Genomic DNA, 72089 nt, shown 5'->3' with positions numbered 1-72089 from the left:
TCAATCAAATGATTGACCGAATGGCTAAAGCCTTTGCAGACATTAATGAGTCCCTACCATACAACATAAACACTATCGCCACAATCCGAACGGACGGCGGTATATTCCAAATTATACCCATACCCAATGGGTGTGTCTGAATTGTTCAATGCAGAAGTTAAACAACTACTGGCGAACAGCATAATTAGACCCTCAAAGTCACCCTATAACAACCCAATATAAATCGTCGATAAAGAAGGTGTCGACGAATCAGGCCACAAGAAGAAACGTCTGGTTATTGATTTTCGTCAGTTAAATGAAAAGACAATCGACGATAAATACCCTATCCCGGCAATTTCGACCATATTGTCAAACATAGGTGAGGCCCAGTATTTCATAACACTGGACGTCACCAAAAAGAGTTGGCGGAAAGGGACAGAGAAAAGACTGCATTCTCTGTAAACAATGGGAAGTACGAATTTTGCAGGCTTCCATTTGGGCTGAAAAACGCCCCTAGCAATTTCCAGAGGGCAATAGATGACGTCCTCAGGGACCAAATCGGGAAAACTTGTTACGTCTATGTAGATGACGTAATAATTTTCTCCCCTAACAAGGAAGACCACATCAAGCACATCGAATAGGTCTTGAAAAGCCTTAGGGACGCAGGCATGAGGGTTTCCAAAGAATATTTGGAATTTACCGTATGCAGAGGCGGAATCCACCAATTGGCCGACAAAATTCTGGCCATAAAAGATTTCCAACCACCAAAAACACTGTTTGGAATTAGATCATTTCTAGGGTTAGCAAGTTATTATTATATTATTATATTCGCCAGCATCGCAAGACCCCTAACGGAGATTTTGAAAGGCGAAAATGGAAAAATTAGCGCCAACCACTCGAGAAAGGTAAAACTCGAATTAACCTCAGGCCAGTTAGATGCCTTCAACAGGCAAAAAGAGTTGCTAGCCTCCGAGGATGTGATGTTATCGCATCCCTATTTCAAAAAGCCATTTGACCTAACGGCAGACGCGTCAGGTCAAGGGCTCGGAGCAGTGCTGTCCCAGGGCGGTCGCCCTATAACAATGAGCTCGCGCACACTGCGAGACAATGAGATAAACTTCGCCACAAATGAGCGAGAACTTCTCGCCATTGTGTGGGCATTGAAAAATTTCAGAAATTACTTTTCTGGAGTTAAAAATCTGAATATCTATACAGATCACCAGCCGTTGACATTTGCCGTATCGGATAAAAATCCGAACGCTAAGATAAAACGCTGGAAAGCCTTTGTCGACGAACATAACGCAAACATCATTTATAAACCAGGCAAAGAAAACCTCGTGAAAGACCTCTCCCCAAAATATTAATGCCTTGGAGGATTCAGCAGAATCCGATGCTGCTACAATCCACAGTGAAGAGTCCCTAACTTACACAATTGAAAAAACAGATAGGCCAGTCAACTGCTTCCGAAACCAGATCATACTGGAAGAAAGCCCTATCCCTCAGCGCAAGACTTATATCTTGTTCAAGACTAAAACTAGACATGTCGTACAGTTTTCCGATCGGAGCACACTGATGCAAACTCTGCAAGAAGTTGTAAACGCCGAGGTAACTAACGCAATATATTGCGAGCTTCCCATTTTGGCCTTTATTCAGCATAGACTGGTCGAAGAATTTCCCCCGACAACGTTCCGACATTCAACAAATTTTGTAATAGAAATCTCAGACACAACAGAACAGAGAGAAATTGCTATAGCTGAGCAAAATCGCGTCCATCGCGCAGCTCAAGAAAATGCCCAGCAAATACTCAGGGACTATTTTTTTCCAAAAATTGGCCGTTTAAGAAATATAAAATAGAACAGAAATAGCCGCAAACTGCCGAGTGTGCGCTACGAGCAAACATAATCGGCACCCGATCAGACAAGAGATAGGGAAGACTCCGATACCATCATATGCCGGAGAAATATTACACGTGGACGTTTACTCCACAGATAAAAAATATTTTTTAACCTGCATTGACAAATGTTCTAAATTTGCAGTTGTTCATATTCGTTCACGCGCAATCGTCGACATAAAGGCTCCACTTTTACAATTGTTAAACTTCGTCCCTAAAACAAAAAAGATTTACTGGGACAACGAAAAGTCCCTAAAGTCAGAGACCATTAGATCAATGTTGTCAAACAACTTTGACATTGTGATCGCAAACGCACCGCCCCTACACAGAACATCCAACGGGCAGGTGAAACGTTTTCACGGCACCTTGGGAGATATAAGTCGCTGTCTGAAAAATTCAAACTACGTCGAAGATACTGTCGACAATACCCTTCATGCAACAATAAAGTTCAATAGGTCTATCCATTCGGTCACAAATGCGATTATATCTAAATTGGTGACTTCGATTTTCGGTGAAACATCCGATGTAGTAAAAGTATAAATGTCTAATGTCTACCAAAAAGGTAAAACAGCCTCACAATTCGCAAACGAAATTGATATTTTACGAAAACTATTAGAATCTTCGTATATCGATGAAGAACTAAAGGCAGAACGTGCTGATACGATCAGTACCAAAGAAGCCATTTCAGTCATGATCAAAAATTGTGAGCATGGGAACGTAAAAACAATACTTGAAGCAGGCACATTCAAAACGATGATTGAAGCCATCACAAAATATATCCATTGCAGTACAGAAATGACTGATGAGGGGACACGGCAACCGAGGTAATAACTATCGTGGTAATTACCGAGGCAGAGGCAACTCTCGTGGTTATAATAACAATTATAACAATAATAACAAAAAAAAATATAATAATAGAGGACGTGGAAACTATAGAGGTAACAACCGCCAAAATGGAGGTTACAATAATAGTGTAGTGAGTAAGTTATCGAGCGTCACTTCCAAGTAGACTCCGAACTACGCTCCCACGCTCATATATCGTTTCGTATGTCGCCCGCTTATGGCGTATTTTGCTGAGTAAGCTACTAACAATTTGCAGGAGGAGCCGCTTGCCAGTAATTTTCCACTGGACATTCTTAGCTTAATTTTTTTGTCTTAGTTCTTTAAGTTTTCAGTTTTGTATGAATATTGTAAGAGCTCACTGCTTAGTAAAATACTTGCTCCGGCAATTGTCGTCAACATATAAATATTATTTACTGAGTTACTGAGCCACAAGGCCAGTAATAGGAATTCTAATTCCCATCCTAATCCTCGTCTTCGGCTGAAGACATACATCCCGGAGAGAATAGTCATAGTCGCCGCTGGACTGGAGTGACACCGGCAAAGTTCGCCGCGGGATAATCAACACTAAATAACTGGCGCCCAACGGATTTTAACATAAGAATCCAAATACTCTAAAAGAGAAACATGTTAGTGCGCGCTTAGCGTTTTTGACTTCAATATTCAAAAAGATAAAATAGAAGAAATGCAAGTGAATTGTAAAGCTAACTCTAAACACTGTGTGCTAATTATTACGGGTTAATTGATTTGTTTTGAAACATAAAGAGCGTATGTGAAAACATTCCTTTGTTTCTGACCACTGGGCAATTTCGTGGTATTAATAGTGCCCACATTTATGCCCATGGGTTGGGCATATAGAGAAATTAAACTGATAACTGATAATTTGATCAGGAACGATAGTGAAGAAGCAGGCTTTCGCCCTCAGCTGCTAGACAATATAGAAATAGAAATGAACCCCGAACAAATACAGTCGTTAATACAAGGCACAGTCAGTGCCGCTCTCGCTGAGCAAGAGCAGCGCTTAAGACAACAGCTTGCGGTGGATCTTAGCGTAGTCAAATCCCAAGTAGATGCACTGCAGATAGTCTGCGCCACGTGTCGAACCACACGAAAAAACTAACAATTGATCCGAATGTTAAATGTGCAGTGAGACTTGATATTGTGAAGTCCGTACCAACCTTCGAGGGGGTGCAGGGCGAGTATGTGGCCTGGAGGCAAGCTGCCTTGGACGCATATGAGATTTTCAAAAGCTACAAGGGTAGCCCATTATGAAGCCGTAACTATTCTTGTGCGGAGCAGCTTGATCGATCCTAACATCCCACAATACCGTACTTAACATCGACGCGATCATTGCAAGATTAGACTGTACGTACGCAGACAAGACGTCTCTACGCGTACTTAGACAGCAACTAGAAATGGTCAGGCAAGGTAACTTAGGCTTGATGGAGTATTATGACGAGGTTGAGAAGAAGCTCACCCTCGTTACTAACAAAATTGTCATGACGCATGATGAGCAAGCTGCCATGATCCTAAATTCTGAGGTCAGAAGTGATGCTCTACACGCGTTCATGTCAGGTCTTAAGAGACCTCTAAAGACGTTCGAGTTGCCAGCTCAGCCCAAAGATTTGTCGTCAGCATTAGCTTTGGCCCGTGAAGTTGAGAATAGCATCGAAAGGAGCATGTTTGCTGCTTCTTATGGCAAGGCAATTGAAGATAGGGGACACCTTAATGAAAATAACAAACAGAGAAATCGCCAACCGGCAAACCCAAACAGAAGCCTAGAAAATAACCCACATTACGTAGGGAAACAACCTCAGTATAAGACACAACAGGGGAATAACTCAAATTCCAAAGACCAAGAGGGCCAGCCAAGTCAGCCCCAACCCATGGAGGTCGACCCCTCAATTCGCCACAATTCCTCAATTCCCATTTCCGACAGTTAACTAACTGGGACAAAACCCAAAACTCTTCAAATGTTGGCGAAGCACAAAAACGGCAAAACACGTCAGAACGGGTATCTGGTCAAAGGCGTCAACGAGTCAATAATATAACCCAACATAACGTAAATACTGACCAGCAGTACACAGCCGCAGTTGAAGCCGCAGTCACGGAAATCGAAAACGATATCGATTTAAATGACGGAAACGGCATGATGAATTTTTTAGGGAGCGCTCCCAACTGCCGTTTATCGAACGACAGTTGGGTAGCAGAAAACTAAAAATCCTGATAGACACCGGGGCGGCAAAAAATTACGTAAAGGAGTTGAAACGTAACACTTGTCGACGCGCCGTTTACTGTGAATTCCATACATGGGTCCAGTGAAATAAAGAAAATATGTTCAATGAAAATTCTTGGACAAATCGCGCCGTTTTTTATTTTAGACACACTTAAAATATTCGATGCCATCGTAGGCTGGTGCCAGTTTTTCAAAGATAGTGTCAAATACCTTGTTTATCGTGGCCAGGGGTGGAGCCAAAACTGATCCCGAGAAGGTCAAAGCGATACAAGAATACGTCGAGCCGACAAACCTATATGCGCTCAGATCATTCCTGGGCCTAGCTAGCTACCATAGAGTCTTCGTAGAAGATTTCGCTTCGATAGCTAGGCCACTAACCAACATGCTAAAAGGCGAAAATGGGTCTATTAGCAAACACATGTCGAGGAAGATTCCGATATAATTCGACGACACGCAACGTGATGCGTTCGAACGCCTAAGCAACATTTTGGCATCGGAAGATGTCATACTTATGTACCCTGATTTTAAAAAAACCTTCAATTTGACCACTGACGCTTCGGCAAGTGGCATTGGAGCTATGCTATCTCAAGATGGGACATTAAAACAATGTCAAACTCATTACGCTACCAACGAAAGGAGCTCTTAGCTATTGTTTGGGCTCTTGGTAAACTGCAGAATTACCTGTATGGTACCAGAGAAATCATCGTCTACACTGACTACCAACAACTTACTTTTGCAGAACACTATCGCAAAGATCAAGAGGTGGAAAGCGTTTATGGAAGAACACAATGTAAAGATTTTCTATAAGCCAGGGAAGGACAATCACGTGCCAGAAGCCTTATCGTGTCAAAACATCAATGCTCTGCAAGATGAGCCCCAATCTGATGTAGCCACCATCCATAGTGAGCAGTCACTACCGATCAACCCATAAATGGTTTCAGAAACCAAATGGTCCCTGAAGAGGCACGATATGCGCTACACCAAAAGATCATTATGTTTGGCAGCAAAATGCGCCACATAGTGAATTTTTCTGACAAGAACCATCTAATTGAAACATTAAAAAATGCTGTAAATCCAGACGTGGTTAACGCAATTCACTGTGACCTCCCCACGTTAGCTGCCGCGCAACATAAGTTAATAACACTGTTTCCATCGACGAAGATTCGACACTGCAAAAGCATTGTAGCGGACATCACCAACAAAGACGAACAGGTAGAGATAGTCAGCATTGAGCACAATCGAGCGCACAGGGCAGCACAGGAAAATGTAAAACAAGTCAGGCTGGACTATTATTTCCCGAAAATTACCAAAATAGCCAACGAAATAGTGCTAAACTGTAGAGTGTGCACGAAGGGAAAATACGACAGGACCCAAAATAAACAAGAGCTTGGTGAAACACCTATTCCATCTCACACCGGCGAGAGGCTCCATATCGATATATTTTCCACTGACAAAAAACTGTTCCTAACTTGCATTGACAAGTTCTCAAAATTTACCATTTACCCTATACTAAAAATAGTGAACATTTTCCCAAACACGAAAACAATCTACTGCGATAACGAGACGTCATTCAATTCTGAGACAATAACCTCGTTACTAAAGAATCAATTCAACATTGATTTGGTCAACGCGCCCCCGCTCCATAGCTGCACATTAATAGAGATTGCCAGATGCCTCAAGATCGATAAGAAGATTAGCGATACAACGCAAACAATTCTCAGAGCTACTATTGAATATAATAGAACCCTACATTCAGTAACCGGGCAGAGACCGTTGGATGTTATCCATACAGCCTCAGACGAGTTACGCCAAACTATCGGAGACAAGATAGTAAAGGCACAAAACGACCAGATTCGCAGGTGCAACCCGGACAGATAAAACAGGGTATTTGACGTAGGCGAAACAATCTACATTAAGAGAAACAAGAGACTGGGTAACAAGCTATCTCCTTTATGTTCTGAAGAAAAGGTACAAGCTGACCAAGGAGCAACAGTTCTTATTAAGGGGAGGGTGGTCCAAAAAAACAACCATAGATAGTTAGAAGTCCGCCAAATAACCAGCCAATAAAGTTAATTCTCACAGGTTCATCTGGATAATTTGTATCCTGCTAACTGCGACGCAAGCTCGGATCACCAACTTTTCCAACGCAAACTAGATTCCCATTCTCGACGGAAACGATTTTGTATGGGAACAATTTTGAGAATAATTTTTTTAACATAGTAGATGACACCAAAAAAAATATCCGAATTTTTCCCCCAATCGCATGTGCGAAAATTGTTAGAAATATATATAGAACATATTGAAACTTGAAATTTTTTAGGCACAGCATCAAAAATTGTGGCTGGAACACCAGACGCTGCAGACTTTGAGAGAATAAAAACGACAGAAACTCAGTTAATAGACTCAAACAATACACAAGTGCTCATTAATACAGAAACGCAGAAACAGATTAATAAACTCACAGACACAGTAAACAAAATAATCCAATCAAAAAAGCGCGAAATCTTAGGCACCCCACATTTATTTGAAACACTTATGACTCGAAATAGGATGCTCATTACAGAAATTCAAAATTTAATACTTGAAATCACGCTTGCAAAATCAAATATTATAAACCCCACCATTTTCGATACAAATGATTTGAAGTCAATTTTCGCTGATCAGCCCACAGACGTCCCCATAGTTAATTTGATGGAAGTATCTAACATCAAAATATTGCAATCTGATTATGAAATACACATATTAATTGTACACTCTAAAGTTAAGCAAGTATGTAAGAAATAATTCTACCGGTATCCCATAACCACACTATCCTACAAATCCAAGACAACATAGTTGCAGAGTGCGACAATGGAATAATAGCTGTCAATAAAGGCGAACCTACCAAAATACGCCACCTTTTGCAAAATATCAACACATGATATTTCGCCGCAGGCGACCGAGCCACCTATTGCCTATTTCCGTAGTAGACGAGGGAATAATCGTCATCAACGAACAACACGGCAAGGTCAGCGTCGACAAGGGGCCCGTGGTAACATTAGAAGGAACGCATCCCATCACGTTCAAGCGCATAGCGGTAATCAACAATACAAGGTTTTTAAACCGCAATTCCTTTGTGGGCGAAATCCCTAGTATCGCTGCTTCTCCACTTCGTAACATCACCGGACACGACCAAGTTTTGAGCCTGTCGTCACTACATCGGATGAGCGAACAAAATATAAACTTCATCCATCAGCTCAGGGAAGAAGTCGACGCAGGAGGATCACCGAGAACTTGGTTCCTAATTGGAGTAGGGGTCAGCATTGTCTTCTGCGGATCAGTCATCCTTCGTCAATACTGGCATAGAAGACGTGTCTCTTTGAAACTAAAAAGAGCCATTGCCCAACTTGATGTCACCGCGGCCGGCCACGATCCTAAAGGGGGAGTAGGTAACGAGCGTCACTCCCAAGTAGACACCGAACAACCCTCGCACGCTCGAACGACAAAGTTATAGAGCAACCCACGCTCTTATAACGTTTCGTATGTCGCAATGCAGGCCGCGCCCGCTTATGGCGTATTTTGCTGAGTAAGCTATTACGAATTTGTAGGAGGAGCTGCTTGCCAGTACTTTTCCACTGGACATTCTTAGCTTTATGTCTTAGTTCTTTAAGTTTTCAGTTTTTTATGAATATTGTAAGAGCTCACTGCTCAATAAAATACTTGCTCCGGCAATTGTCGTCAACATATAAATATTATATACTGAGTTACTGAGCCATAAGGCCAGTAATAAGAATTCTAATTCCCATCCCAATCCTCGTCTTTGGCAGGAGACAGATTACATCCCGGAGAGAATAGCCGGATAATCAACACTAAATAACTTGAATATGCCTTAAAAGAACACCCTGTATCCAAATATAAAGAATGCGGTCCTTTGTTGCATACAATAACAATTATACGTTAAACAAGCCCAGGGCCACTTTATGTATTGGCTCTGTATATCCCACGCTCCGTTTGAGCGCATTTCATGAGCAACATACATAAGGTAACACATAAGAATTGCACTTCATATTTATGTCATAAGAACACACTTTTGTTTAGAAGAACGCAAGAATGTTACAGTGCCTGCATGAGTTCAGTGCCCGGCCACTGCGACCAGCATCGGTAACCCGACACTTGCCTATGTCTCAAGCGACTGTGTTGGCGTAAGCTTATTCGGTGGAAGGCATTAATTGATGAACACAACGCAAAAGTGTTCTACAAACCAGGCAAATAAAATTAGGTGGCGGATGCCAAAATGTAAACGCCTTAAAAAACAATATACAGTCAGACGCTGCAACGATTCACAGCGAAATGTCATTGACCTACACGATCGAAACGACTGAAAAGCCTTTAAACTGTTTCAAAATTCAAATTGTTCTTGAAGTAGCGAAATTCGCATTGAAACGAGTTATCATACTCTTTGGCCAAATAATACACCACCTTATAAACTTCACAGACAAAAATACCCTATTCGAAACAATTAGGCCACTCATCAACACAGACGCGGAAATGCAATACACTGCGATCTACTAGCACTAGCCAGTATACAATATGATTTGGTGCTAAATGTCCCCGCAACCACTGGCACTGCAAAAATATCGTGGTCGACATTACAGATAAAAGTTAACAAATCGAAATTGTCACCACCGAACATAACCGCGCTCACAGAGCCGCCCAGGAAAATACTAAACAAATCCTTCGCGATTATTATTTTCCACAAATGACGAAGTTCGCCAACGAAATAGTAACAAATTGCAAAAGATGCACAAAAGCAAAGTACGATAAGGCACCCAAAAAAAACAAATACTTGGTGAGACACCAACCATCATACACTGGAGAAATACTCCACATTGATATCTTTTTAACTGACAAAAAAATTTTTCTTAGTTGCATTGACAAGTTCTCAAAATTCGCACAATAATGGATGTAAAACCGCCCATCATTCAGCTGTTGAATTTATCCCCACAGACTAAGACAATTTATTGCGATAGCGAAGCTTCTTTTAATTCAGAAACTATCCGTGCGCTGTTAAAAAACGGGTACGAAGTTGTGAACGACATTGTGAACCCGCCACCACTACAGTTGCGCAGACATAGCCAGAGCATTTAGCCTAAAAAAAATGTCTGACGATACAGTCGAATTAATACTAAGGGCAACAATCGCGTACAACCGATCCATACATTAAAAATAAAATTGCAAAGGCCCAGCACGATAGCATTGAAAGATCCAAACCGAATAGACAAAACAGGGTATTTGAGGTAGGCGAAAAAGTTTTCGTAAAAAATAACAGAAGATTAGGAAATAAGTTAACACCGCTTTGCACAGAAGAAACAATTCAAGCAGACCTGGGAGCGTCTGTTCTTATTAGAGGGAGGGTGGTCCATAAGGACAACCTCAAATGATTGTTGCTCTCAAGTGAAAATCACCACGCGGCAAATTTAATTGATGCGAACAATAGGCAGGTAGTCATTAATACACAAACACAGGCACAAGTTAATAAACATACCGACACGGTAAACGAAATAATTAAAGCTAAAAAAAAAGAATTGGTTGACACAATTACTCTAGCTAAAGCGGGTATAATAGATCACAATATTTTTGATCACGATGATTTGAAATCAATTATAAATGAACGTCCTGTCGAAGTTCCCATAGTTAGCCTAACCGGAGCATCTAAAATCAAGGTCCTCCAGTCCGAGAACATTGTCCGTATATTAATAGCTTATCCTAGGGTCAAGCTCATCTGCAAGAAAATCACCAGCTTCCCGGTGGCACACCAACAGGTCACACTACAGCTACAAGATGATACCATAGCCGAATGCGAATTTCCAAAATTTCGAGGACGAATTGAAGGTCACATAAGATTTGGACTACAGCAGGCATAATCCTCAGTGTCGTTGGCATTGGGTTTATCATCGTTTGGCAAAAACAAAGTCCATTTATTGCGACAACGAAGCATCGTTCAATTCTGAACGATCACTTCACTATCGAAAAACAAATTCAACATAGATATCGGTATGAAACGCTACTAGTGAGAAGCAGAATGTTAATCACAGAAATACAAAATCTCATGCTCACTATAACGCTCGCCAAGTCAATATCCTAAGTAACAGTTATTTGTAAAAAGGTCATAATCTTTCCTGTGGCACACAACAACACCGTACTGCAAATACATGAAAACATAGTGGCAGAATGCGACGATGGAATCATGGCTGTTACGGAATGCGCTACAACGAGCTATGCGACGTTCTGCAAACTGGCACCGCGTGATACCTGCGCCCGCGGAATACACTCGGGCAGCATAGCTGTATGGTACACGCAGCCCAGTTACCTGGAACCAATGACCATAGTGGATGAGGGAAAAATCATCATCAACGAGCAATTCGCAAGAGTCATCGTCGATGACGGGCCCATGATGACCACAAAAGGCGCTCATCTCGTTACATTCGAACGCACAGCCATAATAATACACTATACTAAATATCTAAATCATAACAAAGCTGAAAGCAAGGCCCCAGGCATCGCGGCATCACACCTGCTAAACATCACGGGACACGATCATGTGTTAAGCCTACCACTACTGCAACGGATGAATAAGCACATCCAACATATCATCCAGGAACTCAAGGATGATGTGACATCCGGCGGATCTCCCAAATTCTGGTTCGCAATTGGAGTTGTAGTCAGTCTTCTATTTTTCAGTTTCATCCTCATATATCAATGGTTGATCCGGAGGAACTCTCAGTCAAGCTACAAAAGGTGATCAGCGAATTAAACATCACCAAGGACGGCAATGATCTTGAGGGGGGAATAGTTAACAAGCAAGTTAACCAGCGATCCTCGCAAGAACTTCTCAAGTAACCCGCGCGCCTGGAATGCTGATGTATCAGATATGCCTTGCAATATTCTTAGCTTTAGGGGTTGGGAGCAATAGGCAACACCTGTTTATGTCGCACGCGCTTTGCTTACATTATAATTATGCTGAGTCGGTTCGCCGGCCATGAACTTATAGCATGTGCCAGTACTTTTCCATTTTATGTATTTAGCTTTAGATTCATATTCATTTCTTTGGTTATATCAGTTTTGTATTTAGCTTATAAGCACTTCTATTTTGATTAAATGCACAACTCCGGCAACAGCCGCATATAATTATATTGTTTATATTGCTAAGTCACAAGGCTGGCGATAGGAAAGCTTTAACAAGCAACCTCAACATAATCATCAATAATATTGGTGACTACCTTTCTGGGCCTAAGCTGCAACCGGCAGAGGATTCTGGACTGGATATACAAACTTACTATTTTACATTTTTATTGGCGTAGAAAAAAAACTGTTTTAAACTTTTAACGAACTCATCAGAAACCCATTAAATATGAAGAGCACTAAAGTAATTCTCAACCTTGTAAGAGCTGCTGCTCAGAAAAACATACATTGAAGAATTAACTAATAGTCAACTGCTAACCAAAACTGTAGTGATACTGTTGTAAATTATTTTAAGAATTCGACATCAGCATATGTGTAGCACTCAACGAAACTTCTTTATGGAGCAGACAAACATGTTCAACTGTAAAGAAGTGTAGTAATTGCGACGGAAAGTTGAAGGAAATAAAGTCTCGCGTCAATGTGTGGGACGGATCGTCCCCGGCCAAGTTTACCAAGGTCCCGCAAACGTAGCTTCGCTCAGGCATTTTAATACCCTCAACCCATTGAAAAGGGCACACCTATTTGTGTAAATGTGTGTAACAAGCAGAAAAAAGAACCACCAGCCCCAAGAAAGTATATAAATTTTTACTCAGCATCAATAACCCTATCGCTGAAACATGAAAGACATGTGATTTTGAGCATAGGTGATCTTAGTGTCCGAGTTTGTTTCACATTTAACTGGTTCCCATATCAAGCAATCAATAAAAATCAAAATCGAATTTCGAATTTCTCGTAGGTATTAAGAGATAGAGGCACTAAATAAGACATGTGGCTTCTTGTAAAGTAAACTCAGATCAAGTATATTTAATTTTGTTAATGTCTTTTTGGAACATACGAATATACAAATGGCGCTATAGAACCATAACATACACTCAAAAAAATGTTTTTTCAAAATCGGTTAAGAAACAGAATAGAATTGTATTGTAGGCTGTGCTGTGTTCAGTTTTTTCGTAAAACTGTTATTGCTAGTAAGATTAATGGTGGTGCGAACTCAAAACCAGCAAAGATTTTGGATGTAAACTCTCGTATGTGATCTCAACTAATCTCAATTCCACGAATAGAAAAAAACGAACTAAAATAAAGCCCTGATGAATTTCACAAATATCGGACGAATAACAACGAACTTAATTACGAATGCATTTCATATAGTGTGGGACTAGGACCAAAAGAATCAAAGCAACAGCATAATTTGCTCTTCAAGCGGCGAGCGTGTGTGTGCATTCCTATATAAAAGTAGCTTAGCGCGGGGTTAATAGTATTTCTTAGTTGGGCCCTCCGGACACTCTTACTTGTTTATCTGACGGCTTCAGGTAAGAACATCACTTAAATCCATTTCTGACGTGACTTAAGCAAGCGCATTATAGATCATGCTGATCCTTAGTAAAGCCCCGTCTCACTTAGTCAAAATAAAACTTCTTGATGCAAAACTGAATGCTGGATTTTTTTCGGTCAAGAGCTCATTAATAACAAATAACGGCTGCTCTAAAACCAAATAAAGTTACTCCCTCTGCCGATTTCGAACTCGCAGCCAGTTCTAACGAGAGAACTACTTTTCATAGCCTCATACCTTACAGCCATAAAAAAATTGAGTTGATATAAAAAATAACTGCATTTAAATAGCAGCACATAAACAAACCACATTTATAGACAAAAAAAAAAAGACACATAGCATTTATATGGGTGCATTCTTGTGTTTTTTGTTTGCTGCCAAGTGGTTTGCAAAGCGTATTCTTTAATAACTTCTTTGTTACTTAATGTTTCTTAATTGTTTCTTAATGAAATTTACAATTTTCGAACAAGCGCATAAAGAAAACCGCCTTAAATTTATGAGTAGTTCCAATTGATTTATTAATGCGCGTCTTAATTGAATTCTATAAACATCATTGTAATGGCGAATGTATTGTTTTCTGTGCTGTGTATGTGCTACTATTTAAACTCGTTGTTTTTTCATAGAAACTAAATTGTTAGTGTAGCTGTCGAGTAAAGGTGGTGCAGTTGGGGAAACTTTTTTTGATTTTTTGAAAAAAGAGCTCGTAGCGCGAGCTGAATTTGGTGTTGCCGAACCATGCATTTGTCGCTTAACTTCAATGGGTGGTTGCACACAAGAACTTTGTTCGAATGCTCTCATATGTATGGCCTTGCCCAGTCAAGCAACATGAGAAGAAATAAATTGATAAAATGATGGTAAAACCTACTGCGAACAAAATAAATTCTGCTAAGCTATATTTCTGCAACAGTGTTTAATTAATTGTTAACTTTAGATTTTATAAATATTAAAATAGCACACCAAATTAGGTTCTGTGCGGTAAAGTAGGATGCTTACTTTTTTTAGATTTTTCGCACTCTTTTGGACGCCTGCGCCGTGTATGTATAGTATCACGTCTCATAGAATGGGGTCTATTAACGCCATGAAGCTTGAAGTATAACCCACAAGCGTTGCAAACCATTTCTCCTCTTACGCTTCGTCTCCAAATTGTTGTTGTCAGTGTACCACAATTAGAACAAGACATATCCTTTTGAGAAGTAGATAGAGCAGCAGTGCTGCTACATTTTATGCTCTGGAAAATTTGTTATACCTAAATTGGTATATACTTTAGAATAGAAGTATGTAAATACCTTCTTATCTTTTATTCCTTCTGTAATTGCATTGGAAATATTTTCTGAATGAAGACGAGTATCGGTGTCTGTAATATCTGGAGATTCCTTGCAATCAGTTTTAGTAGGAAAACTCTGCTTTCTTCTACATATTTTGATAACATTCGGTTGCGATTCAGGCATATCCTATCCAATAAAACGTAACTTTAATCAAACATTTTTTTTTTTTTTGATTTTTTTTACCTTTAAAAGTGGTATAGGTTCTTCAGGTACTTTTGTCAATGCAATTGTTGACGGCACAGGAAATCCGTAAGTTTGACTCATCATATTCCGTAAAAGCTGTGTTGCGCGACTCTCATCTTTATTTTTAGCTAAAACAATAAAATATAAGATGTTTATTTAGCAATTTTCTTTTACTTTTGTAATTTTAAATATTTAAGTTTGCTATAAAAGCTGCAAGTGGATGGGTTAAAAATGCAATAGATCTGGAAGATCTGTCGGAGTTGTCTGGTGTTTTACAACACTACTAATTTTCCGGATTTATTTTTTAATTCGAATTTAATCACTTTCACTACTACCCAAACATTGCGAGCCTATTTGTGCTGCGAATAAGTATCCTACTATTAGCTCTTTGTGTAAGCTACATTTGGGGTCGGTAAAAGAGGGTTCAGGGTATCCCCTAGTCGGGAACTCCCGAATAGAGCCTCTTGTTTTATTTTATATTTTTTTAATAAACTTTATAACATATATATATATAAATATATATATGTATATATTAGTTTGAAATAAAGGATTCTTCCTTTAAATTAAAATTTTTTGTGATTCACTTAATTCATATAAAAGACAAGTTCGGAGTTCCCGAAGGGGGTACCCTGAACCCTACTCAACCAACACCAAATGCAGCTCGCGGGACGACCTTGATTGCTTAAGCTGTAATAAACAGAAAAGTTCCCTCAAACAGTCCACACTACTCGCAACCGCCTTTACTTAACAGCCAAACCAACAATTAATCGGTACTGGAACAAGTAAGAGGTTCTAGTCGGGAGCTCCCGACTAGGGGATACCCTGAACCCTCTTATTCGAACACCCAATGCAGCTCGCACTCTTTTGCTTTAGTAGTAATAAAAATAAATTTAATAAAAAAAATGCCCTTGGCAGGGTTCGAACTTGCAACTGACCGCATTACTACGCAGCAGCCACACCAGCCAAAACAAAAAATAAAATAGTTTCTTCAGCAGGGTTCGAACTCGTAACTGACCGCGCTACTTTCCGCCGCCTCTACTCAATAGCCACACCAATAATTAAGTCTTAATGAGAAAAAAGCGAATTAAAATAGCAGCACAGAAAACAATACAATCGCAATTGCAATGATGGTGATAGAATTCAAAGACGCGCATGAATGTGTGTGTGTACTTACAAACGGGTCAAGTTATCGAATACCGTAAATAAACTCGATCTGCGCATGGACTAGGAGGATCTACAGCTAAAATTTCAAGTCTTTACCTCTTATAGGTCCAGAGATCCTTGCGTTCATACATACGGACGGACGGACAGACAGACGGACATGGCTAGATCGACTCGGCTGCTGATGCTGATCAAGAATATATACTTTATGTGGTCGGAGGGTCGGAGATACTTCCTTCTGCCTGCTACATACATTTGTACAAATGCATTATACCCTTTTTACCCATTTTTGATTGATTTTGATTTGTAGAAGAGTGACCGAAACGCGCCAAGGAAAGTGAATACAATAACTTTTGCACAGCCACCGCTTAGCTCAAAGCGGAACGAAAATACGCAGACTGCAGCTGGCTTGCTTTGTATGCATGTATGCATGCGGGCACTGCAATTATAACCAAGCGCCAATTATATTGCACAATTTTGCCCCTATTATTTTAGCTCCACTTCTATTTTAAAATATGTTTGACGTTCATCGAATAAAGAACCAAAAGTTGGCATCATGGAAACCCCAAACAAAATTCTTATTGAGCGTGCACTTCCACCACATAAAGTAAATACAGTCAAAATTCCAGGTTTCTAGTTATTACGGCTTAGGTTGTGCGTTGATCAGTCAGGATAAACTCGTTTATTTATGGAGATAGACTTTAAAATTTTCCACCTAGTTTTAAACCTATCTTCGTACCTCAAAACAGAGCCGAAAGGAATTTGCCATTAAGGAATTCGCCAGGATAATACAAAAGAGGAATGCATTTTGTGAACCTTCTATGCCAGGCCATAATATTCGAGAGCATACTCGTCATTGGTAAAAACAATTCTAGTATAAAATAGCAAGTGTATGGGTCCATCTTGGGATTGAATGTGAGAAATGGGAAAGTAGGGGTATTTTCGGAAAGCCCAAAATTGAATACCATTGTAAACATTTGACTTGCAGAAGGTATGCATATAAATATCAGAATAGCAAAGCTCGTATATGCTAAGATTAGTGAAAATATCTTGGAAGACAGAATACTCTTCCGACTCTTCCTATAGTGCTATTTAATATAGTGGTGTGATATTGATAAGATTTTTATCATATATTAGAGTTAAACTAAGATATTTGGATAAGCAAAAAAGTTTGTCATACAAGAGCTTAATATTCAACCGATCGTTCTATGGCAGCTATATGATAATATGTATATATGATAATGGTCTGCTGTTGTGTAAAGAAACTTATAAATGAAGAGTTTGTTAAAGACATTTTGAAAAGCAATTGTTTTTCGTACCAGAACCTACTTTACAAATTTATAGCAAGTATAGATATAATGATCGAATCCGACCGGTTCTACTGCCTGCAACCGAAGAACAGCCCTATGAAACCTTTCGAGACGATAACTTAAAAATACAAAGACTATTGCACATAGAAACAGAGAGACTGACGGGCAAAAAGTCGGAGATAGCTAAATTCAACTCGGTTGTTGATGCTGATCAAAAGTATATATACTTAATGAGGTCGGGGAAGTCTCTTCTCAAGCGTTAAACATTTTATGACAAAACTTTAATAGCATACAATTGTACAAAAATTAAACTTTTAAAAGAAGGCATTAGTGCCACAAGCGTTTTGCGCAAGTTGGTCGGAGAAGGCTTTAGGTTCCAGCGGGCATAACGGTGAGAATTAGGTAACTAAAGGAATCTCAAACTAAAATAAAAAAATCGTTTAATGCTTTAAGGAAAAAGTTCATAGTTTATGGAGACGATGCATCTAGAACAGCTATAGGGTTAGGTGCTCCGCAGATGCTTGGTGGGCTTCTGAAGGAGATACATTGTGCGAAACGCGATGGAACGCTGAATATCAAAAGACAACAACGATAAATAGTAGAGGCACGCCTGGAGCTTGAGTATTTAAAGCGTGATTCAAGGCAGGTTTGTCTCAGAACTCAAGAAAATAGACTAGACAGCAAATGAAGCCGAGCTAAATGTTTTCTAGCATACAAATCTGAACAGTAGATTGATATTTCTCTTAATTATCCAACTAGAATTTTAAGAAGCATAGCTCCGGGATAAATATTTAAAGCCTTGAGAGTGATTCGTAGAACTCACCCACAGCCTTCAAAGGTCGGTGGATCGCAATGAAGTGTTTTAAAATTTATAGAGCCTTCAAATCTAGGAATGATCGAATTCAGAATGTGTAATGCGAGTGAACCCTATTAGTGCTTGTGACCATTCTAGTATCCTTATAGGGACCGCTGAGTGTGGCATTGGAACGCCGAGTCACGAGAGTCAAACGATCAGTAGCAAGTCGTATCTGGCCCAGTGCACAACGCAGCTGCGACTGATGTTAGTTTTGAATTTCATACAGCCCAGCGACATATGCATATACAGAGTGTGTCTCGCTCTCACTTATTGTGTGGGCACTAGGATTTGAAAATATCAAAATTTCAATTTATCCCGTCTTTCAATAAGCCCATTCTCACATGTGTCCCACCTGGCGTGACAGTCAGACAGAACACACTCTTTCACCAATCTCAAGCACTCACCAAGCACTCAACTCTCCACGTCCCTAACCATTGAATTCTGAACATCGAGGTTGGACGCCTGATCTCCAAGTCAAAAGGGGCTACTCCTAACAGTACCTGCATAGCCTCTGTGTAGGCTGTGCGGCACACAGGTAAACAACCTAGCAAGATCGCCCTCTGACAAGCCAGCACTTTCATTCTGCCAATAGTAGTCATAACCGCCTTACAGCACACTGACGATCTATATGTGGCACAAGCAGTAAACAGACCTTTATTAATGGAGCACAGGCCCCAGTCAGTTCTCAAAATTCAACACACTTGCCCCACCAAACCAGACATTTGGCCCTTAAGACCAGAGATATGAGGAGCGAAACACCTCCGCTCGCCAATGGTTATGCCGAAGAACTTCACCTCAGAAACATACCTCTCATATTCGCTCCATTCAATCTGACAATGGGTCGACTAGGCGCCAATCTGCCTTTGAGCAGCTTTGACACTGTCTTGTCCATTGCAGGCTGACCCCAACACTTTCACCTCACTCATACACAGTCCGTAAGCACATATCCACATTCGTCTCGATCTCAAGAAGCGACCGACCCTCAATCAAGACGAGCACGTCGTCCGCATATGCACGACATTTACACATCTGATAGAGCTGCCCTGCCCTGCCGGTCACTCACTCTCTATTGAGCCTTTCTGTCATTATACTTTCCAGGACATTTTCAAGAACCGGAAGAAGACTAATATCCCTAAAAGATCGAAGATTGCTCCTGATCCTGTCGGGCGACTTCAAGAGCGCTATCACTCTCGCACACTTCTATTCACAGGGAAAATAAACCTCATTCCGACATTTCCCATTCGTGTATTCTGAAATTGACTTCCAAACACTCTTACACATTCCAGTAAATCCATGCATTCCCCAAGCTCAAGAAAGCAACCTTAACTCACGATCCGGAAGCGGATCAACAGGATTAACCTCACTAGGTGGTGAGTCCTGATGATCCGCCCTGGGGAAGAACTCATTCAAAAAGACATTCATACAATAACTCCATGCCGTTAACTGGACGTTACCGGCACGGAAGCTACTCAAATCCTCTTTCACTTTTTCAAGCATTTGCTTGACTCATTCATACATTGACTATATTCAGACCTGAGTTGCGCTGCTTCATTCGCGTAGCTCTGGCCCTTTGGAATCGCTTCCGCAGAGACCAGACCATCCGCCGCTTGGTGCCCACTACTTCACATGTTTCAGGTTGACTTTACGGTACCTTTCAAGCATGCGATCATTCCCACCAGTTATCCACCTATTCACAAATACGACTTGCTCATCCACAAATAATTCAATGAATGCATTAAGCGGAACGTGCGTTGCCGCCAAATCAAGTATTCCAAAAATTGTGACATGAGTCATATATATATATATATCACTCGCACCGCCACCGAAGTGTCAATTTATAGTGCATATAAATACATATATTTTTATATTTATTACATATTTATATTTCGAATATTTTAGTTTATTTTATATACGCTAATCTACTATTAAAAAAAATAATGTTAATATTTTTAACAAAAACGTAATTAATTAAACTTACGACCCAGTGTTAGTTGTTGGGATGCCGATTGCTATAATACAGAACTGTATCTGTGCAGATTTTAACAAATTCAAAAGTAGCTTCATTTGTGTTATTTAATTAACCAGCTTCTATTATTAGCTTTACTTTTCCTATGAAGCAATTGTTTACCATTGCTTTGTAGTTGAATATTTATTGGCTAGGGTCAATGAAAGACCATTAGCAATGTATGCACCTTCCAGTGCTTTGGTCAATGGTTGTATCATTTTAGTATACGCTTTCCCAGTTTTATTTTTCTGCTAAACGTTCATCAATTTTACGTTCAGTACCTCAATCGGTTCGCCTTTTACTGAGGCTTATAACTTTCGAGTTATTGTCATCTGCCTTGAAAGCACAAATTTTACTTTTTAAAAAAAGTATAAAAGTGATCGTTATAAAATGATTTGGGTTTTTTCGTAAATGCCTAGAAGTACTAAAAATAAGCGATGGACCAATTACTTGGTCCGCTTCTTCTTCATGTGGAGTAAGGCATATAAATCTCTAGCGCCTTCCTTCAGTACCGCGATCACTATAGTGTTCCGGAGGACACCCCTTGCCTTCTCCTGTATTCCTTAATTGGCCCATCTCTTGTCTCCTTGGTGTTGCGGCGGTTTTTCTACAAACGTGGGCTCGGCAATGAATCCCTCAAAGGCAGTACAGATAATTTCCTTTCTGTCTTGCTTGTTGTACGCGCTCTGTAGCGCTGTCGGGGTTCGTCGCGGTTTTAAATTTGTATTATGTTGTTATTAGTTCATTTAGACTTTGTGATTTGACAGTTACTGCTGCTGCAGACGCAGCTGCTTTTGATCATTTTTATTTGAATCTTTAAGGTTTGTACAATTTTATTTAGAAATGTTTAAGTATATAAACAATTTTTAACATGTATTTAAGTGTCTGCAGTGAAACATTTGGCATTTATCGATTTCGTTGCATATATTCGTGACGTTTTCGCTTCCTGGACGGTTGTCGAGAACCATCAATGGTTCATGGTGTTTGTGCACATAAATATATATCCAATTTACTTTTGCGCGACAAATTGCATTATGATGAATATCTGCTCAAATAATTTCGAAATACTTTTAGGCGCTAGTCCTGACATAGTCGCCATGTAATTTGAAGACTTGCCAAATGTATAGGAAGAAATATTAAATGGCTAAGCCTAACTAAGAGCTTTGTAATCAAGCACACTTATGCATATGTCAATCCACGAGAAGGCTGGCCTGCTATATACATTAATACATAGGGGCTCTCACTTGCACCGCCAAAGCTGGCTAGTGGCTGAATTGCATGCGCTGCCATGAAGTGTGCGATCCTATTTCAAACGCATATATATACGTATATATATTTAAGCGTATAAATGTGAGCATATGCATGATTACATTACAGTACACAGCAGATCATGAACTAACATGAAGTAAAATAGAGCCCAATATGAATTTCCAAATGCATGCAGATACTAAGTGATGCATTTATTCACATCACACAAAGTAATTGCGGCCAATGGCACAACTTTGGGAGCGGTAGAGCTGCTTTTTTCCGCCTGCCCCATACTATTGAAATTTAATGTTAATCAACTTCTATGTGAATACACAAGCTTTGAAAATGAATATTTGTTATTTGGTGTATCTAGCTCTACTACGGCAAAAATAATCCAAGTCGGACCGTTTACAACCGGCAGTGGCATGAACGTCTAATATCAAAAATCAAGGGATTGCATAGGTCTGTACCAACGTTCTAACCGAAAAAATGTTCCAGGTCATCCAGGATAGACCTATTAAACCAAAAAAAAAGCATTTCCTTGCTTAAGTTTCACAGAGCACGGCTCCGTCTACAATCTTACATAAACCAGCTGGTCCTCCTTAAAATGCGCAAGATAGAAGAAGTAAGGTAGGCTGCGAAGAATTTATCAGATCTTCTATACCGCAGTTTATAAAAATGATTTGTTTTGCATAAAAATTACAAATAAGAAATGTTCTTGCCTCACGTCTTGATGGTTAAGTTCAAGACAAGCCCAAGATATTACACATTGCCATAAATGTCTAGAGTGTGGGCAAACTACGAATAAGCTGACATTGTATAAAATAAATATATTGTTTTTCTGATTTTAACAGAGTATAGTTAGAAAATCTTGAATTAAAAAATATAAATAAGAGTTTTCGCGTTCTTAGATCTCAACCATAATTTGTTAGTTAATAAGTGTCTTAATTATTTATTATCTAAACTTACCAGCCGAGCGAGCTAATGCTTGCCACAGTTGAGTAGTAACAGCATCTGTCGCATGGTCAGAACTTACGCTCTCTGGAGTCTTTCTGTCATACATAGCAGATGCGATATCCATTTCTAATTTATTTGAATCAGAGCTGTCCTCAGAAACCGATAAACCAGAAGCAATACTTTCGGTATGCAGATTTTTGGTGTTCAGTTGGTAGCTAGAAGGGCCAACTTCATTGAGAGTAATACTATACTTCCTAAAGTTTCCGTCATTCCTCATATGACTTGCATCGATATCAAGTATTTGAGATTGGGAAAGGTTACTTGTTGTTGGAACTATATTCAGTTGACTGCAATGTTCCCTTTTCACTTTTTTGACGGATAAGTCTATTTCAATGCCCTCTTGCACATCATTATTAATAGATGGACGTTTTGATTTTATCACAGAACTTTTAATACTTGTATCTACAAATGCAGAAACGCAAGGAGATTGAGGATTCGAGCATGGAGGCGATATGACAATTTTTTTACTTATATCCATAAGTACTGCTGCAGTCTCTAATTGCTGTTGCAAATTCTTGTATTTTTCAACATCTGAAACTTTTGTATGTAGTTCCACACCATTATCTAATTCGAAACATACATCCGCCTTTTTGGGTTTATCTGCCGCAGCTACACTGTGTTGAACCAGAATTGATTCTCGTTCAATTGTGTTTACTGGCTGTTGTGGACTATCCAACAAGTTTGAATATATTAAAGGCGTTTGAATATCATTAATTTCATTTTCATTCTGGCGTCCTTTTTCCTTTGAAGCCTTCAAACTACTATCATATGTTAGTTGCCGTTGGCTGTATCTACTTTTTGAAGATTTGCTCAGCTCAGTCAGTGCCTTCGCAGCAATTGCTTCAGATGAAGATTTTAAAATTGCATCCAATTTTGTTTCCAAATTGTTTGGATTCTAGAAAAAATAAATAAGAATTACATGATCAGTACTAAAAACTTTATACATATATTTATGTGTATTTACATTAAGCATTATTTTTACACTCTGTGTGCAATGAAAATATAAAAAATATATCAGGCAGAAGAAGGCATCGCCGCTCGGCATTAATTGCCAAGTCGGTCCAGTCATGTCCGTTTGTATCTGCCCGTATGTATGAACGCATCGATCTCGGATCAATAAGAACTAAAGACCTTTTGAGCATAGGCCCCCTTTGGCCAACGCAGATCGAGTTTAAATCAAAAAATATCGTCAACATGCTTAGTTTCCATTAAATCGGCACGAATCGAGAACTCGTGTTTTTCGAACAGCTTAGAAGTGCCACAGTCATATTATTTCTTATATATATTTCTTCTATACCTCAACTGTTATATCAAAAATTGAAAAAATATTATTAAAGTCAGTCTTGGGCTTTGGTTTTTACACATAGATACAATAAACAAATAAATAAAATAATATATACATGCTCCACAATTTACTAAATACCAAATACCTGTTTTCTTGTGATTGTGTTCGCTTCATAAAAAATGTGAGTTCCGAATTTGAACAGTCAGATTACACTCTAATTGCCAATCAAATCCCATTATTAATAGATGTCCAAACACATCAAAAAAATTCTTATATGTGTATATGTAGATAGATATATATATATCGTACTAGATGGCAATCTAATACCACTCACGTTTTTTTTTTAAATACACATTGTAAAGCTAAAAGTAAGTTCTCAAAGTACAACCCGAGCAAGCTGACACGATAATGTAGCCGAGAGCCCCTGTAACAATAACTCAATAAACACTACCTCACACTCGTGATCACTAAATCTCTGTCAGGCGTCTAAGGAGCTGGAAGCATTTCGATAGCCCCTGGAGAGATGTATGCTGGTTCAGTAGATACCTCCTAGTCTAATCGGGAGATAGCCGCTGAAAAAATTTTTCACAAATATAATGACGCCATGGTTGAGGGTCACAAGGATATGCAACGTCCTGGTTGTCTCGACTTGAAGGTATGGTATTCAGGTCGCGGACTAATTAAATACGTATCCAGACAAATTGAGTTCCGGCTTCGAACAATGGGAAGTTGTATGACATTAAAGCATTGTCACATTGTCACATTGTCACAGTGCAGCATATCTCGAGAATGTGGAGAGAAGCTATGCTGTTACCCTGCTGGATGCAGTCAACCGCAATGGAGAATTCAGTTTTCCCTCCTGTTTTAGCTTGTAATACATGGCAAGCAACTCAGGTGGAGGAGGTCGAAGTGCTAGAGCAAATGAAGAGGCTGATGCTCTGCAAGGTGCTTGGCTCAGGTAGGTGGCTATGAAGCACCCTGGCTCTGTGGTGGGGATCCACACTACTTCTGGTCCCCACCTTCTCGAAGGTTGTTCTACAACCTCTTTAACATATTAGTTGTTTGTAGGACCCCATTTGCACTGGGTGTTGCTGCTCTATTTATCTGCATCTATTTTTATATAAATAGATGATACTCTTATTTGTGTTTGAAACTTAATAGTGTTAATTACTCCTGTTATCTGTTGCACTTAACTTTTTCGCTTTCGTGGTACAGTCTTTAATATAAATAAAAGGAAAAATCTTCTGCTCTAAATAAGGTTGCCAACACCAAGTTACTAATAATAACGTTATGTATTTAAAATATAAAAGTTTTACAGGACTAGAGGAAAAACATAGTTGCGACTAGTGTAGAGGTTAATGGCGAGGTGCAGGCATTTATGCCACAGACTGGGTCAGGTTTTAAGGGTCTGATCGTTGGTTTGCGCAGACTTTATTATCATACAGCGATAGCTTAAACTTTTGAGTGAGCCTCCAGTCCGAAAAGAGTCTACATGTTCCCTTCAGCTTTCGGTTCCAAATCTACAGACTATAGCTCCAATCACATAGAGCTCTTCTTCTTTTGAAACCCTGAAGTTACAAGATTTCCGAATGTGTTTCATCGGAGCGAGCGAAAACGGACGTTGTATCCGAATCGTCCACTTGGCGGCACCAATTTAGGGCTAAGTATACCCACCAGAAATGTAGAGGTTCCCTTTGAATTATTTGCTGGAATTTGTATTCATGAGTTCTGGCCTTAAGCACTTAATACTTAACGAGGATAAATCCAAAGTCAAAAATTGATCTCTGATTTTATTACCACCTCCTCCAATTACCGGCTTAACACAAATAAAAAATTAAGAGAACTCTCGCATGTTTGCCTTCTGAAACGTTAGACGACTTTACAAAGTAAACTTTCCAGTAAACCAGTACGTAATATATATGGTTTAACTTTTATTTATTTTAATTACACTTCTGTTGTTGAGTCTGCTCCTTCGTCGGAGACTCTTCTCTTCGAGATCGAGTTTATAGATGTAAAAATGTAATTGGTAATTTTAGTGTTTATATACCTTGCTCGCATATTCATCCGATATAAATATTTCTGTTGTCTGTTTCTGATAATTACCCCTTGCAGTTTTTGCCTTCAACCCTCCTGACGTTTCTTTACGGTCTAAAAAAGTGAATTCAACCTTGCTCTTGTCTCCATAGTCATATGAGTATATTGACAGTGTACCTAACTTTTCCTTATTGCAGTTTAGTACAGTATGTTGAATTTCTATAAGTGCAACGATTTTGATCCGCAAGTCGACGGGTTTTAACTTTAAAATTGTACACAAATTGATATTTATGTATTAAATTCTTTTTGTTGCCTGCGTTCCAGTTGATGTGGTCTGATCGACCTCACTGGTTCTCGAAGGAACTAATGAGATTCCGAAATTTGTGATCACTCTGATATATCTCGCTATGTAGTTACCACATCAATCTTTTCTACTCAAAATTCCATATGCCGTTATACGTTATATAAAAAAATAATATTAATAACTAATGTTGTGTATTTACAATAATCTCCATCCTGTTGATTAATCCCCTTCTTTAAATATTCGTATAATAAACCGTCGAATCGACACCACTGGGTTGAATAGCCATATAAACTCTACAGGTTATATTTTACATCTTTGTTTCTTAAATGTTATTTAACTAAGTATGGTATGATGTTCGGAATCTTCTCCTCCTTATATTAAGTCTCCTATGCTAAGCCTGTATTCTTAATTTGTATTTGCTTTACGACAACGTCCTGTGATCGTGGATGGGGATATGGTACGCACAGTAAAAGGAAAATAAAGCCTTTATGGTCAGGAAAAGAATCCTACTACATATTCAAGTTAAAAGTTTTGGATTTTTTAATTACTAATATTTCCAGGAAATTTGCTCCACGGCCGACAAGTACTTGTATGCCGGTGAAGCTGCATTCGAAACTTGACGATATAGCATCGACATTAGCAAAGCTAACATGACTTCTATAATTTTGGTATTCGAGGTTCTCTACGAGTGCCTACTTTCTTTTTACAATTTTTTGATGATTCTTGAATTCCAAGTAGAGAACATATTTTGTAATAGGTCGGGTCACTAAACCTTTTTTTTTCATCTCTACCTTTATGAACCTTTCCGATTTTTCCTAAAGACCATCTGACTGGGTGGTAATTTTCTTATTTTATTAAGACTATCTGCCCTTTTTCCAATATTTTGAGTTTCTCTTTACCATTTGGTTCTTTGTTGCAGAGGGTGCAGATAGTCGTACTTCTATGTTATGCTTTCATCAGCTATGGACTCAACATCTATGTTTGGTCTACCAATTAAAAAATGAACAGGTATTAAAACTTCCGTATCATCTATATCATTCCCCATTGTATATAGGGGACGTCCATTTAATACCCCTTCAATTTGGCATAAAAGGGTTAACATTTCTTCAAAAGTTAAAATGTTCTCCCCAAATATTCTTTTTATTAACAGATTTTACCCCTGCTTCCCAGATACCTCCGAAGTGAGATTCTACTTGGAGGATGAAATGCCACTCAATCACATCTCTTTCCAAAATCGGAGCAATGTGGATGTTGTCTCTGAGGGCTTTATGGTAATATTCATCTAGTTTTCTTAATAGTATAGTATATAATAAAGGTAATAAATCTTCTTAGTGCGGCTAAAAGGGCATCTGTTTTTAGATCATTTACAACTTCACGGTGGAGAGCTTTGGTTGTCATACATATGTAGTAACGCCCTGCATAATCCTGTGTTTAAGAATGGGTATGACATTGTAATTCTGTGTTTTGGAAGGTCTGCCATTATTATCGGTTCCACAGTATCAGTCGATATCTTGTGGAAGTAAGGCATTCTTTTAATTGTTGTTTTAAACAATTTAAACAAGCCGAGTCGATCTAGCCATGTCCGTCCTTCCGTCTGTCCGTCCGTCCGTCTATCCGTCCGTCCGTATGTATGAACGCAAGGATCTAAGAACCTATAAGAGCTAGAGACTTGAAATTTTAGCTGTAGGTCCTCCTAGTCCCCGCAGATCGATGGTTTCCGATACTCGATAACTTGCCCTGTTTCCAAGTAATCGATAAATAATAAGAACTAGAGTCGCCACACTTGAAATGTAGCTTTCTAGCTATCGCCACCTCCCCTTTACCGCCACAAAGCTATAAGTGAAGTAAATAAACCAACTTGTATTGCCCACTAATTTAAGCCACAATTAATGCAATTGATAATACAATTGAGAATACACAAATATTCTATATTCTATTATCTATCTATCTATATTCTATCTATATAAGATGTACTGTCGAAAATTTGATTAAGATCGGTTAAGAAACACAAAAGTTATGTGCGCACGTGTTAGCATCAGCTAGCGCAAATTCCAAGAATTTCTGTATACATGTACACACATTTATGCGCGGCTGCTTTGAATTCTATCAACAGCATTGCAATTGCGATTGTATTGTTTTCTGTGCTGCTATTTTAATTGGTTTTTTTCTCATTAAAACTCAATTATTGGTGTGGCTCTTGAGTAGAGGCGGCGGCAAGTAGTGCGGTTAGTTGCAAGTATTTTTTATTTTAATTTTTCTTTATTACTATAATGCAAACGAGCGCGTAGCGGGAGCTGCATTTGGTGTTGGATGAAAAGGGTGCAGGGTATCCCCTAGTCGGGAACTCCCGACTAGAACCTCTTGTTTTAATTATAAGATATGATATGTGACTTTTATTTAGAATTAGTCGGTGTTTTACTTCGAAACCTGCACTAGAGTAATCTTTATAATTTGTAATTGTAATTTACCTTCAACTCTCAGAAGACCATAAGTATCTAGAAATGGATGTAAGCTTAATATATTGCTTTTTATGTCGAGTTCTTTTTTGTCATTATTTTTAGTTTTTATATTATTGAATCGTGATATGTACGCATCTACTCTATTAAGTTTTTGTATACAAAAGAATTTCTCTAATAATTCTTGTACAATATTACTATTATCATTTATCAAGGTTGTATTAATGATAGTACTTCATCGATTTTTTTTTTTGCCAATTCCCTTTAGAATCCGCAATCCATTGAGGTCCTTTCTACCATATCTCTCAATCTTTCAATTTGTCGGCACTAATGCCCCATGAAGTTATTTCTTTTGGGTTGTTTTCTGATCTAACATGTCCTCACTTAATTTTCTTAGTTTTTCGGATTTCATCTGTTCAACGTTTAATACATTTGTTTTTACTCTCCCTTTATATCCAAGCGAGCCGTGCGTATGTTTCTGTAAAATTTTCAGTTGTTTCTTTCACCCTTCAATTAATTAAGCTTGAATATGGGCTGCACATAGTTCTAACTTGGATATTTTTTTTTTCTATTTTCCGTCGGATTTACTTTGCTTTTGCTGGGTATTAGCATCCAATTTTGACTTATACAACATCTGCATACGCTTTTTCAGAGGCATCAGGAAACCCATGTAACTTTGCTAACAGATCCGACTGCATTTTCAAACATCTTGGAGTATTACAATTTTTTATTTTCAATTTCCTCTGCTTACCCTAGTTTATGTATGAATATTCCATGGATGCTATAATTTCTGGATCATTTGAAATCCACTTCCTCAAGTTAGATACCACTTTATTTAATTCTTGAGACACTATTTTCACCAATTCTTTGGCTTCTTTTATGTCAGCGCCAGTTATAACGTCGTCCATACAGAAATATTTTTTATTATTGTTTGAATTGTTTTTTTTTGACAACTACCTCGGGGAAATAAGTATTAGTGTATATTTAGTCTTGTAGGCATTGAGTTGATAAGGTGTTAAAGAGTTGAAGGGTCTTTTGATCCCACTCCTTAAGTAAAGCCTCTTTTATTGCTTTATGGTATCAAACTGCCGACTACTCTTGTAAGCTTTGTTGGAAAGTATGCCCCATAGGTCTTCTATTGGATTTAGATCCGGGCTGATCGCTGGCCATTCAAGAACAGTAAATTTCTTTCCTATAGAAAGTCTCCAGTTTAGCGCGCAGTGTGAATTGGGCGGTTCCCTTGCTGAAAGATCCAGTCATCTCCGTACAAGTCAATTAGCTCATTCTCCAAGAGTTCTACATATATGTCCGTATTTGTCGTGTCGGTACGAAGCAAATCGAAGACTTTCTAGCATATCCAAAAGCTGCCCAAACCAGTGCCAGTGAACCGCCACCATGGTTCCGCTTAGGTGGAGTCTGCCGTGGTTGTCTTACACCACGCTAATACTTATGGCAACCGTCTGGACTATTCAAATTTTTCTCGTCCGAAAAAAATTCATTCTGGAATTCATGGGTCCAAAATTTATATGTGACGTTTCATTAGCTCGCTGCAGGCTCTCGGGAAGCATATGAAACGATTTTGTATTCCACTAGATGGACTCGTCTTCTAGATATGTTAAGATGTAAATGACGTCAGATTTCCATACAAGACATGCCCTTTTGAACCGCAAGTCGTGAACTTCCTGTTTACACCGCTCATTAATAAGGATCGGCCTGCCGCAGCAATTAATATTACCATAATTATAGACATTCTTTAGAAAGTTGGTAATCGTATTTCTATGTCGATTTAATCTTTTAGCAATTTTTGCATTTGTGGTGCCGGCTTCCTGCAAGCCTCTTATCAAAACACGCGCCTCTTCCGATAAATGCATTCCATGTGGCATTTTAAATAAATAATAACTAATTAAACGTTAATTTATTGGAAAGTATATTGTGCGCACCTATTTTCTACTCTTAAAAATGTTTTTAATATTTAATTATATATCCCCGTAGCTATATTTCTCTTGTTAACACGAAATTCTACAAAAAACTCAAATTTGACCATAAACTTATTTCCTAAGAAAATTACGACGCAGCACACAATTTAATGGTAACGGTACCTTAGATGAACATTAACGAAGTCTTTGGCAAACAGAAATCAAATATATCACACAACAACAAAACCTGGTATACCTCAAAAAAAAGTTATATTATTGAAATGAGAGAGAAAAATAAGCATGCATACATACTTATTTCCCTGAGGTACTGGCAATTTCTAGTAAAGGTCCAGGTGCTAAATAAGGGGCTAATTCAGATCCTTAAATAACTGTCGTTAATTTATAATATTTTAGTTTATTATATATCTCTCAAGATTATATGAAAAAATGTTTGATCTTCCTCATCAATATTAATTTGTCAATACATTTTTGATATCAAATGATATCAAAGATTTCTTTTTGAATTCCTAATCCAACCCACGTAATGTTAACTGCTTTTATTATTTGTAGTTTTTGCTCACGCTAAAAGACTACACTTAATTTTGTTGTTATGCTGGTGTCGCTTACAACGCCTTGCTGAAGTAGATAGTACTTTCCTTCTTCATTCGAAACAATCAAAAATCCTAACTCATTATACTCTTCCATGAACCTCACAAATTTTTCCTTTCGAATTTTTTTGTTTGTAATTTTTTCTTTAAATTGTAAGATTGCTCCACTGTTTGCCCCTCTGAATCTCCCATTTCTGTATCTTTATATTTTTTTGGATTGTCGTCTCTTTCTGAACTTTAACGTTTATCCTATTCCATTAAAATACTTTTTTTTTTTTTTTATATATACAGTTTTAAATTTAACAAGTGCCAACAAAACTCATTGTCCAATAATGCGCTTAGAATCAGTTAAGTGTCGCCTGTTGTTCAATAAACAGCCTTAGGTGACCTACTAGACGCCTGCTGCTCTCGTGGGAGTAGGCCAAAGTGGCGCCTTTTAGCCTCGGGATAGGTGTACCTGCAGCCAGGGGTCTGGCCAAGCGATTGCTGTGAACCAACAGTCGATCATTGTATCGGCTAAAGTGGAAGGCGATCTGTTCCACGACAACCGCGATTCAAGTCTCTATGCAGAGTTGAGTTCATGAAATACAAGGGACAATCCGTGATTAAGCGTAATGCTTTATTTTGCATTACTTGCACTTTCATACGTTGAGACTTGGCAGCATTTATCCAGATCAGCATGCCGTACATCCCCAGGGGGGCAATAATCTGCAAGTACACTGTGTGCTAATTGTTGAGAGCTTGCTCTTCTTTTTTAGTAGTCAATATAGGATGGCTGTTTTGGTTCGGCAGCTCTTAAGCACTGACGTGATGTGAAGTCTAAAAGTTAGTCGCTGCTCGAAGAGAAATCCTAGATATTTAATTTTATTGCTCTGTGGGACGGAGTGACCGCAGAGCTGACTGCTGGAGGGACACTTTTCCTCAGAGTGAAGCACACGTTTGTGCATTTGGAGCTTTTTATTTTAATATTCCATCTTTTAGCCCAGTTGTCTAGAAGGTGAAGGTACTCCTTGATGCCACCTGCAGCTTCGTACTCCCAGTGGGAGCTGAAAAAGATTTCGAAGTCATTAGCGTAGATGTCAATCATAATTTTGTGTGGATCAATGCAAAACTCGTCCGCGTCAGGGACCGGCGTGTTTGCTATAAACAGTGAGAACAAGAACAAACGGCTGAAGCATTTGGTTTATTAACCGGTTTAGTTGCTCGGCAGTGCTGTGGCCCGCGCGGAATCCAAGTTTTTGGCATGAATGCGTCCACGGGATTCCACGACAATCATCATCGCAGTGTCAGCGTCAGGCTTTCCAGGCTTGGAGATCATCGATACAGTGGCAAACTTCCACGAAGACGGGAAGTATTGCACTCTTAAAATTGCGTTAAAGACCATCACGAGGAAGAGCAGCGCATTTTCAGAAAGAGCCTTCAATGTTCTGTTGCAGTCGTGTCCCGGGGCTTCTTTGGAATTAAACTTCTTCATTATATTACAGATTTTCGACGAGGTAAATGGTGAGATGGGAGGTACAACTAAAGTGAAGCGGAAAGAAGATTCCTAATGACTCCAACATCATTTGGTGCGGTCGGCGAGGTGAGCAGCCTGTTTGTCGTCTGAACGACACTATCTGCCGTTGGCGTCGTAGGGCCTCCTGAATTGGCTGGCGTTTAGCACTTCTGGTTGCTTTCCGCAGCGAGAAACGGGCATCGTTGCTGGAATTTATGTTGAGGAGCACATTGTCAAATAAGGCAGTTCGATGGGAGCGTAACGCCTCTTTAATGGTCCACCCTGTGCCGGTTGGTCTTGTCACTGGATGCTGGGAGCGGATGGAAACTTTTCGGAGCTTGCGTTTTTTCAGGGGCAAGCGGGAGTGTGTGGAGGAGGCCTGGAGACGGTGTGGGAAACTTAACAGCGGTTTTGCGAAAATTGCTTCTGAATATTTCCAAGGCATCGTCTATATCTGTACAAGAATTCAGCTCCATGTCGGGGTAAATTGGGTCATTCAAGCTTCGCGAAAACTCTTGTAGATTTGTGTTGCGATCAATGAGCCTCTCTGCAGGAGAAAAGTATGTTGCAGCGGAGTTAAGTGTGATAATTATTGGGAGATGATCCGAATTCATGTCAAAACGCTTGACTATGTGGGGCTTCCATTGAGGGATGTTTTTGTAGATAACGAAGACCGGACAGCCAGTAGCTAACACGTCCACATTTGAGGATAGGACAAACGTCGAAAGCTCATTACCTCTTTGGTTGCATCGCTGGTCTCTATAGCTGACGCCATTTATACCTCATTGGTTCAAACTGGTCGGGTAAGAAAATGCTGTGTTTTTTTTAATGAGGATGGCAGCACCACATTTGTCATGAGTGGCGGTTGGATGATTGACCGGTTAGGAGCAATAACCGTGAAGTTTAAGAGTCGAGTTCCCCAGAAGTCGGGTTTCGCGGAGAAGTATTATGTCAATTCTGTTGCTTTACGCGAAGCACTTCGTTAATTTTTTTGGAGACATCATTGGCGTTCCAATCCATTATATTTAGAGAGTTAATTGTTGATTACGCGCGTTGAACAAATCCCAGATTTGGGGTTTGCATCCTTAGAATTTGTTTTTGCATTACATACATAGAGTATCCTGCTTATAAAACTCTTTCGGGCTAGTCTGTTATTAAGTAGACTTTACATTGAGATGGGGACGTTGATAAGCATCATGTGTTTGTGGTTTTTTCTGTTGTACCTGATGCCTTCCCTGCAAAAAGTGCTGCTGCTTAGGTTAGCTTTAATAGCCTCTAGTAACATCTGCATACAAGAAGCCGCCTTTAGTGGGAGGATAAGGTGAAGCTTGGGAGTCGACCCTGTCGATGTAATGTTGTTTTTGAGAGGCGATCGTCTTTGGTTGATTTGCAGAGTTTTGCTTCTTTATACTGCTGTTAAAACTGTTTTAACTCAGCTTTAAGCTCAGCTTTCATGATCGAATGTCGTTGACCTTTAATGACCACTCTGTCTTCTTTGAGCTGGTAAGTAAAATATTCGAATCTTATCTGGTCAAACAGTCGCTCAATGGACCTAAAAGTGTCCCTGTTGATGGCGTTAAGACTAGTTACACCACCAACTGATATTCCGATTTCAACATTTTTAAAACCAAGCAATTTTCTGAGCTGAGCCAAGTTATTACCTCTGTGGAGAGTCCGTTTCGGTCTCTTTGACTGGATCTGACAAACCTCATCGTCGGGTTGGTTCACCATATTGTTGTTACTGTTAATAGCAGCAGTTGCGCTTGGACCAGGGCCCATGATGCCGTTATCAGTGTTTGTTGCCCTCCAGCGAGTTGGAGTTTTGGCTCCATCGGCAGCGGGGGCGACAGCGCGCAGCACGTTTCCACAGTTAGAGTTGTTATTATTTTGTATGCACTCCGTTATACAAAAAAATTTAAAGTTATACGAAAAGAGGAGGCTATTTAAGGTCTACGTTTGACAAAAATTCAATTTTATTTTTCTAATGATGCACTCTTCAGTGCAAGCATTAACTTTTTTTATTTATTTTTTTTTTATAATACTTACTTTTCCGGTGTAAGCATCGGAAACAGTATAATTTGGCTCCGATGTATGCTACGGAAATGCAATATTCACTTATTTGTGATTACTGTAATATTTAAACTCTGCCTCTTACTACTGGTGAGGGAGAACATGAGTAATTTATTTATAAAATTCATAAGTGCTTCACTAGCTGGCCTAACGAATGCTTATTAACTTCTGCATTTCTTACCACTGAAACAACAACAGGAAAATTATTTTTTATTTGCAACCTTTAGCTATTGTATTAGCAGATTTTTAGGTGCTGGTTTATATTCCGAGTCTCTTACAACTGGACCAAATGAAAAGAACACAACGACTCGATACATTTCGTTTACCTATGTTCATGCTTGAACAATTACTTATCGTATTGGTAAGTGTACTTCACTAGTTTTGTTTGACCCTGCTACACGTTGAAATAGTTGAAGCGTCTTTAAAGACCTATAGAGAACATGTATATATATATAAGGGAGACTATAAATACTTTAACAGCTGTACTTCCGAGGTTCTTTTATTATTTCCGACACTATTTCCTTCTGCTTATATTGCTGGTAAATCGACCGGGGATACCTATAAATTTTATTAGAGGGAGGTTCCCCATGTTTGGTGATAATCTCATGTTTAATTATACCATCTTAAGTCACCTTTAAAAAAATCTTTATGATCACAAAACCTTCTTAAATATGTTTTGTTTTTCGAATTATAAATGTCCTATTCATAATTAAATTTTGTATTTCTAACTCGCTCTGTATTGCGAAGTGGACCGTACCCCGATATTCCAGTACTCCTCTGGGGTTTCTGTCTCTTTCTGAACTTATTAAAAAATAAACATTTCTGAAGCTAGTGATATATATAAATAGATAAATAAGATTTCTAATTTGGCTGCCACCAGGCTTTTGATCTTTTTGTTTCATATAAAAATAGTTGATGGTGTTGTTAGTTGATGACTCATTCAGCAGGATATGTTAGTTTCCGCAGCGCACTTAGAGCTGTTTTAATTGAGTTATATAAGTTGTATGTAATTTTGGGGTCATAGGTTTTTACTATGTGTACATATGAAATCGTCGATTTCAAAGCCTATACGAGCTAAAGACTTGAAATTAACGCAAGTCGTCCTAATGCCAGCGTTGTACAAGCTTGTTTTCGATATTCGATAATTCGCTCCGTTTCCAAGCAATCAATAAAATGCGATCTCGAAATTCTTTTTTTTGAACAAATCTATTAGGTTTTCAGGTGTAGTCCCCAAATTTGACATGTAGCTCCAGAAGACTATTTCCAGATCAAATATCTTTCATTTTATATATATCGTATCCTGTGCAGTAGTTTTTCGGTTGAAGGTAGTAAATTCCAATCAGGAAGAGTTAAAATTAACAAGATCTGTGCATATTATAAGAGAAGGTACGAGTAATTTGGTGATTTTATCGTTAAAAATCAAAGATATTTGTTAGGAAAATATATAAATACATACAGGATTTCGATATGGATTTTAAACAGTACCGTGAAAACCGGGAAAATTATCGATGGTTGGAAAAAAAACTCGTATTGTTCAAAATGTCGAATCTCAAGCATTTATAGGTTCTGAGATCGACATGTTCAGTGCTTAAATGAAACACTTATTAAGTTCTTTGCATTAAAAAAAATATAAGTTGATGAATCCAGAGATCAAAAGGTAAAATTGTTTTAATGTTTATTCGTTACTTGCCCACGTGGTTCCGAATTTTTTAGCGGAGTACAGATAGGTATGAATTATCTAATGTTGAAGCTAGAGAAAAAAAAGAGCAGCCCGCCGGAATATTTAAAAAATCAGAGCAGAAACTGACAGATGAATCAGACTTTAATGGCAATGGTACCGACTATTAATATGTTTTTCCGCGAAAGAAATAAGAAATGTTGCACATAACAAAAATAGCTAGTGTTGGCGAGCACATTAAATTATATCAAATCAAAAACGATTGTTTCTGTCGTTATTGTTATAAAGTACTGAAAGATGGATTCGAAATTTAAGATCTAGTTTTATGTGATTAAGAAAATAGTGAAGAAATAAATGCAATGAATACAAGTAAACAGACGATAATTGATAGAAAAAGAGATTTTTGCTTTAATTGTGGCTCATCAGAGCACAAAAGTGATTGCAATGAAAAACAAATTTTTTCATTGCTACAAGACAGACACTAGGCTATTATGCATCTCTACATGAAATATATAATCGTCTTGCCTTCAGCTAAAGAATGCATAAAAAAACCCGAAAAGTATTAAAAGCAGATGCCATGTGCGACCTAAGCATTACATAAAATTAATTCAGCAGCATATTTTATTCCACGTGGACCATCTAAGTCGTTATGCACAAGAGGTACTCATCGTGTCAACATAGTTGTCCGTACAATTGAGAAAAGCACGAATACTCCCAGAAGCCCCTTACGTAAACTCATGCAATTGAGCACTTCGTTGCTTTAAAAAATGATGCACCACATTCATCAAAAATTTTGTAGTCCCGAATAAGGGTCATTACTAATTGCAGGCAAGGTTTATTTCACTTCATATCGATCATTTGAGGCCGATGGATACAACATTAAAGATAAGGGTCATTACTAATTGCAGGCTCTGTCATCCTCAGTTAGAAGCTTGGCAAGGTTTATTACACCGCATAGCGATCATTTGAGGCCGATGGATACAACATTTTATTAGTATAAGTACATACTTGCCAACCAAGTCGACCGGACCCGAAGAAGTTATTAATAAGCTGAGTAGCAGTCATCTTTTAATTTCCAAAACGTATCATAGGTGACCGCGGTGTTGCATTTATGTTGAATACGTTTGTAGAAATTCTGACCGCAAATATGGTAGAATATATGTGGAATACCATAGGAGTAGCCAGAGGGAATGCTCCGGTTGAATGGGTGGAATACTCAATCCTATTCATATCTGCAGAAGAGCCGTCGAAATGGTTTAGGTTTGCGCCGCAGGTACAATGGCGATATGTGCACGCATATAGACTTCTACCAAATCATAAACTTTCGAAATCATGTGCGGAATAAATATGATCGGAAATGCTGAGGAATGCGAACTGGACCTGCTGAGCCAGGAGCTGGTAGAAAATTAAATGATTAGCGTGAACTGTAGAGTGCAGAGGCCAAGCACAAAATACAGCAGCTTCCTCCAACTACGATAAGAAGTGAGATGTTGGCTATGGCTATAAGTTGGGCGATTTGGTAGCCATAAAACGATTCCAATTGGTAGCAAGTCGCATTCTTGGGCCCATATCAGCTGAAATAATATCAAAATGTGAAGGTTTTTCGCCGAAAATGAGGAACTTATGTCATCCGGGAAGGATGAAGATAATAAGGTGACAACACTTGCCGCCGACTCGTGCATTCAGATTAGCAGGGGTTTGAGAGTCGTTGGTTGTTTTGCCAAAGTTCCATTGTTAATTGCAGCGGCAGTGGGTTGGCAGTTGTCAAAAAGTTGAGTCTTATGATGCAGAAGTCGTTGTTTATGTTGGCAATTCGCAAAGTTATTGCTTTTTGTTTTGGAATTCGGATGTACTTATTACTCTCCACCACTCATATTATAAATTTAAAAGAATAATAGTCCTACATATTTACTTTATGGCATCGGAGATGCTTCCTTCTGCTTATTACATGCACTTGTGTTATGAATGCGAAAAAGGCTTAATTAGATTTTCTTTTTGATCTGTCGACGGAGGGGATTAACTCCAAGGATTGTTTTAATAAGCAGAATTAATTACGTGTGCATGTCTCCCTTAATTGAGACTACATCTTTTGATGGCAATAGCTTGCTGAACCTTTTGTTATCGAAATAAAGCAGTCAAAGAAACAATAGGCCCAACCATCATGCGATACAATCAGTTTATAGTTTTAAAGTCAAAACCCGACGGTTTATCACAAGATTGGAAAAACTACGTAGTTTTTCTTGACTGGCAAACCCTTTTTACACCCTCAACCCATTGAAAATGGGTAAAAAGGGTATATTGTATTTGTGCAAATGTATGTAACAGGCAGAAGGAAGCATCTCCGACCCCATAAAGCATATACATTCAAGTTTTTTGGTAAATAATAAGAGCTAGAGTCACCAAACTTGACATGTAGCTTCTAGAATAATATATATATATCAAGTATCTTTCATTTTATACCTATCGCCACTTCCCCGCTACCACCACACAGCTATAAATCATGTTAGTAAACCAACTTATATTGCCTATCTAATTAAGCTACAAGTTAAATGCAATCGTCATTTTGAAATTACACGAATATTGTATAGTACAATAAGATCTACTACCGAAAATTTTATCAGATCGGTTAAGAAACACGAAAGAAAATGTGTTTTGGCCTGCAAAGACGTGGAGCAGCAAGCGCAAATTCCAAGAATTTCTGCATACATGTACCCACACACATTCATGCGCGTCTTTGAATTCTATCAACAGCATTGCAATTGCGATTGTATTATTTTCTGTGCTGCTATTTTAATACGTTTCTTTCTCATTAAGACTTAATTATTGGTGTGGCTATTGAGTAGAGGCGGCGAAAAGTAGCGCGGTCAGTTACGAGTTCGAACCCCGCTGAGAAATTTTTTTTTATAATTTTTTTTGGCTGGTGTGGCTGTTACGTACAGGCGGCAGCAAGTAATGCAGTCAGTTGCGAGTTCAAAACCAGGCAAGGACATTTTTTTTTTTATTAATCTTTTTTACTACTAAAGCAAACGATCGCGTAGCGCGAATAAGAGGGTTCAGGGTATCCGATAGTCGGGAGCTCCCGACTAGAACCTCTTACTTATAATTATAATTCTTCTCTCTTCAAAAGGAAAGAATTTCGACAAAAATTTGAGAATAATACAAGGATTAAATTTATTACTTGACTAACACAGCTCGGTGGCTATAGAAACTACTACTGCTTAGCACCCAGCTGGTAAATAAAAAAAAAAAACAAAAATTCATTCGCATAGTGCAGAGCTCAGGAAATAAGCTTCATAGCTGAAGCGTAAATTGTGATCTTGTGGATGGATGTGTAGAAGAAAGCGAGGATGTTTGCAATGGCAGACTACTTGTGTTCAGGGTGCTAAAACTATTATTATTGATTTTTTCGGTGTCAATGACAAAATGAATACATAAATTAAAAATTACTACTAAATTTGAACAGGCGACCTTTCGCCGCGCAGGCTTAGTTCCTATCTAAAAGGAAGCCGCTGTAAAAATGTCAGGTTCCCAGCCATTATAGTCGGCTACGTCGGTTAGACAGTAACCAGTCAGTAGTAAATCAGGGGAGACTTCATTATATATGTAGATTAGGTAAACTACTTACAAGCTTGGACGATTCTGATAATGCCAAAAAATCTCTTAGCGCATAATGTGAATTATGTGCCATGTTGCGAAACTTCCAAAACGATTCAAGTTTGCTTCGGCACTCATGACAGATAACAGAGGGGAACCCATCATTCGGTAATGGCTGAAAAATACAAAGGCAAAAAGGATATTAAAATATAATATAAATTTATACTAAGTTAAGGGGATTCATTTAACAACTCTTCGCAAATACCTATAAAATAACAAACTTATATTCGCTTAGCAGATGCCCTGTGTTTTGTACAATACGAAGCGATTTTGAATTTTTTTTACGACTGTTTTATTTATTTAAAGATATCCCAGCAACTGCGAATAGCATTTCCTTGACGGCTTGTCAGCATTAACTTTCAGGTACCTTTGATACAACGTCCTGCCACAAAAAACCAAATTTGTCTTAAGACCTAGTTTCTATTCGGTATCAAAATGGTAGACCTCTTATTTCTGGCCCTAAAAATCTTTTTATAGCTAGCTAAGATTATGATATAATCGCATTCCAAGGCACATGGCTAAATTAACCATATCGAATAGTGACTTTTTTCGAAAAACTTTACTGTGCAAAGGAATTATTGATCGTTTCGAGGTGGTGGTGTATTAATAGCCGTTAAGCCACTCTCTAGTCTCAACAATTTTGTTTTGGTAGTGATGCTAAGATTGTTTTAGTTAAATTTTATTTCTCTTCCCGCGCTATTTATATCACCTGCTCCTATATTTTTTTTAAACTCGAATCCCGATGCAATGTACTGCATCCCACCTCCCACCCAACCGACCGAGGGGCGCAGTCGTGTAATGTCCGACACGAGTTGCAAAGTAAAAAAAATAAAGAACGAATACAAACTACGATTATATGTACAAATACAAGAAGACTTTATACGTGGAAGAGAAGACTCCGAGTAGAATACTCTGTAATGCTTGTTATAGTCATCACAGAGAACCCTGAACGGTTCATGCAAGGCATAATTAGTTGAGCAAAATTGAAGCGATAAGGATGTAAAATTACGTGTTAGTCTAGTAGGGCGAAAATTAGAGTAATTTAATTGGCTAGTCAACACAGAAGAGTCAATTTCACCAGTAATTAATGTACGATCCCAGGTTTCGGTATAACGCAAATGTTTTTTTATTGATTGTGGAATTAACTTAAAAGAACATGAATGCGGCTTAGATGTAGTTTTAATCTTTTAGGAGTTACAAAATTATACGTGCGTGCGATGCTTATGAGTTATTGGTATCGACTGACTCTAATTCGTTTACATTCTGTAAGCGTTCGAGCGACTTCTGCTAATTTACAGACGACACGATCAGAACCGACAGCCACTACGTGTTTGACGTTGATTATCATATCCTACATTAATTTATGGATAAATATTACACCCAGCATGGTTCTACGATTAATCAAAGAAGGAAGGTTAACCATCAGAAGTCTGCTGGAGTATGACGGTAACCGCACACGAGGGTCCCAATTAAAACCACGAAGGGCAAACAACAAGAATTGTTTCTGAACAGATTCAATTCTGTCTTGATGGATAGAGTTACCAGATACATGAGGCATACTCAAGTATAGGTCGTACCAAAGATATATAAAGGGTTTTTGCCGTGTAAGGATCGTCAAACTCCTTCGACCATTGCTTGATGAAACCCAAAACAATTCTAGCCTAATTGACCACGGTCTTAGCATGAGAGTCGAATTTAAGTTTATGATCAAGGATGACACCTAGATCATTAACTTGATTAGAACTGTTAACACGCTTGAGCGTAAGCTATCAAGAATGTAAGAAACCAATTGAGGGGGGCTTCTATAGAAAGTCATTAAGTTTAAGAGGTTGGCTAGACAACAACCCTGAAACGCATCAATGTCAGCTTGTAAGAGATAACATAATGCCGTATCTTTATATGCAAGGCATAACTTCACATCGTCAGCATAGTACTTAGTACATAGTACTCGAGAGTGAGACAGTATCTAGGGTAGGTCATTAATGAAAAGAGTAAAGAGTAGCGGGCCGAGATGACTACCTTGAGGAACACCGGAAGTCACCTGAATTCGTTTAGAGAACGAATTTCTGAAAATAACCTTTTGGGTTCTGTCACGCAAATACTCTGAAATCCAGTTCAAGAGATTGACTGGGAAGCCGAGAAGGCATAATTTATGAAGCAGCAAGGAGTGGTTGACAGAGTCGAAAGCCTTACTGAAATCAGTGTAGATGACGTCAGTCTGCATCCTTTTCTTAAACCCATCAATTACAAGCGAAGTAAACTCAAGAAGGTTAGTGGTCGTAGATCTGCGCTTCACGAACCCATGTTGGGAAGGTGAAATGATAGAACTACATAAATGTTGCAGTTGAGATGCTATTATTCTCTCAAAAGCTTTGGGTGGATAATTTGGAAATACCTCTATAGTTTTCGACATCTGACTTACTCCCTTTCTTATGGAGAGGGATAATGAATGATTCCTTCCAAATGTTCGGAAAAGATGAAGTGTTTACGGACAATTGCACAGTACCTGAGCACACAAGCAGGAACACCATCAGGGTCCGGTGAGTAAACCGGCTTGATAGTGTTAAGGTCGCTGAGAAGCGAACTTTCCGTAATAATGGGATTTAAGATGCAGTGTGACCTCTGTAACTGATAAGGATAAGGCTGATTTGTATTATACCTAGAGGAGGAGTAGCTAGTTTGAAAAAAGTTTGCGAACAGATCGGCTATGCCTGGATCAGTATTCGCGCTCTCATCTGTAAACTTAACCGAAGAAGGCAAAATAGATGTATTTCGTTTAGAATTGACAAAGTTAAAAAATTGCTTAGGATTATGAGGCGAAGGTAATCCTTATAGCAGGGAGAAATCAGAGTGATTTCCCAATTTCTTAAACTTTTTATAACACCTCGACTTCACATTTTTTAATCTCATAAGTTCACTTGAGAACTAGGGAGGCCTATCAGGCCTCGCTGGGTGATCAAGAGGAACGCAGACATCAAAAAACGAGTACAAGGTATCATAAAATAGTTCAATGGCAACATCAATTTCTGCACAATTATACAGTTGGGACCAGTCGGCTTGCAGAATAAGATCATTCAGTTTATGAAAATCAGCCTTTCGAAAACAACGGACACTTTCAGCTAATTCCCATTCCTTGACTCGGGCTGGTAGATCAATGACCATATCCAAAGTTGGATGAAAAAGGTCTTCAGGAAGCGTAAGCGGATTAATCCTGTGCACAACACTGTCGAACGAATCCAACACGAAAATTAGATCGAGATCTGTTTCTTGAATTGCGCACACGATTAACCTGCCGTAAGGACATTTCATGAAGACCATCAATAAATTCGATTGATGAGGACGGCAACAGAAAGTTTGAGTCTGATGGCGGTGACCAATCGACATATGGGAGATTAAAGTCCCCAAGAACTACTAAAAGGTCCCTATCAGAAAGTAGGGAGGAGATAGATTCAATAGCATTAAGATGGGTTTGATAAATTGACAAGTTAGATAGAGGGGGTATATATGAACATGAAATGAAGATAGAAAAACTTCCAAATACAACTCTCACAGCCACCAACTCAATCTCTGAGATGGGAAGTTCAATGCGTTCCGACGGAAGAGCAGACTCGACAGCTATGAGTACTCCTCCTCCGATACGGGAAGCTCGATCACATCTGTGAGTGGCTGTATTTAGAGGCTAAAAATGGAAGAGTCTGAGATGACCGGCTCAGCCAGGTCTCAGTAAAAGCGATAATTTGAAAATTAAAAGCAAGAGAATCTAAATACAGGTTAACTAGTTTAGATTTAAGACCTCTAACATTCTGGTAGGCAAGCTCGAAAGGAAGAATTTAGTTTTTTGACACGCAACTAAAGTTGATGCCCCACTAGAAGGAGATGGTACCTAAAATCGGAGTCCGATTTTTCTTTTTGGCCTTATATTCTTTACTATTAAGTTTCCGGCAAAACTGTTTACAACAAATGTTTAATATATTTCTGGCGGAACACTTATTTTAAAGGCGAACTTAAATTGCTCCACGTTATACCTGGGGCTTGAATTTTTGCCTATATAAAGGGTTTTACGATCATCTGATGAGAAGTGAGGGCAAGCCTAGAAACAAAAATATGTCGTTTCGGTGGAACACCTACTAGAGGCTTAGGGCCACAGGTAGGACATTGGGAACCCTATTAGCTGTGGAACCTAAAACAGCCAGTGGTCCGGACGACGAGCATTCTAGCGGCAGCTGTAAGTTTAATTTTGCTGTCGCCCGTTCGGAACTTTCGACAGCAAACGAGATGAGCTGCTGTGTAATCGGCGTAGTAGGCTGCTGAATTGCAGTCGGAGGCTGAAGGGTATTAGGCAACGGCAAATCACAAGAAGTGGGCTTTTTAAGCCCTGGAGACTCATCCAACAGTTTGTAGGCTATTAAGCTGGGTGTCCAGGGCTGTGAGCTGATCATTTAATTTACGAAAACGAAAAACAATCAGACCCTAAAGCCACTCCTGGCTGACGCATAAAGCCCGCATTTCACCATCAATCTCCCTACACGAGGCGCAACTATAGTGCAAACCATTTCGTTTGGCATTAGCATCCCCCACTAAGCCAGTGTAACCCGCACATTTAGAATGTACGACATTATCACTGCCAACAAGGTATGCTGGATTGACTTGCCGTAATTTGCATTTGGCAAGTTTTTTTAGAGCAGACAATTTTATGGTCCATTATTATGGCTCTCTACTGTAATAACGCAGCCAAATGTTAAAAGAGAGTTATTTAGATTAATAGCTTATAGAGCACCAATAAGCGGCAGAAGGTAGAAAAAGATCAAAGCACAAATCGAAAAAATGTGAGAGAGCGCGAGAGTGCTCGAGTGTATTCTATTTATAGATTGCTTGCTTGTTCACGAAATCCTGCACACCAAGAGAGGCGATGTGCAGTTAAACATAAACAACCAACAACAACAAGAGCTTTCCCACAGAGCTAATAGCGCAAGCGCACAAACAAAAATGCACAAGAACACAAATTTAGAAGAATAAATATTTATATGATAAAATGCACAGGTCACAAGCATGCACTCGCGATAAAATAAAAAATAAACCGAGAAGGCAAGCAGGATAATAGAAATATTTTAACTATAAATATAAATAACGCAGGTGTTTTAGTAAAATCAAAACAAAACGGAGCAAAAAAAAAAACACGTCTGTCCGCTTCAAAGAGGAGAACGAATTCTGAAGTTTCTACTTATGTGCGTGATAATGACTAGTTTTCGTGTGGGGTGATTTTAATTTACCGAACATCTCTTTGTTATTATTCACCGCCAACAATTACGATATACTTTCAGCACAGCATGACTTTTTCGTTGTTTCAAATCAATTCAATTTCTAATAATTTAAATAGAATACTGATTTAACAATGATAACCTTAATGCCAATGTGTGAAGGGCCCCACCTCTATTTTTTCCTAAGGATGCATATCATCCTACTTTTGGAGGAGGCAATGTCCAATTGTAATCCTAGTCCTGATTCATTCGCACAGGAAACTTTTTCTTGCCTTATCAACGTATTCATGCAACTGATTGGTCATACTTTTTGACGCGGTTGATATGAATACTCTTAATGCTCTAAACTGTGTTTATAACACGCTAAATTCCCTTTTAGATGAATGTATTCCCAATTTAATCCCATCGCCTTCTTCTTCTATCTTAAGAATTTTCAATGCTTTAGAATTATCTAACTCGTTTCAAAAGGCAAGTTGCTCAGAGTCGAGACTTTAAACTTGAAGCGTAATTTTCAACTTTGCCAACCTCTTTGAAGTTTTTTTTTTGAATCGACTTACCATACAACTTGACCTTTTTGCGACTATGGTGTTCGGCCAACCAATTGCATCAAAATTGTGTATGTTTATGACCTTTAATCGAACTAGGTCTTTTCATGTTACCTATACAATCGACAATACTCTTTTGCCACATGTACTAACATTTAAAACCTACGGGTTATTTTGATTCTAAGCTTAGATTCATTAAACGTTGGTCTAAGGAGTTTAACGTCTCGTTTGAGTACTGCACATGTATCTGGTCCCCGCAGTATAATTTATTTATTTATTAATTATGTTCGACAAAAGCGAGTGTCTTTCAAAATTATTCAATACATCAAATTAGAAGATTAAATGCTAAAAGCCCAATTAGAATACCCAATTTTCTAATAGCATCACCGACCAATGGAGGTGTTTTATTTGCCCGTCCGGGCAGCTATGCCCCTTTTCATAGCTAATTGTGACGCTTCCCGAAAGTTTCCTGAAAGCAACGATTTTATAGGGGAGCGCAAAAAGAATTGTGCATAGCGTAGTTTGTTGTGCACGTTAGTAGGAATAAGGAGCGATAATTCCTGATAGGTCTAGACGGAACAAAGAATTGAAGACGTCCCAACAGAAAAGAAAAATCGATGACGCCAACAACCGACTTATGTAGGAAGACAACACCGAGGATTATCCTACGGTTGGTTAACGACGGAAGATTAAGAAGAACAAGCCTGCTGGAGTAGGATGGCAACCGAAGATTGGGGTATCAATTTAAATCCCTTAAGGCAAAAAGCAGAAATTACTTATGAACAGATTCAATACGATCCTGGCTATTGTTATACTGCGGACAACATATGCAAGCGAACAAGAGAGATGTATAGGAGTTTCGTTATAAAAGTATCGTTAAACACTTTAGACCATCGTTTAATGAATACAAGTACACCTTTTGCCTAATTAACGATAATATCTATATGAAAATTGAAGCAGAGTTTGGAATCAAAAAGATCGCCTGGCTCCTCAACTGTTAGAGTACGTTACAATGAAGTAATATCGATTGTATAACTGACAACATAAGGTGCAATACGATTGAAGGTCATAAACATACACTTTGAACAATTAAGATGCAATTGATTGGTCGAACACCAAAGATGCATAGTGATATACGAGAGGGGAGATCGTTTGTAAAAATAACAAAGAGTAAAAGTCCAAGAGGAACACCGGAAGTAACGCCAACCTGATTTGAGGTAGTCAGCCTAAGTATTACTCTTTGGGTTCCACCTTTTAAATAAGAACAAAACCAAAGCAAAAGAGACTGAGGGAAACCTAAACGGTCAAGTTTAAGAAGAAAAATATCATGGTGCACAGAGTCAAACGCCTTACTAAAGTCAAGATAAATGACATCAGTTTGCATTTTAGGAAGGAAAGCATAATTTACCAAGGAAGTAAATTCAAGCAAATTGGTCGTAGTTGGCCGAGTCTTTACGAACCCATGTTGAACAGGGGAGACAACTGATTTGCAGAAATGCTGCAAATTAGAAGTGATTATTTTGAAACAAAAAAGGGATAGCGCACAGTTTTGCAATGCCCCTGTAATTTTGTATATCAGACTTTCCATCTTTCTTGTGGAGTAGCATGGCTATAAGATTCTTTCCAAAGAGATGGACAAATATAAGATTCAAGGGATAGATTAAATAGCTTTAGCAATAGTGGAAGAAGGAAAGAACTACACTCCTTCAGTAGACACCTAGCAATATTGTCAGGCCAAGGAGAGAAAGAAGATTATAAAGAATTTATAGCAGAAATGAGAGAGGAATGGGAAATAATAGGATCAAGTATAGAACTAAAGGAAGTAATAGAACTAAAGGAAGTAATATTATAGGGGTAAGAAATATTATTAGGACAATTGCAAATTGCCTTTTGCAACGAGTAAGAGAATTCTCAGAGCACTGAGAGTTCAGAAAAAAGAAGTTCGATTTGACTATGGAATATTTAGCCAAGTCAATATTTAAACCAGACTTATTTAAATATTAGGATTTAATATTTTTAAGGTTTGATAGTCTGGGAATAAACCAGATGGGATTACAAACATATAAAATGGAGTTCAGGGTGTTATTAAAAAAAATTAATATCAATATTCATTTCAACCGAGTCATATAAAAAAGACCAATCGTTGCATGAATACGTTGATTAAGCAAGGAATAGTTTCCTCTGCGAAAGCAACGGTGGGGCTTATTGGTAGCTAATGAATGTGAAATAGGAGGATTGCAATTGAATATTGCAACCTCTAAAGTAGGATGATATACATCCTCAGGAAGAGATAAAGGAGGGGACCTGGACACATTAGCAATAAGGTAGTCGTTAACAAATACAAGATCAAGTGTTCTATTCAAATGATTATGAATTGAATTGATTTGAAACAACGTAAGGGCAAGCATGCAATCTATAAAGTCATTCTTAGCTAAAGGTACTAGATCATTTTCGGCAATGAATAATGACCCGGAGATCTTCGGTAAATTAAAACCACCCAACACTGTAAAAGTTCATTATAACGCACGTGTGAAAAAACTTCTTTACTCCAAGTAAAATGATTCATATAAACTTGAATATCAGAAAAAGGAGGAAATTAGGAGTATGTAATATAGATATCGCGTGATGGAAGAGACACTTTAACTGAGACAATCTCAGCGTCAGTCCGGGTAGTAAAACAGAATAGTTCTGACTGGAAAATGACTTTAACGGCAATTAATACCCCAACCAACTAAAGTCGACCGATCATATCTATGTACAATTAAATTGTTCGAAAAACAACAGACAAAATAGGAGCTGATGGGGTTGAAGATAAAACAGGAGTTTTACTTTTAACAATCTGGGCTAGATTGCGAGCAGGTCTATCTTTGCGGCCAGAAGTTGACGGGACTGAAGCATTTTCGTTGACTGAGGCAGGATCAACTGCAGGGACTACTGGGACTACTACAGGGGATACAATAGGGGTTAAAATTAAGCAATCACTAGGAGAAGGCGATACAGACAACATTGGAGATAAATCTAAGTTGTTAGGGAGGCACAAAAGAGGCATAGGTGTATGGACCGACAGAGAGGGCGACGGAGGAGACTCGAATTTGTATTTGCTAAGCAACTCGAAACTCGAGTCAAAGTTACTTGAGAGCTGCTTAGCCACATTATTAGGTTTTAAAAATTGATTTCTCACAGAATTATACATTCTAGAGAAATCAATTTGCTTGTCGATGCATTCTGGGCACGACCAACGCAAGCCTTGGAAGTCTTGCAACACTTTATCAATTCTTTATTTTAAATTATATGAGCTGTTTGATTTGGTGCACTGGCTTTATTCCTAACTATCCTTATTTTTATTTTCAACAGCTTATTTAACCAGATCTTGTATAGCTTTCAGTGAAGTTGAAGGCTTCCCACTCGTCACAGATGTAAGCTGTGGGATTGTGCTATTGGGAATCAACATTTTTGGCACTTACAACTGTACTTAAAAGTCTGAATTGGTCGAAAAAAAAGTTTTAACTTGGAAAAATATTCTGTACTCCAAGATATTTTTAATAAACTTAGCATTTCTAGCTTTACTAATCTCAAAGCCCTGTCAAAGCCGTTAGATAAGTGTTAACACCGGCAATCTTTGATATGCCGCCGATAGCAACTTTCTCGTTTTATTCTACTCTTGTAGAACGAATAGCCAAAAAATGTATATAGCAAGGAAACAAATATATTCGTCCCTATATATGTATATATATATTAGTATATAGTATAGTATATATATTCTATATCAGAGTAAGCAGTCGAGGTAATATAGCCATGTCCGACTGGGAAGTCGTCTTACTATTTGAAAGCTATCGTCTTGAAGCTTAGTCAAAACCTTCCGTAAAAACGGTATCCACAAAATAAGCACCCGCCTACCTCTATTATACAAAAAATGTCAACCTGCACAAGAATCATCAACAATCTGGACTAGATTGCGCGCAGGTCTATCTTTGCGGCCAGAAGATGACGGTGCTGAAGCAGTTTCGCTGACGGGCAGGATCGACTACAGGGACGACTCTAGGGGATACCACAGAGGTAATATTTGGATAATCGCTTGAAGGCGATAATGACAGCATTGGGGATAAATCCATGAATACATCACTAACTATGAATTTACCTCCCACGAGCGTTTGTGGAAGCTTTGGGAGAGACGTCAGGAACTCTCTGGTTGGCGAATCTTTAGGAAACGACATCAACGATGCACAAGTCAGGGGCTAATCTGAACAATCCACAGCTATGTATTCCTCCAACATAACCTTTAGCAAATGGACAGGCGTCAGACAAGTTTTGTTTTTCGAGGACTTCCGTAGGAAGGCAACTGATAAAATCCCGATACTGCAGTAGGTTCAACAACATATAACCAACTTGGAGCGACTTTTTCTTAATGTTTTTATACCCACTCTCTTCGGGGAGGGTCAATGTATAATATGCATTGAACAAGGAAGAATAATTTACAATTCTACTTTCCTGGATCTGACATTGACCCTTACAATCCTTCAAACAAATGTGATGCCGCATTCTTTTTTGCAACGCAGTTTTGAGAGTATCCTACATCACCTTGCCTACTCAGAGCGAGCTTTACTTAAGAATATATTCCGAACCTTTGCAGGAGTGTCAATGTGGGACTCATACATAAACAGAGCAATCGTCCTTTAGATCCCATCGACCATTATTATCTTAAGACTCAAAAACGTTGTCTTGGTCAGCGGCGACGGAATATTGCCTCAACGTCGAAAAGCCCAACATGCTAGGCGTACGCTACAACCCGGTCACTCGCACCATCCGCAACTGAAAGTAAAGAGGATCAGGTACACCGACGTCACCAGCTCAGCTACGACCACGACAAGCGACACGCAGCTCAGCAAGGACAAATCCGGACTACCCCAAGTTCCAAGCATCACAAATTACAAACTCATCGCACGAACGTGCGCGTTGATGCCAATGCACATTATACTCCGCAGTCTGCCGCGACCTTCAGAGATCCGTCGGGTGCCGTCGCTTTAGGCGAGCAAGGTCATAAGCTTATGAAAGAGGCTCTCATGTCGAAGGACTGTCAAACGTCCAGAAATACGGCGACACAATACTCCATCCAAAGCGTCTGCAAACCAAAATATGAGAGGGCAGAATTGAGACTAATGGACCTGTATGACTGCTTCTTTTTTTTTGTCGTCATAAGGAGAGGGTTTGCTTATATTTTTGTGTTAAATAGAGTACACTGCTTTTATCGTTAGCGATGAGCTGAAGCTTCGCACATTTAGATAGTTTGATTTTTATATTCATATTCTGAGATTCCGATTTTCAGGGTTGATAACGAAGAATATCCAGATTTATTTACGTGTTAACAAATTTTCAATTTTTTGTTTGTTGCAAAAAAACACAGAAACCCAAAATCAATCCTCTAAAATACATACATACATACATCATACATCATCTACAAATAAATTTCGGCGCCAAATTACGGTTTTAATCATTCTAGCTTTCTTGTATACAAAACACAAGTACACACTCACATACGCAGCGGAGCTCCGTACCATAGGCAGAGCCATAAGATTGGCATCGAAATTTGTGTAGTCACAGAGCCGAAGACTTGCTTTCAAAAGGCATTTTTTTTTTTTGGGTACGAACAGTGGGAAGTATTTTTTTCCATTTACCATTTCCCGATTTTCGATATAGATTTTTATAGACTGCATGACAATGGGGCAAGTTACCGATAATTGTAAACAAACCTGTACAAAGCGGCATTTAATAGGAACTACGTTCAAGTTGCTAATTCTTATAGGTTCTGAGATCCACGCGTTCATACATATGGACGGATGAACATGCCTAGATCGACTCAGCATTTGATGCTAAACAATTTTTTTTTGCCTGTTGCTTTGCATACATTTGCACAAAACCATTATACCCTTTTTACACACTTTCAATAAGTTCAGGGTCCTAAAATCATCACATAAAAGTAAGCAAGCAAACTTTTATGTTAAAATCGATTCTACCCCATTGACTGCGCCTTTTTCATATGAAATTTCGAATATTAATCTAATATCTTTAAGTTCACATCCAAAATTCGATTTTACATAGATATTTGAAAAATAGTTTGAAGCCCATCAAAGGAGGAGTAGGATGAGATGGTAAACAAAAATTAGCACACAACCATTTTCTAGCAGTTCTGGGTGAAAAAATATCGACTCCTCCATTGACTGTCAGTTAACAAAAACGCAAAATAACGCAAAATAAAAAATTTACGGTAAATCAAGTTCCAATTGTTTTAAATTGTATTTTTTATGCCGAAATGTACGCAAGTGTATATAACAGGTAGAAGGAAGCATATCCGACCCAATAAAGTGTGTATGTATGCATTAAAGTGTGTATATAATATATGTATTAATGAACATAAATACGTATGCATTTTCAAATGATATCAACAGAGCGCATATTTTTACAAAATATAGTGCATAATGTATTATGCTGGTAAAAACTGCTGGTGCGAATTGTATTAATGTATAACGAAATTCTTGCAATTTACGCTAGCTGCCGCAAACACGTGTCAACATAAGCACACGTTTTGTTTAATAACTTATGTGTTTCTTAACAGATCTTGATGAAATTTTCAACAGTAGATCATATGCTTAGAATATTCGTAAATTCTCAAATAGACAATTGCATAAAAATTTGTTTTTTAAAATGGTGTGTAGTTCCAATTGGTTTATTTATTTGATTTAAAGCTATGGTGTGGATGCGGGCGGGTGGCGAACGCGATAAAATGAGAGATACTTGATCTGTATATACTATTCAAATTTGATGCCTCCATCTCTTAAAACCTATAGAATTAGCACAAAAAATATTATTTTGATATCAATTGTTAACAGTTGTTTGGGAACCGGCAAGTTATCAATTATCTCGTACTGCGCTTAAGAGGACCTATGTTCCAAATATGAAGTCAGGTAGCTCTTATAAGTTCTGAGATCCGTGCGTTCATACATACGGACGGACGGAAAGACGGACGGATGGACAGACAGACATGACTAGATCGACTCGGCTGTTGATGCTGATCAAGAACATATATACTCTATGGGGTCGGATATGCTTCCTTCTGCCTACATACATTTGCACAAATATATTTTACCTTTTTTTACCCATTTTTAATAGGTTCATGACATAAAAATTTCGATAGTAAGACCATATGCCAATGGTAGCGTATGACCTGAAGGATGGCAGAGTTTCTAAATAGTTTCAGACATTTAAGTTACTTTTCACAATATACATGTATATATATGAACACATTAGTTTCTCGACTCAATTATGCATATGATTTTTGCATTCAAAATAGTGCATGTAGATTTCGAAAGTAGGAATCGTTTTACAACAACAGTATTGGATTTGGTAGCCAGTCAAAAAAATTAGTTTTGGTAAGATATTCTCTTTTATTAAAATTAAAACTCATCCGTTCATCACAGATCGGAGATAAATCCAATGGTTTATCTTTAAAGCCATATTTATATTGTTTCAATTGAATCCAGCCCCGGTTTACAATTTTCCTTCAGCTTTTTCTGTTTATCTATACCAAGCTATCTAACGACTATCTGTAAAATGATGGCCCTAAAATAATAAATTAAACAAAAAATTAGCATACACTAGATTTTTGTGTCACCCAAGAATTCGAATTGGGTATGAATTTGACAGACAGAAATTCTTAATAATTTTGCGATTTCAATACATCATTTTCACTTATTTACATACAATAGTATTCAAAGAAAGAGGTGACATTTTAAAATTTATTTATTATGATTACATAAACGTATTTAAACTGCTATTATTCCAACAATTCAAACAGTAATTTATTGTATTATATTTGTTTGTACCTTTCTATTTATTAACATGTTCATATACGTATTATTAATAGGTACGTAGTTATGTATTCATACATACATATATGTATGTATAAAGTAATATGTGCTCATCTGAGTTTATACGTTGCAAAAACGAAAGACAATTTGAGACATTTCTCTTATTTTTAAATGTAATGGCAGCGAGTTTGTTATTACACATAATGCATAGTATATACAAGTACGGATGACGGAAAAAAAAACATGAACACATGAACACACACGCACACACACAAACACACACACATATCCAAGCATTTGTATGCGCATACGTATGTTGAATTAAAAACTACTTCACCTTACCTTAATAGAGAGACAGTTGAATATCTGAATTGAAATATGCGGTGATGAATCATCTTTATGCTCTTGGTTGTACTCCTCGTGTGTTGAAGAATTTTCGTCAACTTCATAAAATAGATTTTTTGTGGGAATAGATTCAGCAGTGTCATATCCTATGCTGGGTAGGCTATGTATAATTTGATGCTCGCCCTGACCAATTGATTTAGGTGTTACTCCTTTTTGTAGTTCTACGTCTTGTGTCGTTGATGGTGATTGAAAGTGTAATGTTGTTAAATTAGTTTGCAGACTATTTTTATTTGAAAATATTGGATCAAATTTTTTGGATTCTATAATGCATGGCGGGTTGACAGAGGCAGAAGGCACACTTGGTGTGTAATTGCTTTTGTGAAGATGATTCAATGAGCCCATTTCATTATTGCTTTCCACTGCTGATAACGAGTTATCACATTGACAGCAACATGATTTTGAGTCGAAGGCATTGGATACACATTTTGATAAATTATCATTTATATTGCACTTTTTAAAGTTATGAATATGTTGGTTAAGTTTTTCATTGGGACTTTTTTCACTGTTATATATTTGTAGATCAGCAATATCTTGCTCATTAACCAAAGTGAGGCACAATCGACAAACTTGGCGATACTTATGTGGTACATTATACATAATTATAAGTAATTTTGTTGGTTTACACTTTTGATGGAATTAGAACACCTTTTACTCTTTTGTTATATTTTAAATTATAACTTTAAAACAAATTAGAAAACAAATGTAAACACTATTTATCACTTTTTCATTGTTTTACAATCCACATTCAGTTCACCTAAAACAATTCATTTCTTTAGTTCTTATCTCATGTTTAATTCGTGAACTACTAGTTCTTTTACGCTTTATTGACAGGGCGGTATATTCTCATATATACATTTTTAAGATGACACTAGCCACGTTTCGAAATGTTGTCTGAATTCAATATATATAGAGTTTTAGTATGTTTTCAAAACTGTATACACAGTTGAACTTGTTTTATACTTGCTTGACTTGACTTTTTTATAGCAAATCAAATTTTGATAGCGTTAATACATATTTTCTTATCTTTAATAATACAGTTAATCAACTCAAAAATAAAATACTTTAATACCATCAGTGCAATAGTCGAGACTGCCTGAATAGAATTTTCTACAATTCTACGATCAACATAGGCTTGTACGCAAACGCACCTTTTAGAAAAAAAAAAATTGAAATAAATTATATATGATCATTGGATCATGCCGAACAAAATAAAAAGAACCATCTTTTTATAACCTGAACCCATTAATATGGGTAAAACCTCTATAATGTATGTGTGCAAATGTATTTTGTAACAGGCAGAAAGAATCTCTCCGATCCCATAAAGTATATATATTCTTGATCAGCATCAATAGCCGTATGTATGAACGCAAGGATCTCAGTACCTATAAGAGCTAGAGACGTAGAGCTAGGAACGTAGGTCCTCCTAGTGCCCGCGCAGATCGAGTTTTGTTTCCGATATTCGATGACTTCCCCCTTTCCAAGTAATAGATTAAAATCGATAACGAAATCCTGTTTTTTGAGCAATTTCGGTTAATAATATAAGCTAGAGTCACCAAACTTGACATGTAGCTTCGAAAATAGTATATAGATATCAAGTATCTTTCATGTTATACCTATCACCACCTCCCTGCTTCTACCTCATAGCTATAAATTTAGTAAATAAACCAATTTATGCTGCCCACCAATAAAAGCCACAAGTTAAATGCAATTGACTTTTTGAGAATACACAATTATTCTATAACACAATAAGATGTACTGTAGAAAATTTTATAATCAATTAAGAAACACAGAAATTAATAAGGAAAACTTGTTTTGGCTTTCCAAGCGCAAATTCCTTGTACACACACACATTCATGCGCGTCTGCTATGAATTCTATCAACACCATTGCAATTGCGATTGTATTGTTTTCTGTGCTGCTATTTTAATTCGTGTTTTTTTTCGTTAAGACTCAGTGAACGGTGTGGCTGTTGAGTAGAGGCGGCGGCAAGTAGTGCGTTCTGTTGCGAGTTCGAACCCTAACGAGGAAACCATTTTTTTTTGCTGGTGTGGCTGTTGAGTAGAGGCGTCAGCAGTAATGCTGGCAGTTGCGAGTTCGAACCCTATCAAGGGAACTTTTTTTTTTTAATTTATTTATATTACTAAGAGGGTTCAGGGAATCCCCTAGTCGGGCGCTCCCGACTATAACCTATTACCTCTTTTTTTTATCTCCTTAGCTTTACTTTAATGTTCCCTATATTATGAAAACAACTCAAATTAAATTTATATGAAATTTTACGACACTACTTAGTCCACTATTAAGTCTAATATAAAATATAACAAAGTTAGGGTGACTATGTAAATCGGTCTGGGAGATCGATTAGATGAGACCTCCGCAATCTCCCCCGCGATTGGACTCCTCCAATTGTAAGCCTTTTTAGAAGGCGCCTAGCCAGACAATTTGATTATGGCGCCCCTGACTTTGGGCACTCCTAAGTCTTTTTCCAAACGGAAGTTCACATATACCAGAGGGCACCAGTAAGATGGCGGATTGTTTTTGCCTGAAACATCCTGATTTTCCTAAAGCGGATTTTGCAGCAATACCGTATACTTGAATACCATAACGCCAGGCGGGAGCTATGCAGGATTTGTATAAGCTTACTTTATTTTTTAAAGGTAGCGCATTGCTACTGGTAAGCAGCCTTCTAAATTTGCCTAATCTCCTTTCAGGGCTTCTGTGATACTTGCGATGTGTTTACTTAAGGTCAAACGCCTGTCTAAGTGCACCCCTAGATATATGTAGGTGTTTCGGTGCATCAACAATTGACCACGCAAGAAAACTCCCGGACATGTATCTCATTTGGCGCATTTGTTTAAATTGATGCCGAAGTTCTAACGCCCACAATTCAAATTTGTGGAGGTATTGCTGTATCAGTCGCCTCATAAATGCATTTACTTCTTGCTAGGATGGCAGTGTCATCTGCAAATGTGGCGATGGTTAGGTTATGTGGTTAGGCAATAAAAAGGGTGTAGAGCGTAGTACACTCCCTTGGGGAACCCCAGCCCCGATAGCCTTGATGTTGGACTCGAACCCATCGAGCACTTCCGAAAATGTTCGAATTGATAAGTAACTTCGCAAAATCGAAAAAAGCTTAGGTGGCAACAAAGGCTTGATTTTGCTGAGCAGTCCACCATTCCAGACTCTGTCGAAGGCCTGTTTCATGTCTACTACGTGTTCTTTGGCTTCGAAACCCTCGAGGATGAAATTCACCACCCTATTTAATTATTCTGGTGTGAAATGGGATTTTCTGAACCTTAACTGAGAGGGGGTAATTTTTTCTTTAAGCCTTTCCATGGACAACAGTCTCGCAAGCAGGCAACGTTCGAAGAGTTTGCCAATCATGGGCAACAAACTAGTAGGTCTGTAAGAGTCTAGGGATGAGGGCCTCTTTCCAGCCTTATGGATCATGCATATACTCGCCTTTTTCCATTGCCTTGGAACATGTCCCATTCTCAATACATCATTGAAAATTAGTACTAAAAATAGGATTGCACTGACCGGCATTGCTTTAAGCGGTATGTTGTCAATCCCATCATCACCAGGAGCTTTTCTAGTCTTAAGTCCTGCTATGTAGTCTGAAACTTCGTTGACTGTGATTGGGGAAATTGGGAGGCTTAACTGACCTGGGCTCTCATGTTTGCTGAGCTTGTATTAAAAGGCTTGAAGCGATTCTCTAAGTCTTCGCAGGTTCCCCTGGTGCTCTGGCCCAAGATCCGTCAGGCTTTCTAATCGGAAAGTTGACCTAGATAGTAGTGTGTTTTGTTAATTAATATTAGTGTCTCACCTTTGTTGTTTTCATTTATTCTTCGTTCCAGCTATTTATTTTGATCATCTGTTAGTAGTTACAGCTGTTTGATGTTAATCAATTTTGTAGTTCGTTTGCGATGTTGTTGTAAAGGTCTGTTTTGCTACAGATGTTGAAGCTTGTTGATATTGATTGTGCGGACTGAGGGACAGGGTTGGGACCACCCCTAAGGAACAGTTGAGCCAGCCGTAAAAATATATTGCCCAATTTTTGAAGAAGCACACGGTTTCTTTTAACTTGGAGCGCAAGTCAAAAAAATATATTAAAATGTCAATGTAGGTACAGAGAAAAGTTTATCTTGGCTTAAGGATCCACACCGCGGATGTCTTATATGGCACGAGTAGGTGGCTCATAGCTATTAGTTGTTTTGTCTCATTCAGTGTTCATGTTGGATGTGTACTGACCGTAGTAAGAAGAGCTTCGGAGACTGGTGACCCAGGACGATATAGAATCGAGCCTGCGCCGCATCTGTCACACAGCATACCCCAAGAATGGCCAGAAGAGCGACAGAGACGGATCTTACCTTAGTGTCCATTAGTATGGGGATGTCCATCAGAGTCTAATGGTAGCCGCCATGTTGTTTCTAATTGTTTTGTCTCACTCTGAGTATACGTTGGAAGTGGGCTGGACGCAATTTTAAGAGCTTCGGAGACAGTTGACCCAGGACGATATAGATGCGATCCTGCGCCGCACCAGTCACACAGCATGCCCCAATAGTACCCAGAAGTGCGACAGAAGCCAAATAGCCTTCAAGGAAGCGTTGCTTGGATAATAAATGTTGTCCACAGTCCAGATTGTGCGAAGAATAGTTAGCCTGTGTAATGATTTGTTTTCTCTCACCCCCCGAAGTACATGATCTTTCGCTACAACATGGGAAATTATTTTCGAGAGTCATATTTTGCTGTCGATATTTATTTTATTTCTTTATTCAATTACATAGGTAAGATTTTTGAGATTATTTATTTATTTATTGTTCCACATTAGTAAGTTTTTGGTGGATGTTTATTTATTTATCTACGTGAACTTATTTATAGGTATTTTTTGAATAGTTTAGGATTTGTAGGCCTTATAAAAGAGAGGGCTACATTGTTCTTAAGATATTAGTATGGCCGAGGGACAAGTGTCTGACTGAGTTTCTGATGCTGACGGAGGGTCAGCACTGCCACCGCCACGTCCGGCAGGAGATCTTGTGAGAACGCCAATGAACTTCCGAGGATTTCCTGAGAAACAGATCCCGCTGGAGGGGAATCTGCTAGACCTCCACGGGGCCTGGAGTTCCCGAAAGCGCCGAAAGACGCCATACTCACATCGGCAGCGAACGCGTCGATAGCTCAAGCCCACCAGACTTATCTGCATCCGGCAGCAGCGAGTCCACCCGCGAGGCGATCCGAACAGGCTTCATGGAGATGAAGAAGGGCATCATTGATGTGCTTAGGCCACCAGGGAGCCACGCCGGAGAGCATTTGCCAACGTAAAAGAAACGTCGTATTTGAAACTCGAGCGGTGGAACGTCAAGTTCGGCGGCATGGACGTCATGAATTCTGTCGAGGATTTCGTGTTTCGTCCGGAGTTCCTGCAGAAGCAATATCAATGCCCATGAAAGGAGGTCCTGCGCGGCTTTTACCTGCTCCTGACTGGCCGTGCCCGCGAATGGTATTAGATGCAGATGTCGGGGCTATCAGACGGAGCACGGGATTAAGCAGGAGCTACTACAACGAGAGCAACTGATAGCAAAGGTATGGATGATTACATCCAGCACATGCGACAACTCGCCGCGCGATTCCAGAAGCCGCTGAGAGACCGCGAGCTGGTGAAAATTATTAAGCGTGGTTTGAAAGAGGGACTTCCAAAATATATTTATGTTATGGATGAGCTGCGCCATTAGTGCATAGAAGTGGAGAGGCACATTGGGTGCAGAAACCGAATTTGGTAATTGCAGCTGTCGCGCTACTCGCAAGGAGAAAAGCCAACAGTCCACGACTAGAGAACTGGAGGAGGCCTTCGTGAGAGGCAGGACATCTTCCCGGCTAGTATGCTAGAACTGTGGGCAGTTCCATGTATTAAGAGACTGCCTGTCTAAAGAGCGGGGGATATTCTGCTATAGATGCGGAAAGCCGGACACACTCTGCCCACAGTGCGAAAATTGTCCGGGAAACCCTAGAAGGAGCGCGCTGATTGCGAAACAGACGCGTTACGGGACGGCGACCGCGGAAAGTCAGGAAGGGAGCACCTTTCAGAGCCAATAGATAAGATAGAGATGAATATAAACAATAAGTATCAGAATAAGATACGGATATGAATAAGGCTATGTATAAGGATATGACTAATGAAAGGACATTACGGAGCTCACCATATGAAGAACGTGTTCGGGCATACATCTCTGCCCGAAATAGGATATGTGGCGACAGCTGGATGGGATGACGCTGGCCACCCGACGAGTGGCGAAGGCTTGGGCGCGTTTCCGCAAACGCAGGAGGCTGTTAGAAAGGAGAAGTGCATGGACCCGCGCGTATTCGCCGATGTGAAGGTCGCTGTCAATCTGCTGGGACGAGGATGCCGGGAGTAAGCTAAGAAATTGCGATGGGAAGCACAGCCATATGCGCCGATGGTGTGCACAGCGGCGGGTGCAAATCGCCCAATGTTAGCCCGCGTCGTCCTGCCTGTGAAATACGGGAGTAAGAAAGAAGTAATCATATTTCACATGAGCCCGGACCTGCAACAGGAGCTATTCCAGAGTTGCTCGGGCCGGCCATAAAGTCCGAAGCGATTCCAGAGGCATCTGAGGTAACGGTAGCAAACCCAGCGGTGGCTTATTACCGAGACGACGACTACGACTTGACGGATCTGGAAATGTGGGACCTGGACAACGACCAAAGGAGTCCATTGGAGGGTGTAAAACAGAGATTTCTCAAATTTGAAAAGGATGGCCTAGGAAAAACTCACCTGTTGCAGCATCGAATACAGGTGATCGAGGGAGCCGAACCTGTGGACTGACCGAGGTGAATATTAGGAATCATCGAGGAGAGTGACAGCCCTGGAGCAACAGGACGACGGTAGTGATGAGGCCTGGGAAGAACCGGTTTTGTTAACTCAATAGCGTGACGGTGAATGAGACTTACCCGCTCCCATGCATGGAGAGCATCTTGTCACGCATCGACGAGACTCACTTTATTTCAAGCGTCGACCTCAAGTTCGCGTTTTGGCGGATCGAGATGGAGGAGAGGAGGGCGTATACGGCGTTTACTGTACCGCGGAGACCACTGTACCAGTTCCGCCACTTGCCATTCGGGCTCTGCAACGCCGCTCAACAATTATGCCGACTCATAGACAACAAGTCTGAGGTCCCGACGAGTCTAAGGTCCACCGTCTTCACATACCTGGACGATCCATTAAAAATTACGTCAGATTTTCAGACGCACTTGAAATACCTGGAATTGGTTGCCGAACGTTCGAAGACCACCAACCTCACCATAGGCATGGCAAAATTTAAATTCTGCTCCCGCAACCTAAATTACTTGGGGTTTATCAAAAGCGGCGGGACATTGCGCATGGATTCGGGAAGAGTGGAGGCGATCCGGAACATCCCGAACCCGAGGGCTGCCCAGGAATTGCGAAGCTTTCTAGGTACAGCGGGGTGGTATCGTCACTTCATTATGAACTTCGCACGATGCCGTGGAACAGTTAAAACTAGCCCTTATCACAGCTCCGGTGTTGGTGCACGCCGACTTTAAAAATCATTTTGACATCCAAAGCTACGAATCTCACTACGGAGTAGGAGCCGTGCTGTTCCAGCTGGACCACGAGCAGCAAGAAAGGCCTGTCCCGTTTTTCTCGGCGAAACTCAATAAGATGAGGTGAGCGAAAAGGAATGTCTAGCTGCCAGAGACTTGAGATTGGAAGATTGGCCAGGTGGTCCCTAGAACTACAAGCGTTCCCTTTTTTTTGCCGGAAAGGAGCCGATAAAGTCGTCGCCGACACTTTCTCCCGATGCGTGGAAGAGGTTGAATTGACCCCGGAATATCTGTAAGGATTCCAGACCCTGGAGTTTGAGATAGCCGATTATCAAGAGCTGATAAACGAGGTGATGAGCCAACAACGGAAATTGCCGGATCGAAGAGGTCAGTACGGACTCCTGCTCAAGAAGACGGTGCACGAGAGCTTGGAGGATGAAGTTGAAGGCACTAGCTGGGAGCTATGGTTGCTGGAGGCGCTGACTGCAGGACTCATCCAACAAGCACATGCGGACGAGGCGTGAGCTCATGGAGGTATGAAAAAAACGCTACAAGCGCAAGCGTTATAATTGGCCCAACATTTCGAGTCAAGTCAGGAGCTACGTGCGGAACTGTCATACCTGTAAGGAGGCCAAGGCACAAAATTATAGGATGCAGGTCGGAATTGAAGAAGAAGTACGCATCGACCGCCCCTTCCAAAAGATATATATCGGATTCTTGGAGAAATATCCAAGGCCAAAACGGGGGCTGCGTGGGTATTCTTCGTCGTAGATCACTTCTTGAAGTTCACCTTCCTGGAGGACATGAGGGGAGCCACCGCTACGGAAGGCGTGCCGGAGGTGATCCATTCGAATAATGGACGGCAATTTATAGCAAGTAATTTCAGGCAATGTTCCAGGCGATTACTCTTTTGTACTCCTGTATACTCGCTTCAGACTAACGCCGCCAAACGCGTGAACCGCACAGGACTGTCTGCAATCAGAACCTACTTGGGCCAGGAGCACAGGGAATGGGTCGCGTACCAACCAGAGGTAGAAGTGGAGATCCGGACCGATTCCGGTGAGGAATATGTGGTCATTGATGGATCACAGCATTTCTGACCTAGACGCGAAGGGCAGGCTGGCTGTAATCCTAAGCCAGGTTACGGAACACCTGCACACCGCGTACGAGCGATGTCGCCAACGGTACGACCAACGCGCGCGCCATCTCCTTCTGGGACCGGGACAGGAAGTATGGAGGCGCAACTTCGCACTAAGCAGCTTTGGCAAAGCCTTCAATGACAAGTTCGCCCGGAAATTCCTCAAGAGAAGCGTCATCCGAGCCGTGGATTCCAACGCCTACGAATTAGAAGATCTTCAGGGACCCACGTCCCTAGGCTAGGCGTTTTTCTCGCAAAAGATTTACGAATATAAGCCTAATTTCCTCACCTCTTCGCCAGGGGTTGGTGGCGGCAGCGTCCGTTCTGGTCAGTGTCGCAGGTAGATTATTTATCGTGGGTTTTGCCTACGTTGGGCATCCTTATTAGCCGGCTGGGTGGACCAATATAGAAAATGCGCACGCAGATTAATTGTAATCGTGTTGTCCATTCATTTACAACAATCTGCGTGGTGATGTTGCATTTGAAACTTTCGGCAGCGTCGATAATTTGTTTTGTTTGCTTGCGTTTAATATTATCGGCCATGCCGATATCTTTTGTTGCGTAGTCAGGATATCAGGGGTGGATTCTACAGCACAGTGGCGTCCAATTATCTGAAGGGTGGCAACGCCTGCCTTGCGATCCACTACGCCGTGAGGGGTAATGCGATTGCGATTGGCCCCCCGATTCGCTCAAAGAGAGATCAGGAGTAGAGCATATTGGTTGCCCTTGTTAATGCCTTTGGTCTCCAACTGGGCCGCTGACCCAGAAATGCAACTGTGCATATGGACAGCAACGGTGACCACATTTTCGATGTATACGTGTGCCCAATTTCGGCACCGAGCATGTTGCTGCCCAATTGTAAAAAGAGGAGTACGACTTTGTCAGCGGTCAACTGCAGGCGTGTTGTGCGCAAACGCATCTTTTTGAAAAAAATTGAAATAAATTATAAATGATCATTCGATCATGCCGAACAAAATAAAAAAAAATTAATAAAACAATAAAAAATGTGTAGAAAATTTATAGTGCCGGGCAAAGATATAAAAAAAGGAAGAAAAAATTAAATTTCATAGTGCTGCGCAAAAGTATTTTAAACAAAATTCGTTATATCATCGGGTCGAGCATGGCTTTAAACGCTAAAATTAAGAAAATATAAAATTAAATTACGATGAAAGTTGAACGAACAAAAAAAATGCGCATTGAACAAAAGAAATAAGAAAATATTAACAAAAAATATATATATAATCAAGAATAATAAATATCAGAGCCGAGATTCAGGCCGAAGGCGCCAGACTGGTTGACCACATTTTCCGGGCAGGCAATCCCTATACGTGGTCAAATATTCTTCGAGATGGGAGGAGGACAATGGAGCAACAAGGGTCAAGACAAGCGAAGAAAGTTTGAGTGAGTTCGTTTCAACAAGTGGCCAAAAATAAGGGAGACGAGAACTGGGGGTTGTCTCAGGTAGGGCGGATACGCTGGGTCCGGAACCCGGACCCAATCTGAAAAAATCAAGTGGATAAGTAGTGTCTTTTTTTAATTCATATTAGAGTCTCACCTTTGTTGTTTTCATTTATTCGGCGTTCCAGCTATTTATGTTGTTCATTTGTTATAGTTTCAGCTGTTTGATGATTATTGATTTTGTAGTTCGTTATGCGATATTTTTGTGTAGGTCAGATTTGATGCATATGTTGTACCTTGTTGATATCGAATGTACGGACTGCGAGCCAGGGACGGAAATACCCTTAGAGAACCGATGCGCCGGCCGGCGCGGCCCAAAGGGAAAAAGCAGTTCCGTACCAACGCATTATCAGATACCCGGATAATCCACCACACAACAAAGAAATATGGATGCTACCGATTATATTAAATGAAACAGCCTAATTTTTGTGGTTAAAAGAGTCCGAAAGTTGTATAAGTTAGGTCGTTGACTGCTTGATAAACAACGGAAAACTTAGTTAAATTAAGAAGCTTGAGAGCTGTACCCACTGGCTTATTGTCCAAAACTCCACTAACTCTAAAGAACATAATTTCTTATAATGTTAGCTCGCACTATTTATATATTTATTTGTTTATTAACGGTCGACAAAACAAGTGTCTAATGCTAACGATGGAGGTATTTTATTTGGCAGTCCGGCCAGCTGTGCCCCTTTTCACAGCTATTTTTTTCAGTAACATTATTAGAGCCTACAGCTAAGAAAGAAGGTATTAGTAGAGAAAATGGTATTCTTAAGTAAAAATTTAAAAAATAATCTTAATTTACTATATTATTTTAGAATACAAATAAATAGGAAAACAGAAAAAGATATATAGAGTGCTACATAGGTAGGATAAAGAGATCGTAATGGGAAATCGACGGTGGTGGAAAATTTATAGCCTGTCCGGCAAGCTATGTTCCTGCTCATAGCTGGGAATGTTCAGTGAGCTTCCGAAGGTATCCTGAAAGAAACAATTTTATTAGAGGGAGAGAACGCGCGGTGGAGAAAACGTGATACAAAACGAGTGTAATCTTTGTATAGTACACGAAAAGAATTACGTATAACGTTATCTATTGTGCACGGAAGTAAGAGTAAGGGCGATAATTCCTGGTGGGTCTGGACGGAGCAGAGAATTGAAGACGCCCTAACACAAAAGAAAAATCTACGTGACCAACAATCAACTTATGTAGAAAGACAACACAGAGGATTGTCCTACGGTTTCTTAACGACAGAAGATCAAGAAGAAGAAGCCTGCTGGAGTACGATGGTAAGCAAAGATTGGGGCCCCAATTTAAACCTCGTAGGGCAATAGCAGTATAGAAGTTTGGTTATGAAGGGATCAAAAACATACACTTTGAACACTTGTTCAAATCATCTTGTAGACGAGAGTGATGTAGTGTCCGCATACATAGATACATAGGCATATGATATACTAGAGGGGGATCTTTTATTAAAAAAGTAAAGAGTAAAGGTCCAACATGACTACCTTGAGGTACACCAGAAGTAACGTGAACTTGTTTCGATGTAGTCAGACTCAGCATGACTCTTTGGGTCCTACTCTTAAAATACGAAGATATCCTAAGCCAAAAAGATGGAAGGAAACCTAATCGGTTGTTACGGGAAGAAATGTATAAAAAAGAAATAGAAAAAAACAGCCCACAAAACAATATGCTGTATTTTGATTGCCACTTGAAAACGGTTCTCGATAGATGAGCAAAAATATCGATGGATTCAAGGGGTTCGCAATTATCGGATTCACAAGTTCCAAATCGTGACTCTGTGCATTTTTAAAAGGAAGAGCGGTTTTTGTTGATGGGAGTAGCCAAAGAAAATGAGAAAACCCAGTGCAGACCGGACGTATGCAAAAAAAAAAAACAAGATTTTAAAAATAGGCGAATCTACAGTAATTTCAAAAATATAAATTAAAAAAAAAGAAACGTAAAAGGGTCGTTGTGTTAGTAAAAACTATATATCTTTAATTAAATTTAAAAGTGTTGCCGAACCAGAAGTGCCACTATATGGGAGGTGCCGCAGAAAAGACAGGCGAAGATCAGGTCACCAGAGAAGGTTATTGGCCACCACCTCTGGTTGGCCTCAGGTTTTTCTTAAAATTAAACATATTTTCCAAACAAATAGCGGAAGACAAAATAGCAATTCATCTAATTAATATAGAATGGATATAATATCATACTTATTTAATTATTATTATTCTAATTAATGTTAGCATTTACTATTCATTAGAAGCAATTGCAATAATTTATAGGTAACGACCACGCGCAAGCGGCTATGACTTAAACTTATTTATTTCGTTATGTTAATTTTTTATGATAAAACTATAAAACTTATTTGTGCTCTTATTCAGTTTCGTCAAGACGTTTTCGCGTGCACCCTGAAAAAAAGGTATGAAAATTATTAATAATCGTAAGTGTTAATTTATTAAATGTATTAATGTAAGTATAACTGATCATGTCCGACTAGCAAGTCAGCGATGGGTGAGATATGGGTGTAAGGCGGGTCAGGTTTTGGTAGGGGGAGGCTCCGTTAGGGTGGACCTTAACACCTGTTCACCATATATATGTTTGCATGTGGTCCGATTGTGTGCTCGAAAAGCAACAGTAATTCTAAGTCCGATTTTAAATATAAATTATTTTCTTAACTGACACTTTCGTTTATTGTGTTCTTACTCACCCCTGGTTGATCTATGTTTAGCCGGAAAATCGATAAAAGGAATGTGAATGGCAAATCGGATCGTAACAAATGGCGCCCAATGGAAATAAGGATTTTGTGTAAAGTCGCGTGTACAGACAGTTACAAATCTGATTTACAATAGTCCTATTTTTTTTTATGTAGTCTGTGCGTTGATAGTCAGCTGTTTGGAACGCGGGGAGGATCGCAAAGCCTCGCCTGTTGCTGCCACGACGGCAACGTCAAGCACAAGTCATAAAAAATACGAACAGCCAAAGCGGAAACATTTGAACTGGTACTAGAAAGTGTTCAATAAATCTACTGCTGCGTCGCCGTTTACGAATCTGCCAAGGGCAAAAAAATATCTATTAACAATTCTTAGTATAAATTTAAAGTTTCGAAAATCTGAAATTACAGTATATACCAGCCAGAACATAGGTTGTGATCTGGGCAGGTGGCTTAAAATATATCACTTGCAATTGTTGTTCAGTCTTTTTCCTTTGCCATAGTCACGAGACAACCAGAAAAAAAAAAAATTTAGGAAAAGACAAAGGCTAAATTTTCATTTTAAGAAAAAGACTTACCGATAAGCAGCTGGCTGACCCAAAACTCATCTCGCACAATTATTTATGTGAATGTATATCTGTAAAAATACAAAAAGAAGAAAAATATTTTGTGGTCGCTAAAGTAAGTAGAAATTGTTGGCGAATTGAATTTGGTGATGGCGAAGGGGGCAAAGGAGAAACAGATATTAAATGGAAGATTTAGGAGCGGTGTAAATATCATTAGAGGTAGAGGGCCCAATCTCAGAGAATCCAACCCGCATAATTTCGTCAAACTGTGGGATGCCAACACAGTAGGTATCATGGGAGACAGCGAGGGACAATCGACGTCAGCAGCAACTCAGGAAAAGCAGAAAGTGGTCGCAATCCCTACCGAAATAGCATCGGCATTAAAGTTGGCATTGTTCTAGAATTCACATCATTGCGCAAATGAGAGATGGCATGCTCCAGCGTATAAAGCAGATTATCGACTGTCTATCAAAAATACGAGCTTACGCTGGAGCACGACAGTGTGAGAAAAGGGCAGCTCAACGAATAAGGCATTCCCAGAAGCAAGGACACAATCAGCAACGAGACTTGACCGTCTGTACATCCGGCTGAAGCGAGCGATCATCGATTCTTGAAAGCCGCTCAGAGGGCCAAACCAATCCGGTACTTCTCAGTAGCTCAGAGGCACCGGATGGCAAGATTATTTCATTCGCCCCTCTGCCCATGAGCCGAAGATGGAAGTGTTGCATATCCGGAGAGTGGGACTGGTGTTTGATAGCGGAACTTTATTTGCTGGTGTCCGAATTTATCTTTCGGTTAGAACACATGCAGCTGACCTACCAGGTTCCATGGAGGTAAGTGTTGCGCGATTTCCATGTCTTGGTTAATGGTCAGGCAAAGAAGTGGTATTGGATGCACTTACTCCCATCCGGGAATTCAGATTGCCCAAACTTGAGATTCTCATTGCAGTAACAGTTCGAGACCAGGTGTTAAAATTTTGAACACGAATTGTGCGAGAGCGATCGACGAGTACTTCTAGGCGATGCTCGGTTATGCACTACCGATTGGCAACGCCGTCAGATCATGGCGTAATAAAAGTAATAAAAATGAACATTAGGAATGTGGTATGCAGGATTTTATCGTCTGTCAAAGCTGACGATCGAGCTCAGGCTGCGACAGAGAGAGATTGCTGGGCTGCTGAAAACGGGATTATCCGTCGGTTTGCTAGGAGAAGATTGCCTGCAATTGATAATCGACAGATCAATCAGCTGCTGGCACACTGTGGGTCGTATCTATGCCACAATATAGTACAATGACTGGACTCTCCAATTAGCGCTGTTCCTGTGCCTATCTCTAAAGCAGTCGCTGTATTTTGGAGTACACTTTTGGATGAAATCGGAAAATTTAAGTAGTTGCGGAGGTGGGGTATGTCGATGCAGAGTTCACGACCAAAGGCGCACCAATAATGAGCTGCATGCGGAACAACAACATTGACTGCAACAGGCAACGAAGATTTCCAGAATTACAAATCTCGAGGATTGGGACACACAAACATGAAAACACATACTATTCAGCTAGTGGATGACGCGGTGACAGTTAAAGAGCGATTCTGCGCAGGGTCTTCACTAGAGCAGCAACTATTGAGTCCGTGGCACAACCGAATGACACTCGTCAGGAGCCCGGAAGTACGACTGTGTCTGGATGGCCGTAAATTGAACAATTTGACCATCATAGATACACACGCGCTGCCGACACCATAAACATAAGTAACGTAGATCTGAAGCATGCGTTCTGGCAGCTAGAGCAGGACCCCAAGAGTAGCGAATACACAGCAGTCCGTCAAGCCTCTCTATCTGTTCCGAATGATGCAATTCAGGCTATGAAACGCAGCTCAGAGATTGTGTAGATTAATGGAAAAGGTGATTCCTTAACGCTTACGCAATTGCGTATTCACTAACATGGATAATTTCGAAAACTTTTGAGAAGTACTGCGAGCTGCTGAAGGAAGTCAGCGATTGCCTGAAAGATGCGAATTTAACCTTGTGAATTGGCAGCTTGCCGATTGCGGTCGGCGTGTGAATCTCCGCCACGCGCACTTTACCGTCTTCGCCGACTGTGGTTGCCATCACGCGCGCTGCGATGAATTTTTGACAAATCAACAATCTTAACGGGTCAAACAATCGAGATGCAACTGACAGCAAATTAGGCTTGGTTGGTTTTAAAGAATTATATGAATCATCCAGCGAATTATTGAATGCATCAGCTTTAGGATTTCACTTGATTTCATTTAACAGATGCCGAAGGATCAAACTCTAACGACTTTTCTTCACTATTTCCATTCAGCAAACTTTTGTGGTTTGTGGCCCATGTGCCTAACTTGAAACCCCAAGTTTTAAAAAACAACACCCCAAGGCAACGTATGGCGAGAATGGGAGCGGAGGCAGTGCCACAAGTTACAATGTTGAGTTGAAATTTCTGCAAGTTTTCTGATCTATATTGCTTCCACACAATCAACTGAAACTTCCGATCCTACCTGGAGGAGTTGACGAAAGCGGTCACATATGGTCACGATATTCCTTCTTAAAATCGATATACATATTTCGCAGTACGTCATCCTTTTCAAGTCTGCCCTCTAAAGCCAAAAACCAACGTTTTGCAGTCGCAAAGGATAATCCCCATACTTTTGGACTCGTTTAAAATGACAATTTGACCTCGAATCTGCCAGATTCCACGCTACGCACATTCTGTTTAAAATTGCGTTTACATTCAATTTGCTCAGTTTGTTGATATCAATTGCGAAAGTGTTAATTAATGCTTGCGGTGATGTGCCTTGCGAATATTATCCCAACAATATTTTCTGAATAGTTGGATGGTCGGGAGACAGCTTTATTTGGCCAGCAGAAAGTAGGTCGAACAAATTTTCAGCTTTACTCTCGCAGGCTTGTGGAATCGAAGGTTGGCCTGTTCAATAATTGGTGATATATTCCACTGTGAAGAGTGAATCTTCTGATCAGGTTGGTATGTAGAGATAGAACTCTGAAACCAAAAATCAACCCCAAAAGAATGAGAATTTGAGCGAGATTGAACCGATGCATGGACCTTGTGTTTAATGCAGTGGTTCCCACTGTGACTATTTCAGTGGTGCATCTTCACGATGTAGACGTAACCGTTGTGCTAAGTCTTCTGATATAAAGTTGGTCCAGAATCTGAAAGTGCTCTTGCGTGTTGAGAGTGTCCAAATCTATCTTTTAACTTTACTACAGCTGTGGCTAAGATTACTTTTTCGACACTAAGAACAGGACTTACATATGCCTGTTGCTGTGGAGCAGCTGTGGCGGAACTAGAGGCTTGCGATGGTAAATTCTCGCTCTCATACAGTGTGGTGTGGCTTTGAACACACTCATTTTTTTGCACGCTCTGAGAGACCAAACTAAGGTCACAAGGTGCCAAAATATCGTTCTGGCGGAACCGCTGCCTCAGACCATGGACTTCTTGGGATTGGCTATGTTACATTCATTTTAATTCTTTTGATGGTGTTAAAAGGCACTGACGCTAATAAAGCCAATTAATAATGAACTCATTAATTTATATATATAATGCCGGTTTTATTCACCATATGGAACGAAGTTTCGATTTAACAAGAATTGTGCCCATTCCATTACTATCTGGTTTCTGAAGCTGTTCAATGGCTTCTCAGTATCCTCGATCGCGTAGTTTGAGGAAAGCTCAACGGAGCGGGGTGCGTCTTCCAACGCGCTGACGTACTGTTTTGACAATGCAACCCCTTATTTTGGTATTGGGGTTTCTGTCTGAGACAGCGGATATCACTGGCTGATGGTCCCTATAAATTTTCCAACCTATTCGAGGCCCATACTCCTTTCCTTTAGTTAGCTGCATAGTGTATTTCAGGGTTCTAGAAATCATTTTGAACGGTCTCTGAAAAATTCTTCCCGCGTTCTTTAAGCCGAAAGGAAGTCGACAGAACTTGCATTTTTCCGTGTTGAAGGAGAAAGAAGGACGATTTCAAATCAAAGGACGTGAAATATTGGGCTTTTCCAAGGTTTGATAGTATCGCAGTGATACTTGGCATCAGATACTATTTCGGTATTTGATTTTGCTAGCGGAATTCTAAAACTAGGTGCTTCTTACCTGGTCCTTAGCCATCAACTCATTACCTGAGATCGGAACGTTCTATGGCGACCTGGATGGGCGAATGATACCATTTTCAACAAATCTTTTACCTCTTTGTTGACAAAAACAGCTGCGTTAATGGGAAACGGATTAAGCGTTGAGTATACCTGCTCAACTTAATCGGTCTAGATTGTTCCGACCGCAGAAGTAATTAAAGGTAACGGCTTTATCGGATCTGCGAATGCTTTGAAACGCGCTTTCAGCTTTCATCAACATTAAAAACTAGTCCCTCAAAAAGAGAGGAAATTCTATTTCGACAAATTTTGAAAAAGAATCGTTTTCGCACTTGTAGTAGTGGATCCA

At 39.4% G+C, this 72089-nt stretch overlaps 1 pseudogene; it reads right to left on the bottom strand.

Moving 5' to 3' along the window:
- Nucleotides 1-22846: 22846 nt before the first annotated feature.
- Nucleotides 22847-54920, bottom strand: LOC135426182 (uncharacterized; annotated as a pseudogene).
- Nucleotides 54921-72089: the final 17169 nt, after the last annotated feature.

The sequence above is a fragment of the Drosophila montana genome, unplaced genomic scaffold (genome assembly GCF_035044405.1).
Source record: "Drosophila montana isolate Dmon_TW-CO22-7 unplaced genomic scaffold, ASM3504440v1 contig_198_1, whole genome shotgun sequence".
Lineage (NCBI taxonomy): Eukaryota > Metazoa > Arthropoda > Insecta > Diptera > Drosophilidae > Drosophila > Drosophila montana.
This window is presented reverse-complemented; position numbering and strand designations above follow the sequence as displayed.